The 72,089-nt window shown below is 44.6% G+C and overlaps 1 protein-coding gene across 4 annotated transcripts; it reads left to right on the top strand.

The window, feature by feature from the left end:
* Positions 1–34,176: 34,176 nt before the first annotated feature.
* PHETA1 (PH domain containing endocytic trafficking adaptor 1) lies at positions 34,177–67,001 on the top strand. Of its 4 annotated transcripts, none has more exons than XM_073626118.1 (3): positions 34,177–34,390; positions 40,239–40,333; positions 62,424–67,001. In XM_073626118.1, exon 3 carries the CDS (start codon positions 62,444–62,446, stop codon positions 63,236–63,238), a length of 795 nt encoding a protein of 264 aa, XP_073482219.1. In that variant the 5' UTR covers positions 34,177–34,390; positions 40,239–40,333; positions 62,424–62,443; the 3' UTR covers positions 63,239–67,001. The 4 variants fall into 4 exon arrangements, with proteins under 4 accessions (XP_073482219.1, XP_073482212.1, XP_073482229.1 ...); XM_073626111.1 differs by having other exon boundaries at positions 40,236–40,333; XM_073626128.1 differs by having other exon boundaries at positions 34,193–34,299.
* The last annotated feature ends 5,088 nt before the right edge of the window (positions 67,002–72,089 follow it).

Raw genomic sequence — 72,089 nt, 5'->3', positions numbered from 1 at the left:
CACATGAACCCTTGGGAGACACGGTCAAAGAAAGGCCTTTTCCTGGTTAAGACTGACTGTGGCCTAATGCACACGGCAGTCTTTGATTAATTGGATCGTGTCTGGGATAAGAGCAAGGCTGTCCGAAAACCTGTGACCAGGAATGCTACAAGTCTGCTCTGGGTGGATGATTAGCAAGTGCCTTGGTGAAGAACTTGTAGTCCACATTCAGAAAAGAGATGGGACATCAGTAACATCTCCCCTCCTTCCACTTATACAAGATTGTGATCATACCCTCCCTGAGCAAAGGATGCATTCTGCCCTCCACTACCATTTACTTTACAGTCAGAGCAGATCCAGGCCAACAAGGTCCTACAGTGATACATAGAGCTCCACTGGGATACTGTCGGATCCGGATGGGACGGCAGTGTGCAGCTCCTCTAATGTCAAGGGAGAGCTGGCGGCTGACAAAACTTCAAGGTTCAGTAGTGTTAGTGATACCTGGCAAGAACTTGTCGGTCGCAGACATGTCCGTTTCTTTCAGGGGGGTAGAGGTTGGTGTAGTAGTTGTGGACCACTTGCATCACAGGTAGTGTTCCAGTCTCATCTCCCAGCTCAGACAGGTGTGTGCCCTGAGAGGATCTTCCTGAAAAAGAAAGCATTGCACTTCTTACCTTTTTCCAGATTCTCCACCCTGAAACAGAATAAGATGTGCCTGGAATCCTCCTCAAAGTGTCCCTTTAGGCTTTTCTTGATGTCCTCCAGGTCCTGCCTTATATCCCAGTCACAGTGTTGAAGGTCCTGCAGTGACTGCAGCTGATGCTTCTAGCACACACTTGCAGGCATCCCCTTGCCTGAAAGAAGCTGTGCAGCTTGACTTTCACAGACTCTCACCAGTCACTCACCTTTATGAATAATTTCTTCTCTTCCTGCCATTTGACATAGGCCTCCTTGAGTTCCCCCAGCATTTCCTGATTTCCTAGCAGGGTGCAGTTAAGCAACTCCTCCCCCTAGATCACCCTGAAAGTGAATGGTCTTGTGGCCAGAGAAAAAGCTGGGGGCCGTGGCACGTCTGTCATGCCTGACTGCCCTGGAGGTAAACATAAAGTCAATGCTGGAATGCATAGATCTATTGGGGCTGCATTATGAGTAGTTCAAGGCTCCATTCCCTTTGGAACCCATGATGTCCTTTGAGGATGCCTTCGTGACCATTTTCCTGAGCAGCCTAAATGTAGCATCAAGCTTGTCATACATGCTGGAACCGTGCTCATCCTCACCTATTATACAGTATATAGAAAAAAGCGTGCATCCAATAGTGAGCAACTATATAAAAAATATATACATATATAAAGGGCAAAAAGGTGCATGTGAATGACCACACAAGGAATATGCAAAACAAATCAATTAATCAAAATGTGATAAACAAAAATATAATAAATAAAATTGAAAATAGCAATACATATAAGTGTAGGAAACAAGGTCCATAAACATATATAGAGAAAAGGCAAAATACTCCCAGGGGCCTATACACAGCTTTCCAGTAAATAAATACTTGTGTTTATAAAAATATATTGTTTATTTAAATTGATAAAAAGTTTTTTTGTATCACATTACATAAAGAACAATATAAAACAACTGGAGAAGGGGAAATACATAAACAAAAAAGTACAACAACAAGAGCCCTGGTGTATAACACTTTTTTCATAATGGATGTCCAATATGACAATAACAGTATGCAATACACAACAGTGGATTGCCGTTAGAGATAACCCATACGCATTTCAATCTTAATGTTGTATTCGATTTTCTTCAGGGGCGATGTGAACATCTTAGGTGGAAACAAAGTGTTTATGGCCAGAGCAAGAATACAAAAAAACATCACACCAGGATATTCTCACAGGGGTCAGTCATCCAAGGGATGGGCAGGGAATTCAGTTCTATCTTAACCATATATGGGTCTCAGGTCTAGAATATCAGTCTATCCAACGGATAGACTGTGATTTGTCACAGTGATCACATAGTACAGGGAGGCGGTGCTTGGCTGTAGTCAGTCACAGTTTATCAAAGTAGTTCTCAGTGGCTGCAGGAATGCAGCTGAGAACTGTCAGAGAAGATTCCTATTATGGTCATCATCATTTTTTTAACACTATGGTGACATCATGTACTATAACTGGCTGCTCTGATATCACTGTGTGTGTCAGTGCCATCAGCCATTATCTCTAATCACCGCCACAGCAGTACAATGTCACCAGACCAGTGCTGCCAGTCAGTGTCCCTAATCACTGCAGCACCACTCAGTATCCCTGTTAACTGCCACACCAGTCATATTGTCCCTGATCACTGCCACACCAGTTACAGTGTACCTGATCACTGCCACTCCAGTCATATTATCCATAATCACTGCCACACCCTTTACAATGCCCCTGATCAACACCACACCAGTCATATTGTACCTGATCACCACCACACCAGTTACAGTAACACTGGTCACCGCCACACCAATCGCAGCGTCACCACACCAGTGTAAGCAAGAAACTGTGTCTCTGATTGTGGCCACACCAGTCCAAGTGTCACCTGACCATTGTAAATCAGTAGCAGTGATCCTGTTGTCCCTGATCACCACCACGCCAGTTACAGTGTCCCTGGTCCCTGTCACACCAGTCACAGTGTCACCACACCAGTGTAAGCCAGCAACTGTGTCTCTGATTGTCTCCACACCAGTCCAAGTGTCACCTGACCATTTTAAGTAAGCAGCAGTGTTCCTGACAGGGGCGGATCCAGAGTCTAGTCTCCGGAGGGGCACTGCCAGAAAATAAGGTGTTACGATCTTACGGAACTGAATTTAAAGTATAATACAGTGTACAGAGGTCAGTATTATGTAGGGTAGTGTACAGAGGTCAGTAGTATGTAGGGTAGTGTACAGAGGTCAGTAGTATGTAGGGTAGTGTACAGAGGTCAGTAGTATGTAGGATACTGTACAGAGGTCAGTAGTATGTAGGGTAATGTACAGAGGTCAGTAGTATGTAGGGTAGTGTACAGAGGTCAGTAGTATGTAGGGTGGTGTAAAGAGGTCAGTAGTATGGAGGGTGGTGTACAGAGGTCAGTAGTATGTAGGGTGTTGTACAGAGGTCAGTAGTATGTAGGGTAGTGTACAGAGGTCAGTAGTATGTAGGGTGGTGTACAGAGGTCAGTAGTATGTAGGGTAGTGTACAGAGGTCAGTAGTATGTAGGGTAGTGTACAGAGGTCAGTAGTATGTAGGGTAGTGTACAGAGGTCAGTAGTATGTAGGGTGGTGTACAGAGGTCAGTAGTATGTAGGGTAGTGTACAGAGGTCAGTAGTATGTAGGGTAGTGTACAGAGGTCAGTAGTATGTAGGGTGGTGTACAGAGGTCAGTATGTAGGGTAGTGTACAGAGGTCAGTAGTATGTAGGGTAATGTACAGAGGTCAGTAGTATGTAGGGTAATGTACAGAGGTCAGTAGTATGTAGGGTGGTGTACAGAGGTCAGTAGTATGTAGGGTGGTGTACAGAGGTCAGTAGTATGTAGGGTAGTGTACAGAGGTCAGTAGTATGTAGGGTAATGTACAGAGGTCAGTAGTATGTAGGGTGGTGTACAGAGGTCAGTAGTATGTAGGGTGGTGTACAGAGGTCAGTAGTATGTAGGGTGGTGTACAGAGGTCAGTAGTATGTAGGGTGGTGTACAGAGGTCAGTAGTATGTAGGGTGGTGTACAGAGGTCAGTAGTATGTAGGTTAGTGTACAGAGGTCAGTAGTATATAGGGTGGTGTACAGAGGTCAGTAGGATGTAGGGCAGTGTGCAGGGAACAGTAGGGCACACGCTGGGGGGGATCGGGAGGGCATATACTGGGGGGGGGGATCGGGAGGGCATACACTGATACACTGGGGGGGAATCAGGAGGGCATACACTGATACACTGGGGGTGGGGGAGAATCAGGAGGGCATACACTGATACACTGGGGGGTGAGGGAGAATCAGGAGGGCATACACTGATACACTGGGGGTGGGGGAGAATCAGGAGGGCATACACTGATACACTGGGGTGTGGGGGAGAATCAGGAGGGCATACACTGATACACTGGGGGGTGGGGGAGAATCAGGAGGGCATACTCTGATACAATGTTGGGGGAGGGGGTGAATCAGGAGGGCATACACTGATACACAGGGGGGGGGGTAGAATCAGGAGGGCATACACTGATACACTGGGGGGGTGGTGGAGAATCAGGAGGGCATACACTGATACACTGGGGGGAGAATCAGGAAATCAGGAGGGCATACACTGATACACTGGGGGGAGGAGAGTCAGGAGGGCATACACTGATACACGGGGGGGGGATTGGAGGGCATACACTGATACACTGGGGGGGGGGAGAGACAGGAGGGCATACACTGATACACTGGGGGGTGGGGGAGAATCAGGAGGGCATACACTGATACACTGGGGGGTGGGGGAGAATCAGGAGGGCATACACTGATACACTGGGGGGGGGGGGGAATGAGGAGGGCATACACTGATACACTGGGGGGTAGAATCAGGAGGGCATACACTGATACACTGGGGGGGGGGATCAGGAGGGCATATACTGATACACTGGGGGGTGGGGGAGAATCAGGAGGGCATACACCAGGGGGCAGTCATAATCTTTTAATTAGTTCAATTTCTCACTTGTCATGAAAAGAAGATGAAGATCTCATTTGTCATCTAACAGCACCTCTATGCTAAGCTAAGCTGCAGTAACTCAGCATAGAGGTGCTTGTAAACAAATCCACAATGTAGTGCTGGCAGCAGAGCTCACCTCCAGGAAGTTTCACACGGCTCTCTCTGCTCAGCAGCTGCACTCCCTCTTCCAGACGAGCGTGATCTTGGGGAAAAGGCACCTCCCCATACTGCCCACTCAAGCAGCAGCCTGCAGGAGAGAGGCTGAAAAACTGCAGGGGGAGGTACAGGGGGTGGAGAGTGCAGTCCTGAGGTTTCTAAGCAATCATTCATGCTTAGAATGGCCGCAGATCTGGTTACCTGGGGCGCGCTCAGCCTCAGTCTTCAATATTTTCTCGGGGGGTGCAATTGCCCTGTTGCCGATCCCCCCCCCCCACTGGATCCGCCCCTGGTTCCTGATTGCTGCCACACTAGCCCCCAGTGTCACCAGACCAGTTGAGCAAGCAACAAATTTCCTGCTCACTGCTACACCATTGCAGTATTGTCTCTGCCAGCTGCCTGTATTGACCCTGGCCTGTTTATTGACCACATTTCTGCCTGTTGTCTGGACTGATCCTTTGCCTGTTTGCTGACCATGTTTCTGCCTGCTGCCTGAACTGATCCATCTGCACATCTGACTGACTATGGCCAGTGCTCCTTGGTTTTTGGGCCCCTCTATGTGGCTAGGCTGTGAAAAAGTCTCACACATGTGGTATCGCTATACATGGGAGACAGTGGTTGAATTACCAGGGGCGCAACAGTAGCATCTTGCGATGGGGCCCTGGCATTCCGTCACTGTGGGGGGCCCCAGCGGGGTTGCTATTCACATGGCTCTGAGCGGAGAGCGTCTCTCTCATGGATCAGCAGTGAGCCAGCATTGACAGTCCTCCATCCGTCCTCTCTCGCAGGGGATGAGAGAGGACACAGCTGATCTGCTCCCCCTTCTCTCTCTCCCCTCTCCTGTGTGTGCTCTGCGGGCAGTCAAGTGCGAAGCTAAGAAGCTCACATTTCCCACGGAGCACACACAGGAGAGGGGAGGGGGGAGAAGGGGGAGCAGATCAGCTGTATCCTCTCTCATCCCGTGTGAGAGAGGACAAAGGGGGAGATACAACTGTCAATGCCAGCTCTGTGCTGCTGTTCCATGAGAGACACACTCTCCGCTCAGAGCCGTACTGTCCTAAGAAGGCAGACAGCACTGATGAGCACTGATAGAAGGCACTGATGAGCACTGATAGAAGGCAGTGATAGAAGGCAGTGATGGGCACTGATAGAAAGCACTGATAGGAGGCACTGATGGACATTGATAGGAGGCACTGAGGGACACTGACAGGAGGCACTGATAAGAGGCACCGATGAGCACTGATAGGAGGCACTGATGGGCACTGATAGGAGTCACCAATGAGCACTGATAGGAGGCACTGATGGGCACTGATAGGAGGCACGATAAGAGGCACTGATGGGCACTGATAGGAGGCACTGATGGGCACTGATAGGAGGCACTGATGAGCACTGGTAGGAGGCATTGATGGGCACTGATAAGAGGCATTGATGGGCACTGATAGGAGGCATTGATGGGCATTGACGGGAGGCACTAATGTGCACTGATAGGCTGCACTGATAGTTGGCTTTGATGGGCACTGATAGGTGGCACTGATGGGCATTGATGAGCAGAATTCATAGGCTGCACTGATGGGCACTGAGGAACACTGATAGGCAGAACTCGGGCAGTATTGATGAGCACTGATAGATGGCGCTGATGGGCAGTACTGTTAGGTGGCACTGATGGACGCTGTTAGGCGGCATTAAAGCGGGGGTCCACCTATCTATCGTTTTTTTTTTTTTTGGAGTTCATTCACAAACTTTTCTTCTCATGATTATCTACTCACATGTTCTGTGTAATAAGTCCGCCTGTGTCCGATTTCGTTGTAAAGAATAACTTATAAAATTCACTGAAGGCGGTTTCCATCTTCATTGTGGGCATTTGAAGCCCACAAGCATGTATTTCCTGGATGCGGTGAATGCTGTGCTCCCAGCATTCACTGAGATGTTGTGATGACGCTGTTGCACAATGCATGCTGGGAAGCCTGAGACTAGATCCCAGGGGACTGTGGGAGATCTGGGAGAGGCTAGAAACACGCCTACTCCCATAGGAGGAAAACCAGGAAGTGCTAAGAAGATTAGAAAAAAAAGGTAATTACGGCGATTTAAATTTTTTTACACAGCATGTCAGCATCTAGGCAAGGAAGAGAATGCATAGAGATAATGTTCAAAATTTGGGTGGAACCCCGCTTTAATGAGCACTGATAGGTGGTGCTGATAGGCAGAATTGATGGGCACTAAAAGGCGGCATTAATGAGCACTGATAGGTAAGACTTGTAGACGGAATTGATCTTCACTGAAAGGCGGCATTAATGAGCACTGATAGGCAGCATTGATGGGCACTAATAGGTGACATTGATGATTGAGGCACTAATTATCAGTGTAAACAATTTACTGACATTCATGACAGTTAACGGCAGCCCTTTCCTCACACAGATACAGCGTGGGAGCTAAGGGCTGTGGATAACCGGCAAGTCTGTTTATATGTGATCAGCTGATCACATGGTAATGGGCCCCTGTGATTGTGCTGGATGCACATCCCAGGGGGCATGCGAGAAGCAGGGTTCTGGGAGGATGTCCATGGACACCTTCCAGAAATTGGAAGCCGTGGCTCGGATGGAAGGGGAGCAGGGTGGGCCCATTATGGTTTCTTGCATCGGGGCCCTGAAGGTTCTAGTTACGCCTCTGACGGGAGGAGTACCACAATGTGTTTTGTGGTGTAGTTCTAGTACGCTTATGCTGTGTGTTAGAAATATCCCATTAATTCCTATTAAAAGTTTGTGTAAACAAAAATACATTTTCGTTTTCTGTGCTGAATTTTTCAAAAACGTTTGGCAAAAAAAATGAAGTTTTCATAAGACTCACTATGCCTTTCAGAAAATACCTTGGAGTGTTTGCTTTCCAAAAATATGGCTTCTCCAAAAATATGTTAGGTAGTCCAGGAATTAGATGCGTAATTTATGCTCCTTGAAAGCCCAGATGTGATCCTTGTTTTTTTGGCCCCCCATCTAGGCTGTGAAAAGTCTCACATATGTGGTATCCCCTTACGCAGGAGACAGCAGAATGTGTTTCGTGGTGTAATAATAAGTATGTCTATGCTGTGTGTGAGAAATAAATTGTTAAAATGACAACTTCAAAAAACTCACCATGCCACTTATTAAAGATCTTGGACTGTCTGCATTTCAAAAAGTGGTTGAAATGCAGTCCTTACGTCGCTTCGCCTTTTGGCTACTGGGGGCGCGCCGCCCGCAGCGTGTGCCCAGATCCTGGTTCTTTCAGGGGAGTAGAGACAGATGGTGTGTTCATACTATGCATGAACAGCGATCTCTCTCTGTCCTCCTAGACAGTCCCATCCCCCCTACAGTTAGAACACACCTAGGTAACATATTTAACCCCTTGATCGCCCCCTAGTGTTAACCCCTTCTCTGCCAGTGACATTTACAGTATCTCACAAAAGTAAATACACCCCTCACATTTTTGTAAATATTTCAATAGATCTTTTCATGTGAGAACACTGAAAAAATTACACTTTGCTACAATGTAAAGTAGTGAGTGTACAGCTTGTATAACAGTGTAAATTTGCTGTCCACTCAAAATAATTCAACACATAGCCATTAATGTCTAAACCGCTGGCAACAAAAGTGAGTACACCCCTAAGTGGAAATGTCAAAATTGGGCCCAATTAGCCATTTTCCCTCCCTGGTGTCATGTGACTTGTTGGTGCTACATGGTCTCAGGTGTGAATGGGGAGCAGGCATGTTAAATTTGGTGTTATCGCTCTCACTCTCTCATACTGGTCACTAGAAGTTCAACATGGCACCTCATGGCAAAGACCTCTCTGAGGATCTGAAAAAAAGAATTGTTGCTCTACATAAAGATGGCCTAGGCTATAAGAAGATTGCCAAGACCCTGAAACTGAGCTGCAGCACGGTGGCCAAGACCATACAGTGGTTTAACAGGACAGGTTCCACTCAGAACAGGCCTTGCCATGGTTGACCAAAGAAGTTGAGTGCACGTGCTCAGCGTCATATCTAGAGGTTGACTTTGGTTAATAGACTTATGAGTACTGCCAGCATTGTTGCAGAGGTTGAAGGGGTGGGGGGTTAGCCTGCCAGTGCTCAGACCATACGCCGCACACTGCATTAAATTGGTCTGCATGGCTGTCATCCCAGAAGGAAGCCTCTTCTAAAGATGATGCACAAGAAAGCTTGCAAACAGTTTTCTGAAGACAAGTAGACTAAGGACATGGACTATTGGAACCATGTCCTGTGGTCTGATGAGACCAAGATAAACATATTTGGTTGAGATGGTGTCAAGCGTGTGTGGCGGCAACCAAGTAAGGAGTACAAAGACAAGTGTGTCTTGCTTACAGTCAAGCATGGTGGTGGGAGTGTCATGGTCTGGGGCTGCATGAGTGCTGCCGGTGTCCGCCGAAAAAGGTCCCCCAGTGGATAATGCCCCCCCGTACTGCGCAGGCGTAGCGCTTGCACAGTACGAACCACAACGGAGCCACCGAAAATAGCCGAACATAAACAGCTGTGAGTCAGCTGTACACCGTGCCTGCGCAATGAACACAACATTCTGCCAGACGATGCTGTACACTTCCGATGCTCGTGCTACTCTGCAAAGGGTGGGTGTATTACTGTTGTATTGTGTAATCTGATAACTTAGGGGTGGTTTTAACAATAAACTACAGCTCTGCCCATTAATTTAAAATTCGGCCTCTTCTGTACCCATGCGCCCCTTACACGATATAACACTAATACACCCGCCCCTTGCAGAGTAGCACGAGCACCGGTTGCGTGCGGCAACATCTGGCACAATGTCGTGCTCATTGCGCAGGCGCCGTGTACAGCTGACTCACAGCTTTTCAGCTTTGGCTATTTTCGGCGGCTCCGTTGTGGTTCGTACTGCGCAAGCGCTGTGCCTGCGCAGTACAGGGGGGTCATTATCCGCTGGGGGGGACCTTTCTCGGCAGAACGCTGGCACTGGGAAGCTATAGTTCATTGAGGGAACCATGAATGCCAACATGTACTGTGACATACTGAAGAAGAGCATGATCCCCTCCCTTCGGTGACTGGGCCACAGGGCAGTATTCATAGGGCCTAAACTGAGGAAAAAATGTGGTTTTTTTTTCCTAATAAAATGTGGGATATTTATTATAGCAAAAAGTAAAAGATATTGTGTTTTTTTCAAAATTGTCGCTCTTCTTTTGTTTATAGCGCAAAAAATAAAAACCTCAGAGGCGACCAAATACCATCAAAAGAAAGCTCTATTTGTGGGAAAAAAGGGACGTCAATTTTGTTTGGGTACAGTGTCGTACGATCGTGCAATTGTCAGTTAAAGCGACGCAGTGCCGTATCACAAAAAATGGCCTGGTCATTGAGCAGCCAAATCCGGGGCTGAAGTGGTTAATGAGTGAAATAAGTATTTGACCCCTTTGCAAAACATGACTTAGTACTTGGTGGCAAAACCTTTGTTGGCAATCACAGAGGTCAGACTTTTCTTGTAGTTGGCCACTAGGTTTGCACACATCTCAGGAGGGATTTTTTCCCATTCCTCTTTGCAGAGCCTCTCCCACATTTGGTAACTCGAACATATTTTCCTCCGCATATTTTCTATGGGATTAAGGTCTGGTGACTGGCTAGGCCACTCCAGGACCTTAATGTGCTTCTTCTTAAACCACTCCTTTGTTGCCTTGGCCATGTATTTTGGGTCACTGTCATGCTGGAATACCCATCAACGACCCATTTTAAATGCCCTGGCTGAGGGAAGGAGGTTCTCACCCAACATTTGACGGTACATGGCCCCGTCCATCGTGCCTTTGATTCAGTGAAGTTGTCCTGTCCCCTTAGCAAAAAAACACTCCCAAAGCATAATGTTTCCACCTCCATGTTTCACGGTGGGGATGATGTTCTTGGGGTCATAGGCAGTATTCCTCCTCCTCCTCCAAACACGGCGAGTTGAGTTGATGCCAAAGAGCTTGATTTTGGTCTCATCTGACCTGAACACTTTCACCCAGTTCTCCTCTGAGTCATTCACATGTTCATTAGCAAACTTCAGATGGCCTGTACATGTGCTTTCTTGAGCAGGGGAACCTTTGCGGGCACTGCAGGGTTTCAGTTATTCACGGCGTAGTGTGTTACCAATTGTTTTCTTGGTGACTATGGTCTCAGCTGCCTTCAGATCATTGACAAGATTCTCCCGTGTAGTTCTGGGCTGATTCCTCACCGTTCTCATGATCATTGAAACTCCACAAGGTGAGATCTTGTATGGAGCCCCAGACCAAGGGAGATTGATGCCCTGTAGACACGGTCGGATTTTCCGACAGAAAATGTGTGATAGGACCTTGTTGTCGTAAATTCCGACCGTGTGTGGGCTCCATCACACATTTTCCATAGGAATTTCCGACACACAAAGTTTGAGAGCTTGCTATAAAATTTTCCGACAACAAAATCCGTTGTCAGAAATTCCGATCGTGTGTATACAAATCCGACGCACAAAGTGCCACGCATGTTAAGAGACGAAAGCTATTGGCTACTGCCCCGTTTATAGTCCCGACGTACGTGTATTACGTCACTGCGTTCAGAGCGATCGGATTTTTCAACAACTGAGTGTATGCAAGACAAGTTTGAGCCAACATCCGTTGGAAAAAATCCATGGATTTTGTTGTCGGAATGTCCGATCAATGTCTGACCGTGTGTACGGGGCATGACAGTTATTTTGTGTTTCTTCCATTCGTGAATAATCGCACCAACTGTTGTCACCCTCTCACCAAGCTGCATGGCGATGGTCTTGTAGCCCATTCCAGCCTTGTGTTGGCCTACTTGTCCCTGACATCCTTGGACAGCTCTTTGGTCTTGGCCATGATGGAAAGATTGGAATCTAATTGCTTGCTTCTGTGGACAGGTGTCTTTTATACAGGTAACAAACTGAGATTAGGAGCACTCGCTTTAAGCGAGTGCTCCTAATCTTAGCTCGTTACCTGTATAGAAGACACCTGGGAGCCAGAAATCTTGCTGATTGATAGTGGATAAAAATACTTATTTGACTCATTAAAATGCAAATCAATTTATAACGTTTTGAAATGCGGTTTTCTGGATATTTTTGTTGTTATTCTGTCTCTCACTGTTAAACTAAACCTGCCATGAAAATGATAGACTGATCATTTCTTTGTCAGTGGGCAAACATACAAAATCAGCATGGGATCAAATACTTTTTTCCCTCACTGTACCACCAAGGAAAGCTCTATCTGTCTCAAAAAAAAGATAAACGTTACATTTGGGTAGTGTTGAATGACTGAGTAATTGTCATTCAAAATGTGAGAACGCTGAAAGCTGAAAATTTGCCTGGGCAGGAAGGAGGTGAAAGTGTCCAGTATTAAAGTGGTTAATAACTGTGTTTCAACCTACATATGAAATTAATGTTAAAGTTAAGGGCAGTCACACCAAATATTGATTTGATTTAGATTTTTCTTCTGTTTGCTCACTTTGCATTTTGTAAATTGCTAAAAATAAACAATTAACATATATATTTTTGAAAGAATTCTTACTTTACAGCATTTTTACATACCAATCGGATATTTGAACAGTACTACTGTACACTGTGTGCACAATTATTTGGCAAGTGAGTATTTTTACGAAATCATTTTTATGCATATTGTCCAACTCCAAACTTATTGGATTTAAGCATATCAGGTGATGTGTATTTGTGTAATGAGGGAGGGTGTGGCCTAAGGAAATCAATACGCTATATTAAGGTGTGCATAATTATTAGGCAGCATCTTTTCCTCAGGCCAAACAGGCCAAAAAGAGATTTAACTGACTGTGAAAAGTCAAAAATTGTAAAAAGACTTTCAGAGGGATGCAGCACACTTGAAATTGCTAAGATATTGGGGCGTGATCACAGAACCCTTAAATGTTTTGTTGCAAATAGTCAACAGGGTTGCAAGAAACATGTTGAGAAAAAAAGACACAAATTAACTGCCAAAGATTTGAGAAGAATCAAACATGAAGCTATCAGGAACTCATTGTCCTCAAGTGTTGTCATATTCCGGAACTGCAACCTACTTGCAGTGTCCAGAAGTAGAAGGTGTTCAGTGCTCAGAGACATGGCCAAGGTAAGTGTAGCACCCTTTACTTAGGTAGGTGCTACAGTTGAAATTTTTGTCAGTGCCGGTATATTTAGCCAGGTCTAGCTGAAAGCTAGGCCTGTTTGTTTTGATCTGTAGCTGGGAGTGGCTTAGAGTAGGCTGGTGACTCACAGCTAGTTTCATCTTTCGGTTACCTCCCTTCTGCTTCTAGCGTCTTCTAGAAGGAAGGTGGGGAAAAGAGATGGAGCTGGGATGTTCTAAGGAGCCATGACCAATCCCCAACCTGGATTGGCAGGGGGCAGGCCTCCTTAAATACCTAGTCAGCCCAGTTGGGGAGGAGTTGTTTGGGTGGAAGAACTGGAGATGGAGTATTAGGCTGTCGGGGCCTTGGAGGGAGCCCCCTGTCTGGGGGGGGGTGACCTTGGGCCAGGGGCTCGGAGCTGAACAGGAACCCCGTACAACCCAAGGGGTGTCCTGAACAGGAGCAGGAGAGGACAGCGGGGAATACTGCAGGGCAAGTCTCCAGGAGGGATCCATCAGGTGTCGATGAGTGGCAGGCACAGTCGGGAGAGCTGGGAGAGGCATGCCAGAGAGGACTTGAAGTGTACAGCCAGAGGTGGATGCAGAGCCAGCAGGGGAGACTGTGATGTTACTGGCAGTGAAATCGGGTCATTGCAGCCAGGATGGCTGTCAGGGTCTGCAAAGGGCTGATTGAGATCAGTAGTCCACCAAGGTCAGCTAGCACTAAAGACTTTCCTATTTTTGTTGCTACACCAAAGAGGCCCACGGTCCCTCCTGTAATAAGGAACTATGCTAAGGCCTGGCTGAAACCAGAGTTAGGAATAACCATGTGCTAGGTGCGCCTAAAGAATTGTGTTGGAGGGAGAAGGAGAGATAGTCTGCAACAAGTGTTGTGCAGGAGGAGAATATCTTATTTTTTCCATATCATGCAAGAATCATTTTCTGGGCATCCCATGAATTCCTTAACCCCACCCACGTTCTAACCCTTTAATAAAATACAAAAACAAAGCTGAGTGTCTGGAAGTGAATGCTGGACTGGGCAGGGTGACAGGTGGGCCACATCACTCAGCAGCCCCTATGGGGGTACCACTACATAAGGAAAGCTGAACCCAACCACCACTGAACAAGACACATAAGTTGAAATGCCAGGACTAAGCCAAGAAATATCTGAAGACAGATTTTTCAAAGGTTTTATGGACTGATGAGAAGAGACCAGATGGATGGGCCTGTGGCTGGATTAGTAATGGGCACAGAGCTCCACTTCAACTCAGATGCCAGCAAGGTGGAGGTGGGGTACTGGTATTGGCTGGTATTATTAAAGATGAGCTAGATGGACCTTTTCAGGTTGAAGATGGACTCAAAATCAACTCCAAACCTACTGCCAGTTTTTAGAAGACAGTGGTACAGGAAAAAGTCTGCATCTTTCAAGAAGACCAAGATATTTATGCAGGACAATGCTCCATTGCATGCATTGAAGTACTCCACTGTGTGGCTAGCCAGTAAAGGCCTTAAAGATGAAAGACTAATGACATGGCCCCCTTCCTCACTTGACCTAAACCCTATTGGGAACCTGTGGGCCCTTCTTAAACAGGACATTTACGGTGATGAAAAACAGTATACTTCTCTGAACAGTGTCCGGGAGGCTGTGGTTGGTGCTGCACAAAAAGTTGATCGTTAACAGATCGTTAACAGATGAAGAAACTGACAGACTCCACAAATGGAAGGCTTTTGACTGTTATTGAAAAGAAGTGTGGTTATATTGGTCATTGATTTTTTTTTTTTTAATGTGAGAAATGTTTATTTATTTGTAAATTTTGAGTTGTTTGTTTATTATTCTCACTATAACAGATCAAAATAAACAAGTGAGATGGGAAAATGTTCCTTTTTCATTTAGTTGCATAATAATTCTGCACACTAATGCCCTGTACACACGGTCGGATTTTCCGACGGAAAATGTGTGATAGGACCTTGTTGTCGGAAATTCCGACCGTGTGTAGGCTCCATCACACATTTTCCATCGGATTTTCCAACACACAAAGTTTGAGAGCAGGATATAAAATTTTCCGACAACAAAACCCGTTGTCGGAAATTCCGATCGTGTTTACAGAAATCCAACGGACAAAGTGCCACGCATGCTCAGAATAAATAAAGAGATGAAAGCTATTGGCCACTGCCCCGTTTATAGTCCCAACGTTTGTGTTTTACGTCACGGCGTTTAGAACGAACGGATTTTCCGACAACTTGGTGTGACCGTGTGTATGCAAGACAAGTTTGAGCCAACAATCCTAGGGTTTTGTTGTCGGAATGTCCGAACAAAGTCCGACCGTGTGTATGGGGCATTATAGTTGCCCAATAATTGTGCACACATAGATATTCTCCTAAGAAAGCCAAAACCTCACTGTTACTTTCCTAAATATTAAGGTTTGAGGTTTATTAACATTTTGGATTGACTAATAATGAATTTAATCCTCAAAAATACAACTTTCCTAATAATTGTACACACAGCGTATATCTCTCTCAGTACTGGTGCCCTTTATTACATTCTTTCCATTATTTTGTCCACACTCAGGGGTTGATTTACTAAAGGCAAATAGACTGTGTACTTTGCAAGTTCAGTTGCACACATTTTCCACGGAGCTTAGTGAATATAAAGAATACCCAGCCAGGTGCAAGGAAAATAAAAAACAGCATTTTTGCTATTACATAATTGGTTGATGGAACTCTGCAGAACTTCACCACATTCAGTATGCTCTGGGGAAAATGGGTGCAGCTGTTCTTGCAAAATGCACAGTCGAATTGCCTTTATTTAACCACTTGCCACCCGCCATATAGCAAAATGACGGCGGCAAAGTGGTTTCAATATCCTGACCGGACATCATATGACGTGATCAAGATAGTAAGCCGCTGCGCGCCCCCGGCGATCGTTGTTGCGGTGTGTCACTCTGACACATCGCAACTCCGATCTAGGTAAAGAGTCTCTGACGGAGACTCTTTACCACGTGATCAGCCGTGTCCAATCACGGCTGATCACGATGTAAATAGGAACAGCTGGTGAACGGCTTTTCCTCACTCGCGTCTGACAGACGCGAGTAGAGGAGAGCCGATCGGCTGCTCTCCTGACAGGGGGGGTATGTGCTGATTGTTTATCAGCACAGCCCCCCCTTGGATCCTGCCCAGGACCACCAGGGAAGCCGCCCAAGACCACCAGGATGGCCACCACACTGGACCCCTAGGTATGCCCCCTAGACCCCCAGAGAAATACCAATCTGTGCCCAGGCAGCTGCCAATCAGTGCCCACTCCAATGCCTACCACTGCCAGTGCCACCAGGCATGCCTATCAGTGCCTCATATCAGGGCCGCGTATCAGTGGCCATCAGTGCTACGTATCAGTGCCCAGCAGTGCCCAGCAGTGCCGCCTATCAGTACCCATCAGTGCCCAGCAGTGCCGCCCATCAGTGCCCAGCAGCAGAGGCGGCTCTAGACTTTGTGAGGCCTTAGGCAAAACTTAGACATGAGGCCCCACTCACTCCCATAATGGGAAAAATAATTCAAGGGATGAAAATGAACTGTATTAGGAGTGTACAGTATAGGGGAGTGGACAGTACAGGGGGTAGATAAGTGGGCATAATAAAGATATATTTTCCTCAAGCAGAGCTGCACAGGGAAGCTGCTCTCACAGATCCTACCTATTCTGGTAGGCTGTCACAAAGAGAGAAATAAAGGGGGATGGGTGGAGAAGGAAGGAAGGAAGGAAGGAAGGAAGGAAGGAAGGAAGGAAGGAAGGAAGGAAGGAAGGAAGGAAGGAAGGAAGGAAGGAAGGAAGGAAGGAAATTGAAAAAGAGAGAAAGAAAGATGGAAGGAAAGAAAGAAAGAGAAAAAAAGATGGAAGGAAGGAAAGAAAGAAAGAAAGAGAAAGATGGAAGGAAAGAAAGAAAGAGAAAGAAAGAGAAAGAAATATGAATGGAAAGAAAGAAAGAGAAAGAAAGAAAGAAAGAGAAAGATGGAAGGAAAGAAAGAAAGAGAAAGAAAGATGGAAGGAAAGAAAGAAAGAGAAAGAAATATGAATGGAAAGAAAGAAAGAGAAAGACAGAAAGAAAGAAAGAAAGAAAGAAAGAAAGAAAGAAAGAAAGAAAGAAAGAAAGAAAGAAAGAAAGAAAGAAAGAGAAAGAAAGATGGATGGAAGGAAAGAAAGAGAAAGAAAGAAAGAAAGATGGAAGGAAAGAAAGAAAGATGGATGGAAGGAAAGAAAGAAAGAGAAAGAAAGATGGATGGAAGGAAAGAAAGAAAGAGAAAGAAAGATGGAAGGAAAGAAAGAAAGATGGAAGGAAAGAAAGAGAAAGATGGAAGGAAAGAAAGAAAGAGAAAGAAAGATGGAAGGAAAGAAAGAAAGAGAAAGAAAGATGGAAGGAAAGAAAGAAAGATGGAAGGAAAGAAAGAAAGAGAAAGATGAATGGAAAGAAAGAAAGAAAGAGAAAGAAAGAAAGAAAGAAAGAAAGAAAGAAAGAAAGAAAGAAAGAAAGAAAGAAAGAAAGAAAGAAAGAAAGAAAGAAAGATGGAAGGAAGGAAAGAAAGAAAGAGAAAGAAAGATGGATGGAAGGAAAGAAAGAAAGATGGAAGGAAAGAAAGAAAGAGAAAGAAAGATGGAAGGAAAGAAAGAAAGAGAATGAAAGATGGAAGGAAAGAAAGAGAAAGAAAGATGGAAGGAAAGAAAGTAAGAAAGAAAGAAAAAGAAAGAAAGAAAGAAAGAAAGAAAGAAAGAAAGAAAGAAAGAAAGAAAGAAAGAAAGAAAGAAAGAAAGAAGAGATGGAAGGAAGGAAAGAAAGAAAGAGAAAGAAAGATGGATGGAAGGAAAGAAAGAAAGATGGAAGGAAAGAAAGAAAGAGAAAGAAAGATGGAAGGAAAGAAAGAAAGAGAAAGAAAGATGGAAGGAAAGAAAGAGAAAGAAAGATGGAAGGAAAGAAAGTAAGAAAGAAAGAAAGAAAGAAAGAAAGAAAGAAAGAAAGAAAGAAAGATGGATGGAAGGAAAGAAAGAAAGATGGAAGGAAAGAAAGAGAAAGAAAGATGGAAGGAAAGAAAGTAAGAAAGAAAGAAAGAAAGAAAGAAAGAAAGAAAGAAAGAAAGAAAGAAAGAAAGAAAGAAAGAGAGAAAGAAAGATGGATGGAAGGAAAGAAAGAAAGATGGAAGGAAAGAAAGAAAGAGAAAGAAAGATGGAAGGAAAGAAAGAAAGAGAAAGAAAGATGGAAAGAAAGAAAGAAAGAAAGAAAGAAAGAAAGAAAGAAAGAAAGAAAGAAAGAAAGAAAGAAAGAAAGATGGATGGAAGGAAAGAAAGAAAGATGGAAGGAAAGAAAGAAAGAGAAAGAAAGATGGAAGGAAAGAAAGAAAGAGAAAGAAAGATGGAAGGAAAGAAAGAGAAAGAAATATGAATGGAAAGAAAGAGAAAGAAAGATGGAAGGAAAGAAAGTAAGAAAGAAAGAAAAAGAAAGAAAGAGAAAGAAAGATGGATGGAAGGAAAGAAAGAAAGAAAGAAAGAAAGAAAGAAAGAAAGAAAGAAAGAAAGAAAGAAAGAAAGAAAGAAAGAAAGAAAGAAAGAAAGAAAGAAAGAAAGAAAGAAAGAAAGAAAGAAAGAAAGAAAGAAAGAAAGAAAGAAAGAGAAAGAAAGAAAGAAAGAAAGAAAGAGAGAGAGAGAAAGATGGATGGAAGGAAAGAAAGAAAGATGGAAGGAAAGAAAGAAAGAGAAAGAAAGATGGAAGGAAAGAAAGAAAGAAAGAGAGAGAAAGGTGGAAGGAAGGAAAGAAAGAAAGAGAAAGAAAGATGGATGGAAGGAAAGAAAGAAAGAGAAAGAAAGAAAGAAAGAGAGAGAAAGATGGAAGGAAGGAAAGAAAGAAAGATGGATGGAAGAAAAGAAAGAAAGAGAAAGAAAGATGGATGGAAGAAAAGAAAGAAAGAGAAAGAAAGATGGATGGAAGGAAAGAAAGAAAGAGAAAGAAAGATGGAAGGAAAGAAAGAAAGAAAGAAAGAAAGAAAGAAAGAAAGAAAGAAAGAAAGAGATGGAAGGAAAGAAAGAGAAGGGGGTGGAGGAAGAAGGGAAGGAAGAGCATCCCCTACATCAGTGTACTCACTGGGAGGCAGGAGGGACTGGATGGATGGATGGATGGCTCAGACTCCCCTTTTCCTTTTCTGTTTTCTTCTTCAGCTTGAATCTTCCCGCCCACACATCCCCTTCTGAGGCAGAGCAGAGAACACTGCCGAGGAGAGTGGGCGGGGCAGACACAGGAGGAGAGGGCGGGAGGAGGAGGAGCAGAAGCTCTCTCTCCTCTTCTGTTTGGCTGTGCGGGCAGCAGGGGGAGGGGGGAGATCTGTCAGAACAGGCTATGCTGAGCGGCTCTCCCTGTCTGTGATCCGGAGATGTAGGTGAGCTCCGATCACACATCTCACTCGCAGCCTTGTTATCTCTCCCTGTAACAAAACGAGGGGACTCAGGACTGTGTGATGGCGGATACCTCTGTTGCTGGAAGAGGCTGCTCTCTGATTAGGTAAACAATCCAGCTGTGCGAGGCCCCTATGACTGCGAGGCCTGAGGCCACCGCCTATTTCGCCTAATTAGAGAGCCGCCTCTGCCCAGCAGTGCTGCCTATCAGTGCCCATCAGTGCTGCCTATCAGTGCCACCCTATCAGTGCCCATCAGTGCCCAGCAGTGCTGCCTTTCAGTGCCCATCAGTGTCGCCTATCAGTGCCCATCAGTGCCCATCAGTGCCGCCTATCAATGCCCATCAGTGCTGCATATCAGTGCCGCCTACCAGTGCCCATCAGTGCCGCATATCAGTGCCCATCGTCAGTGCTCATCAGTGCCCGCTCATTGGTGCCACCTCATCGGTGCCGCCGTATCAGTGCCTGTCAGTGCCGCCTTATCAGTGCCTATCAGTGAAAGAGAAAACTTACTTATTTACAAATTTTTTTAACAGAAACAAAAGCAAAACTTTTATTTTTTTCAAAATTTTCAGTCTTTTTTTATTTGTTTAGCAAAAAATAAAAACCACAGAGGTGATCAAATGCCACCAAAAGAAAGCTCTATTTGTGGGAACAAAATGATAAAAATGTAGTTTGGGTATAGTGTAGCATGACCGCGCAATTGTCAATCAAACTGCGACAGCACTGAAAGGTGAAAATTGGTCTGGGCAGGAAGGTGTATAAGTGCCATTTATTGAAGTGGTTAATCAACCAGCTAATGTGGGCCTACCAGGACACCAGCTATAGCACCCTCCTAATATTGAGTAGTCCCCCTTTTGCCTTCAAAAGATCCCTGAGCACATTATGGATGCTACTAGAGCTCTGAAAGTATGCTGTGACACTTATGCCGCGTACACACGAGCGGACTTTTCAGCATCAAATGTCCGACGGTCTTTCCGACGGACTTTCGACGGAGTTACTATGGACTTTCGAACGACCGGACTTGCCCACATACGAACGGACTAAAGTCCGTTCAAAAGTCCGTTGGTTTCAACGTGATGATGTACGAAGGGACTAGAATAAGAAAGTTCATAGCCAGTAGCCAATAGCTGCCCTTACAACGTTTTTTGTCCGTCGGACTAGTATACAGACGAACAGATTTTTCGACCGGACTCGAGTCCGTCGGAAAGATTTGAAACATGTTCCAAATCTAAAGTCCGTCTAATTTTTCAACAGCAAAGGTCCGATGAAGCCCACACACGATCAAATTGTCCGGCGGATTCCTTCCATCGGACCTTTGCTGTCGAAAAAGTCCGCTCGTGTGTACACGGCATAAGTTGTCAGGAGCAGCTACTTTAATCACTTGGCCTCTGGTAGATTTTAGCCCCTTCATGGCCAGGGCATTTTTTTGCTATTCGGCACTGCGCTACTTTAACTGTCAATTGCTCGTTCATGCAACACTGGTCTCAAACTAAAATTATATCATTTTTTTTCCAAACAAAGAGATCTTTGTTTTCTTGCTATTTGCGCACCACTGTTTTTTTTAATTGTTGCTATATAAACAAAAAAATACAGTTTTTTTTTTTACATTTTGTAAAACAAATCTTTTTTCTTAAATTTATACCAAAAGGTAGAAAGTTATAGAGTCTACAAACTATGGTATATATATTTGAAAATTGATCAGTCCTGATGTACTGACTCATTTTTGAACCATACCAGGCCACATGCCCTCGACATGGGGGAGGTGCTTTGGGGCACCCCCCCCAAAGCACCTTGTCCCTATGTTGATGGGGACAAGGGGCTCTTTCCCACAACCCTGGGCTGTGGTTATGGGGATCTGTGGTCAGGGGTCTTATCAGAATCTGGAAGCCTTCTTTAACAAGGGAGCATTATATAAGAACTGGCAGACACTGGAGTGGCCAGAACGTCGGGAGCCTTTGTCGGGGGAAGAGCTTTTTTTTTTTATAATTGGTTTGCGGCTGCGACGGACATCGTGATTGATGTTGGAGCTACCACGGGAGACATTATTAATTTTTAATAAAGGACGTGTCAAAAACTGCCTCCTATTTTTCTTACACTACTCTGGTTTTATTTGTACCCCATACTCATTCACATGGAGGGGGGTCAGGATCTGGGGGCCCCCTTTCATAAAGAGGGCTTCCAGATTCCGATAACCCCCCTGCCCGCAGACCCACACAACCACAGCCTGGGGTTGTGGGGAAGAGGCCCTTGTCCCCATCAACATGGCCCCCCCCATGCTGAGGGCATGTGGCCTGGTATGGTTCAGGAAGTAAGGGGGGGGTGCACCAGGCTGTGTGTTAAGATAAGGGTCTGGTATTAAGTTTTGGGGGGGGCCACGCCAATCACAGAGGTCAGACTTTACTTGTAGTTGGCCACCAGGTTTGCACACATCTCAGGAGGGATTTTGTCCCACTCCTCTTTGCAGATCCTCTCCATGTCATTAAGATTTCGAAGCTAACGTTTGGTAACTCGAACATTCAGCTTTCTCCACATATTTTCTATGGGATTAAGGTCTGGTGACTGGCTAGGCCACTCCAGGACCATAATGTGCTTCTTCTTAAACCACTCCTTTGTTGCCTTGGCCGTGTGATTTGGGTCACTGTCATGCTGGAGTACCCATCAACGACCCATTTTAAATGCCCTGGCTGAGGGAAGGAGGTTCTCACCCAACATTTGATGGTACATGGGCCTCTTTCCCATAACCCTGAGCAGTGGTTGTGGGGGTCTGTGGGCAGGGGTCTTATCGGAATCTGGAAGCCTTCTTTAACAAGGGGGCATTATATAAGAACTGTCAGACACTGGAGCAGCCAGAATGGTGGGAGCCTTTGTCAGGGGAAGAGCTTTTATTTTTTTTTTTAATTGGTTTGCAGCGGTGACGGTCATCGTGATTGATGTTGGAGCTACCACGGGAGACATTATTAATTTTTAATAAAGGACTTGTCAAAAACTGCCTCCTATTTTTCTTACATTACTCCGGTTTTATGTGGGTGAATGGGTAGGGGTACTACGTACCCCATGCTCATTCACATGGCGGGGGGCCAGGATCTAGGGACCCCCTTTCATAAAGAGGGCTTCCAGATTCTGATAAGCCCCCTGCCCGCAGACCCCCACAACCACAGCCCGGGGTTGTGGGGAAGAGGCCCTTGTCCCCATCAACATGCCCCCCCATGCACCCCCCATGTTGAGGGCATGTGGCCTGGTATGGTTCAGGAGGTAGGGGGGGGCGCACCAGGCTGCGTGTTAAGATAAGGGTCTGGTATTAAGTTTTTTTGGGGGGGGGGCACGCCTGTTTTTTTCATTATATTGGTGTCGGGTTCCCCTTAAAATCCATACCGGACCCAAAGGGCCTGGTGTGGATTGGGGGACACCCACGCCTTTTTGTTTTTGAATTTTTTATTGCCGGCTAATTCAGCAATGTTTTCCTATTTATTTAGTCCGCTGACAGCTTTTGACTCATCCGTTGTTAAGGACGCAGCCACGCTCCTTAACAACCTATTGACTGTGCGAACATCCAGCTGAGCGCACAGAAAATTGGGGTGTTTGGCAAACACCCGAACGGGTGATGTTCAGGCCGAACTTATGCTCAGCCCAAACCGCTCGCTTATCCCTCTTAGGGACTAAGCCTACTTGATCGAGATATATATATTTTAATATATTGTATCCTATGTGTCATGTGATCACACAGCGATCGTGTGGTATCCGGGCCAGTCACAGTGGTCTGATACTGAGCAACGCAATATGCTGTGTCCACCATCACGCCACTGCATGCCTCGGGGGGCGTGTGCAGTGTGTGCGAGAACCATGACATACCTGTATGTTGCAGTGCCTGGGATAGTCGCCCACCAGCAGTTAGTGTACTGCAGCTAAGTAATTCTTAGAGGTAGCAGTTGTAGCATTTAGAGGGTTGGGAGAAACTACTGACAGGGGTACTTACAATGATCAACTTTTATTTATGTAAAACCTTTATCTCAGAAGGAAAAAACAATCTATTGCTGTAACTGCATAAAAATGTGATCTGGAGATTAGCTTCAATTTGTTTAGTGTATATACAGTGGGTATAGAAAAGAATCACCCCCCAACAATTATTGCTTTGCAGCCTGAAATTAAGACAGACACAGTTTTTGTTTTATCCAGCTGTATTTACTCAACTTATAACATCCAAGTTAACGATATAACACCAACTTGTCAGAAAAAAAAAGAAATTAAAAAAAAAGATCACCCCCTCCTAAAAATGACTTGTAAACTCAACGAGGTATAGCTAATCACCTTATCAATGGCACTCAAAGCCATATGACTCAACTTTGATCACCTGTGGTGATTTTGATTAGCTCAGCATGAAAAGAGCTTTCCTGGAGCATTTCAGTGCCTGGTAGTGCAACTGAAGCAAACAATCAACTATGGGTGGCAAGGTACTGTCAAAAGATCTCCAGAATAAAGTTGTGTACAGGCACAAGTCAGGAGATGGATACAAAAAAATGATCTAGGCTTTATCAATGTCTAGAAGCACAGTGAAATCTATTATTAAGCAGTGGAAGGTATTTGGTACTAGGGCCGGTACAAGGGGGGGCGGAAGGGGCGGATGCCCTGGGCGGGACCATTTAATGGAGGAAGAGGGGTGCAATAAAAGCACCAGTGAACCGGTGTTGTAAAAATTCCTGCTATCTATGCAGAGTTTACAACACCCGCCGCGCGAAAATTGATAATTTTTAACATGTGCCGAGTGCGCTCCTGCACCCGGCACAAGCCTGAGACCAGCCCCACCCCGCCTCTCACTTCCCTATCAGGGTTTCTATCCCGCACTGGAGAATCTACCCATCAATCGCCGACAGCTGGCGCCTGACGGGTAGATCGAGATGCATGCAGAGCAGCGCAGGAAGCATCTGTAATAAGTTCTCTCTCTCATGTCACGCTGCTCCCCGGTGGCCCCTCCTCTCTTCTTGTCCTTCCCTATTTGCTTGTGACATCATGTGGGATGGACGAGAAGAGAGGAGGGGCCGCCGGGGAGCAGCGTGACATGAGAGAGAGAACTTATCACAGATGCTTCCAGCGCTGCTCTGCATGCAGGCTAGTAAACAATGTGCCACACTTAATGTGCTATGTGCCCTATGATGTGCCCTGATGTGCCCCATGATGTGCCCTGATGTGCCCCATGATGTGCTCTGATGTGCCCTGACGTGCCCCATGATGTGCCATGATGTGCCCCATGATGTGCCATGATGTGCCTTGATGTGCCCCATAATGTGCCCTGACATGCCCCATAATGTGTCCTGACGTGCCCCATGATGTGCCCTGATGTGCCCCATGATGTGCCCTGACGTGCCCCATGATGTGCCCCATGATGTGCCCTGATGTGCCCCATAATGTGCCATGTGCCCCATCATGTGCCATTATGTGCCCTGATGTGCCATATGCCCCCGTGCCCTGATGTGCTCCGTGCCCTGATATACCCCGTGCCCTGATGTGCCCCATGCCCTGATGTGCCATGTGCCCTGATGTGCTCCTTACCCAGATGTGCCCCGTGCCCTGATGTGCCCCGTGCCCTGATGTGCTCCGTGCCCTGATGTGCTTTTTGCCCCGTGCCCTGATGTGCTATGTGCCCTGATGTGCCCTGTAGCCTGATGTGCTGTGCCCTGTACCGTGATGTGTTGTGCCCTGATGTGCTCTGTACCTTGATGTGCTGTGCCCTGATGTGCCCCGTGCCCTGATGTGCTATGTGCCCCGTGCCCTGATGTGCTATGTGCCCGGATGTGCCCTAATGTGCTATGTGCCCTGATGTCCTATGTGCCTTGATGTGCCTTGTGCCTTGATGTGCTGTGCCTTAATGTCGTGTGCCCCGATGTACTGTGCCTGATGTGCTGGGCTTTACCCTGATGTGCTGTGCCCTGATGTGCTGTACCCTGATGTGGCCTGGTGTGCTGTACCCTGATGTGCTGGGCTCTGTGCCCTGATGTACTGTGACCTGTGCCCTGATGTGCTGTGCCCTGATGTGCAGTGCCCTGATGTGCTGTGCCCTGATGTACTGTGACCTGTGCCCTGATGTGCTGTGCCCTGATGTGCTGTGCCCTGATGTGCCCTGATGTGCTGTGCCCTGATGTGCTGTGCCCTGATGTACTGTGACTGATGTGCTGTGCCCTGATGTACTGTGACCTGTGCCCTGATGTGCTGTGTCCTGTCACTCCGATTAGAACGGTGTCATTGTACTGAATGGGGCGTGACAAGTTTCCCCAATGTGAACCGCGCCTAAGTCACTGATCGCCGCCAATACTAGTATTTAACAACCCAGTATAGATCCCATCGTCTGTAGGCGTTGTAGCTTTCACAGCGGTGGGGGGGGGGGGGGGCGCAGTTTTCCATCTTTGCCCTGGGCACCAGATGACCTTGTCCCGGCACTGTTTGGTACAACACAGACCTTCCCTGGATCAGGACATCACTCCAAACTGGATGAAAGAGCCAGGAGGAAACGGGTCAGAAAGGCTACCAAGAGGCCTACAGCAAATCTGAAGCAGTTGTAGGAATTTACAGTATGACAAAGAGTGGTCATTGTGTGCACAACTTTATCACAAATTCTTCACAAATGTGGCTTGTATGGGAGGGTTGCAAGAAAAAAGCCACTAATCAAGAATTGAATAGGTACGATGCCCGGCGGGTGTGGAGAGGCGACTCTTTGTACATCTTGCTGCATGTATGCGTTCCTTGATCATCCGATCGATGGCGAATACTGCTGTGCAAAATGTAAGCACATTGTTTCCCTGGAAGCCCAGGTTCTGAATCTTGGGAAGCAACTGTCAGCACTGAGAAGTCCCTCCATACTAAAGGAGAGCCAGGAACGTACACGGCAGGTGCTGTCAGGGGCCAGCACAGAGGCGGGTGGAGAGAAAGAGGTGAAGGCACTAGCAAAGAATAGATGGGTGACAGTCAGGAAGGGTAGAGGGGGAAGTGCCAGGGAGGCCGATCCAGGACTGGAACATCCCAATAATTACGCTCCATTGAGTGACATTGGTGAAACCAGTCAGGGACCAGCACTGCTGAAGCTGAGGGACTCTCCTAGCTGAGGGACTCTCCTAGCTGAAGAACTCCTCCAGTGAGAGTGGGGGGGGGGCAGCAAAGGGAAAGGAAAGACAGATTCTGGTGGTAGGGGACTCAATTCTTAGGACAGATCTGTAACCAAGACCTGAAGCGCCGAACAGTATGTTGTCTACCAGGTGCTCGGGTTCGGCACATCACAGATCTTGTGGACGGATTACTGGGAGGGGCTGGGGAAGACCCAGCTGTCATGGTGCACGTTGGCACCAATGACAAAGTCAGAGGCAGAGGCAGATGGAGTGTCCTAAAGAATGATTTTAGGGAATTAGGAGCTAAATTGAAGAAAAGGACCGCCAAGGTAGTATTCTCAGGAATACTACCGGTACATCGAGCCATACCAGAAAGGCAGAGTGAGATTAGGGAAGTAAACAAGTGGCTGAAGAGCTGGTGTAGTAAGGAGGGGTTTGGGTTCCTGGAGGACTGGGCCGACTTCTCAGTTGGTAACCGTTACTATAGAAGGGACGGACTGCACCTAAATGAGGAGGGTGCAGATCTGCTGGGAATGAAGATGGCCAAAAAGTTAGAGGGGTTTTTAAACTAGGCGATGGGGGGGAGGGTCCAGAGGCAGAGATAGCCAGCGCGGAAGATATTCCAGAGGGTAGTATTGGGGGCATTAGTGGTAGGTTAACCAAAGCACAAAAACACAAGGTGAGTATAGTAGCAAGTCCTAGTTGCAATCTCGAAACACCCAATACGAGGACAATATGCGACCGGTCTAAACTATGTGGCATGTTCACCAATGCCAGGAGCATGGCGGACAAGATGGGTGAACTAGAGATACTGTTGTACGAGGAGGATTTGGATTTTGTGGGAATTTCAGAGACCTGGTTCAACAGCTCTCATGATTGGCTGGCAAACATTCAAGGGTATACCCTATACTGCAAGAATAGAGAGAGTAAAAAAGGGGGAGGGGTATGCCTATATATCAAGAATAATGTACAAGTGAATTTGAGAGATGACACCACTGAGGGAGCTAGGGAGGAGGTGGAATCCTTATGGGTAGAGCTCAAAAGGGATGAAGCTAAGGGGAAAATAATACTGGGAGTATGCTATAGGCCCCCTAACCTGAGGGAGGAAGTGGAGACAGATCTCCTATCACAATTTGGATTAGCAGCAAGGGTGGGAAGTGTTATCATAATGGGGGATTTTAATTATCCAGACATAGACTGGGCGGAAGGTACCACGCATTCATTTAAGGCTCGCCAGTTCCTTAATGTCTTGCAGGACAATTTTATGGGTCAGATGGTAGACGCACCAACTAGAAATAAAACATTACTGGATCTACTGATTACCAACAATGCAGACCTGATCACGGATGCGGAAATACAGGGCAGTTTAGGTAACAGCGATCACAGGTCAATTAGTTTCAGTATAAATCACACAAATAAGAAACATAAAGGGAATACAAAGACACTGAATTTCAAAAGAGCCAACTTCCCTAAACTACAAACCTTGCTAAAAGGCATAAATTGGGATAAAATATTAGGAACAAAGAATACGGAGGAGAGATGGGTTTACTTTAAGAGCATATTAAATAAGGGCATTAGCCAATGTATCCCATTGGGTAATAAATTTAAAAGAGCGAACAAAAGTCCTGGATGGCTTAACTCCAATGTAAAAATGCATATAAAAGCAAAGGAGAAGGCCTTCAAAAAATGCAAGGTTGAAGAATCATCCTCAGCATTCAGACTTTATAAAGAATGCAACAAGAAATGTAAGGGTGCAATTAGGACAGCTAAGATAGAACATGGAAGACACTTAGCGGAGGAGAGCAAAAAAAATCCCAAGAAATTCTTTAAGTATGTAAACAATAAAAAAGGGAGGACAGACAGACAATATTGGCCCCATAAAGAATGAGGAAGGACATCTGGTTACAAAGGATGGGGAGATGGCGAAGATATTGAATTTATTCTTCTCCTCAGTCTTCACGAGTGAATCGGGGGGCTTCAGTAACCAAAACTGCAGTGTTTATCCTCATGACACAACACAGGAAGCACCTCCATGGTTAACAGAGGAGAGAATTAAAATTAGACTTGAGAAACTTAACATTAATAAATCACCGGGACCAGATGGCTTGCATCCGAGGGTATTTAGGGAACTCAGTCAAGTGATTGCCAGACCGTTGTTCCTAATTTTTACAGACAGTCTACTGACTGGAATGGTACCAGCTGATTGGAGAAAAGCCAATGTAGCACCAATATTTAAAAAGGGCCCAAAATACATCCCTGGGAATTACAGACCAGTTAGCCTAACATCAGTAGTATGTAAACTCTTGGAGGGGATGATAAGGGACTATACAAGATTTTAGTAATAAGAACGGTATCATTAGCAGTAATCAGCATCGATTCATGAAGAATCGTTCTTGCCAAACCAATCTATTAACCTTCTATGAGGAGGTGAGTTGCCATCTAGATAAAGGAAGGCCCGTAGACGTGGTGTATCTGGATTTTGCAAAAGCATTTGACACAGTTCCCCATAAACGTTTACTGTACAAAATAAGGTGCGTTGGCATGGACCATAGGGTGAGTACATGGATTGAAAACTGGCTACAAGGGCGAGTTCAGAGGGTGGTGATAAATGGGGAGTACTCAGAATGGTCAGGGGTGGGTAGTGGGGTTCCCCAGGGTTCTGTGCTGGGACCAATCCTATTTAATTTGTTCATAAACGACCTGGAGGATGGGATAAACAGTTCAATCTCTGTATTTGCAGACGATACTAAGCTAAGCAGGGCAATAACTTCTCTGCAGGATGTGGAAACCTTGCAAAAAGATCTGAACAAATTAATGGGGTAGGCAACTACATGGCAAATGAGGTTCAATGTAGAAAAATGTAAAATAATGCATTTGGGTGGCAAAAATATGAATGCAATCTATACACTGGGGGGAGAACCTCTGGGGGAATCTAGGATGGAAAAGGACCTGGGGGTCCTAGTAGATGACAGGCTCAGCAATGGCATGCAATGCCAAGCTGCTGCTAACAAAGCAAACAGAATATTGGCATGCATTAAAAAGGGGATCAACTCCAGAGATAAAACGATAATTCTCCCACTCTACAAGACTCTGGTCCGGCCGCACCTGGAGTATGCTGTCCAGTTCTGGGCACCAGTCCTCAGGAAGGCTATACTGGAAATGGAGCGAGTACAAAGAAGGGCAACAAAGCTAATAAAGAGTCTGGAGGATCTTAGTTATGAGGAAAGGTTGCGAGCACTGAACTTATTCTCTCTGGAGAAGAGACGCTTGAGAGGGGATATGATTTCAATATACAAATACCGTACTGGTGACCCCACAATAGGGATAAAACTTTTTTGCAGAAGAGAGTTTAACAAGACTCGCGGCCACTCATTAAAATTAGAAGAAAAGAGGTTTAACCTTTAAACTACGTAGAGGGTTCTTTACTGTAAGAGCGGCAAGGATGTGAAATTCCCTTCCACAGGCGGTGGTCTGAGTGGGGAGCATTGATAGCTTCAAGAAACTATTAGATAAGCACCTGAATGACTGCAATATACAGGGATATGTAATGAAATACTGACATATAATCACACACATCGGTTGGACTTGATGGACTTGTGTCTTTTTTCAACCTCACCTACTATGTAACTATGTAACTATGTAAGAAAGGCCACATGCAGTCATGACTGAGCTTTGCCAAAACGCACCTTGAAGATTCTGAGGCCACATGGAAAAAGGTTTTGTGGTCAGATGAGACTAAAATGGAATCATTTGGCCTCAACACCAAACGATGTCTGGCAGAAATCCTATACAGCTCATCATCCAAATAACACCATTCCTACAGAAAAGCATGGAGGTGGTAATATCCTGTTCATGGGGGTGTAGGGCCACTGATAAGGCAATACAACCAGCCCTGTTGCACCATCATAGAGGGGCCCGGCCAACTTTATTGTTCATTCCTGCCTATAATAATAAATAGATTTTAGTAGCCCACACTCCCACTTCTACTTCTACTTCCAGGGCTTAAATTAAATTTCCCTGGGCCTCATCTCTTTTTTTTCATTTTCGGGCATAGGTACATGAAGTGCGGTCGCATGTACCGCTGCACGTTATAGTTCTGGTCAGCCACCCACTACCTATGCTATACCCTCCCTGACGGAGTGATTCGTTGTACCACCGCTCCCTCAGCAGGTACCGTGGAGTGAGGGAGAGGCTTATGTGAGGTGGCTGAGAGATGCAGACTGGCAATCCCAGCGGCGGGTGGCGGTGAACAGGCAAGCGACACACAGTGACAGGCAGCATGCCTAAAAGGAAGGTACAGTCCCCAGACTCCCCACTGTGTGCTAATTGCTCGTTCTGAGAATTGGTGTTTACAAGTTAAAAACTGTTTTATTAATAAAAATTCAACAGTGTGGCGCTAGAATATACGTGAAAAAATAAGTACAGTGAATACAAATCAAATATTTTGGTATGAGCCAAAAAATTCAGTGAATTACAAGTTAATGAATAAAAGATATCAATCAATATACATGTATTGAACAAAGTGTAAAAAATGTGAAATATAAAGTCCAAATAAGTGTGCAAACACAAGCAAAAAAGTCTATGACAACGGTGAAAAAATAATAGTGGTAAACAGGTATCTCCTGGGCATGCAGGGGGATGGTTCCGGGCCGGCAACCTGGTAGGTAAGTAAACCGTGGAGAAACCGGGAGTGCACAGAGAGTTGAAATCGGTGCTAGGACTACCACCAGAAACCCAGAAACCCCAGATGATGACTTTTTAGTTGAAACATGTTGGGTGGACCCCTCATAACTACCGCTACAAGACTATATGCTGTTTTTATCTTCTGAAAATTGTTTTTTCCTCACATGTTATCCATACCATTTACCTGGTTTACGGTGTATCCATCGCTGAGGAAGCCGTGCTGATCCCCTTCCCTCCCTGTATGATGACATCTGGCCAGATCACTTGCCTAGACCTGTTGGTCATCAAGCCTTTTTGACCTGTTTGGCATACGCCATTTCAGGCCACTTATTCTGGTAAGCCTCCTTGGTTTCTGGTGGTAGTCCTAGCACCGATTTCAACTCTCTGTGCACTCCCGGTTTCTCCACGGTTTATTTACCTACCAGGTTGCCGGCCCGGAACCATCCCCCTGCATGCCCAGGAGATACCTGTTTACCACTATTATTTTTTCACCGTTGTCATAGACTTTTTTGCTTGTGTTTGCACACTTATTTGGACTTTATATTTCACATTTTTTACACTTTGTTCAATACATGTATATTGATTGATATCTTTTATTCATTAACTTGTAATTCACTGAATTTTTTGGCTCATACCAAAATATTTGATTTGTATTCACTGTACTTATTTTTTCACGTATATTCTAGCGCCACACTGTTGAATTTTTATTGTTAGTTTTGATCCTGAGTCTACGGGTGTGTTGGCCGCTGTTTGTCATCTCCAGCGCAGCGCTGTACTCAACCTCTGTATATCCAAAAACTGTTTTATTTGCTAGAAAATTACTTAGAACCCCTAAACATTATATATTTTTTTCTAACACCCTAGAGAATAAAATGGCGGTCATTGCAATACTTTCTGTCACACAGTATTTGCGCAGCGGTCTTACAAGCACACTTTATTTGGAAAAAATACACTTTTTTTTTAATTAAAAAATAAGACAACAGTAAAGTTAGCCCAATTTTTTTATATTGTGAAAGATAATGTTATGCTGAGTAAATTGATATCCAACATGTCATGCTTCAAAATTGCGCCCACTCGTGGAATGGCGACAAACTTTTACCCTTAAAAATCTCCATAGGCAATGTTTAAAAAATTTTACAGGTTGCAAGTTTTGAGTTACAGAGGAGGTCTAGGGCTGGAATTATTGCTCTCACTCTAACGATCGCAGTGATATCTCACATGTGTGGTTTTAACACCGATTTCATATGCGGGCGGCGGGCGCTACTCATTTATGCGTTCGCTTCTGCACGCGAGCTCGGCAGGATGGGGCGCGTTTAAACAATTTTTTTTTCTTATTTATTTTACCTTTTATTTTTTATTTTTACACTGTTCTTTAAAAAAATAAAAAAAAAAGCGTCACTTTTATTCCTATTATAAACATCCCTTGTAATAGAAAAAAAGCATGACAGGACCTCTTAAATATGAGATCTGGGGTCAAAAAGACCTCAGATCTCATATTTACACTAAAATGCAATAAAAAAAAAAAAAAAAAAAATTAAATGTCATTTGAAAAAAAAAAAAGTCCCTTTAAAAGCTATGGGCGGAAGTGCAATGATATGGAGTGGAAGTGCCCTGCAATGATATGGAGCTGGGTGGGGGCCATCTTCCCCTCGCTGGTCTCCATAGCACAAGGGAGAAGGACCCGATCGCCTCTACTGACGGTTCCGGTAAGCGGCGGAGGGCACCGGAGCGCGGCGGGAGGGGGGGCCTTCTCCTGCCGCCGATAAAAGTGATCTTGCGGCAAATCCCGGATACCGGGGTCATGGCATCTAGCTGCTGCCATAACAACGATAGTCCTCTTCAAAGTAGCGATGTAAAACGACAGCGGGTGGTGACCACACCAGGTCCCCTATGGCTCTATGTCAGTGTCACATAGCTGTTGGGTACAGACTTTGTTATAGCTGTACAGTGTTATGGCCCGTACGCATGATCCGAAAAGCGGACGAAAAATACTGTTTAAGATAATCGGATCGTTATTACAGAGCTTTCGAGAGCCGATCATGACAGTTCATACGATATTATTCGATGGGACAAGCACGGACAGCTGATCACGTGATGTAAACAGAAGATCGGTAATCTGACAGCTGACAGCATGAGGAGAAAAAAAAGCTGGTCACCGGCTTCTGTTGCAGGGACATTGGTCCCGAAGAGGAAGAGGCGAAGCCGCCTTATATGTGCCCACCAGTACCACCTGCCAGTGCCACGAATCAGTGCCCACAGGGCCACGAATCAGTGCCCACCAGTACATAAGTGCCAGCAATCAGTGCTACCTATCAATGTCCACAAGTGCCACCTATCAATGCCCACCAGTAGTGCCAATCAGTGCCTCATCAGTGCGACCTAGAAGTGCTGCCTATCAGTGTCACCTACCAGTGCCGATCAGTGCCCATCACTGCCACCTATTAGTGCCCTTCAGTGCCACCTATCAATACCCTTCAGTGTCGTCCATCAGTGCCACCTCTCAGTGCCCACCAGTGCCACTTCATCAGTGCCCACCAGTGCTGCCTATTGGTGCCCATCAGTGTAACCTCATCAGCACACACCAATGAAGGAGAAAAATTACCTGTTTGCAAAACGTATTAACAAAATATAAAACAGTTTTGTATTTTTTTTTTTTTTTAATTTTGGTCTTTTTACATTTTTTATTAAAAAATAAAAAACAGAGAGGTGATCAAATACCACCAAAAGAAAGCTCTATTTGTGGGCAAAAAATGATAAAAAATGTCATTTGGGTACAGTGTAGTATGACTGCACAATTGTCATTCAAAGAGTGACAGCGCTGAAAGCTGAAAATTAGTCCGGGCAGGAGGGGGGTTTAGGTGCCCAAGTGGTTAAGGGGGGGGGGGGGGTGATTGTTTTCTATATCCACTGGAGATCTTCTAGTCCATCTAGCACCCTCCACCAGACTGACAATGCCCCCTGTGCTCTCTCTGCCCACACTGACATCACACACTGTGAGCAGCTCCCCCCCCCCCTCCCCGTGTTGTGTGACCGGGACACGCAGGCACACTCCACGCCGCGGGGCGGGGTCGAGCTGTGGGGGGGACGGGCTCAATGTGAACGATCCATTTCCTGTGCTGCCTGCTGAGGGGACCCGGACAATGGGAAGAGCTGGCAACAGGGAATGTAATCGGGGAGCGGAGCCCGGACATGTGTGAGTGTGCTGGGCTGGAGGAGTGCGGGGAGAGCACCGCCTGGACTACATGGACCGTCTACTATGAGCGGAGCTCCGATCTACACGGCATGTAAACACAACCCTACCTACGCCAATGTCACACCTACCTTCCTTCTCACCCCATACTACTCACCCTACATCATCTCCTCCATGGTCACATCTACCTTCCTTCTCACCCCATACAACTCACCCTACATCATCTCCTCCATGGTCACATCTACCTTCCTTCTCACCCCATACAACTCACCCTACATCATCTCCTCCATGGTCACATCTACCTTCCTTCTCACCCCATACTACTCACCCTACATCATCTCCTCCATGGTCACCTCTACCTTCCTTCTCACCCCATACTACTCACCCTACATCATCTCCTCCATGGTCACATCAACCTTCCTTCTCACCCCATACTACTCACCCTACATCATCTCCTCCATGGTCACATCAACCTTCCTTCTCACCCCATACTACTCACCCTACATCATCTCCTCCATGGTCACATCAACCTTCCTTCTCACCCCATACTACTCACCCTACATCATCTCCTCCATGGTCACATCTACCTTCCTTCTCACCCCATACTACTCACCCTACATCATCTCCTCCATGGTCACATCAACCTTCCTTCTCACCCCATACTACTCACCCTACATCATCTCCTCCATGGTCACATCAACCTTCCTTCTCACCCCATACAACTCACCTTACATCATCTCCTCCATGGTCACATCAACCTTCCTTCTCACCCCATACAACTCACCCTACATCATCTCCTCCATGGTCACATCAACCTTCCTTCTCACCCCATACTACTCACCCTACATCATCTCCATGGTCACATCTACCTTCCTTCTTACCCCATACTACTCACCTTACATCATCTCCTCCATGGTCACATCTACCTTCCTTCTCACCCCATACTACTCACCTTACATCATCTCCTCCATGGTCACATCTACCTTCCTTCTCACCCCATACTACTCACCCTACATCATCTCCTCCATGGTCACATCTACCTTCCTTCTCACCCCATACTATTCACCCTACATCATCTCCTCCATGGTCACATCTACCTTCCTTCTCACCCCATACTACTCACCTTACATCATCTCCTCCATGGTCACATCTACCTTCCTTCTCACCCCATACTACTCACCTTACATCATCTCCTCCATGGTCACATCTACCTTCCTTCTCACCCCATACTACTCACCTTACATCATCTCCTCCATGGTCACATCTACCTTCCTTCTCACCCCATACTACTCACCTTACATCATCTCCTCCATGGTCACATCTACCTTCCTTCTCACCCCATACTACTCACCTTACATCATCTCCTCCATGGTCACATCTACCTTCCTTCTCACCCCATACTACTCACCTTACATCATCTCCTCCATGGTCACATCTACCTTCCTTCACACCCCATACTACTCACCCTACATCATCTCCTCCATGGTCACATCTACCTTCCTTCTCACCCCATACTACTCACCCTACATCATCTCCTCCATGGTCACATCTACCTTCCTTCACACCCCATACTACTCACCCTACATCATTTCCTCCATGGTCACATCTACTTTCCTTCTCACCCTACATCATCTCCTCCATGGTCACATCTACCTTCCTTCTCACCCTACATCATCTCCTCCATGGTCACATCTACCTTCCTTCTCACGCCATACTATTCACCCTACGTCATCTCCTCCATGGTCACATCTACCTTCCTTCTCACCCTACATCATCTCCTCCATGGTCACATCTACCTTCCTTCTCACCCCATACTACTCACCCTACATCATCTCCTCCATGGTCACATCTACCTTCCTTCTCACCCTACATCATCTCCTCCATGGTCACATCTACCTTCCTTCTCACGCCATACTACTCACCCTACGTAATCTCCTCCATGGTCACATCTACCTTCCTTCTCACCCCATACTACTCGCCTTACATCATCTCCTCCATGGTCACATCTACCTTCCTTCTCACCCTACATCATCTCCTCCATGGTCACATCTACCTTCCTTCTCACCCCATACTACTCACCCTACATCATCTCCATGGTCCCATCTACCTTCATTCTCATCCCATACTACTCACCCTACATCATCTCCTCCATGGTCACATCTACCTTCCTTCTCGCCCCATACTACTCACCCTACATCATCTCCTCCATGGTCACATCTACCTTCCTTCTCACCCTACATCATCTCCTCCATGGTCACATCTACCTTCCTTCTCACCCCATACTACACACCCTACATCATTTCCTCCATGGTCACAATCTGATTGTACAATTTCCTGTCCCCAGATCAGACACACTTTCTGACTACATGGGTGGTGGAGATTGTACTCCTCTGTATGAGCAGACATGGGACAGATGTGACCAGCTGTGTATAATACATAGTGATATTGGGGTCCCCTGTACTGAAAGCGGGGGGCACACTGACTACTGGAGGATGATTGGAACATCAGAGGGTGTCAAGGCAGATCCCATATACTGTATATAGTTATGGAGAGAATAGTAAAGTGTTAGCACCTCTGTCACTGCTTGCACCTGTTGGGAGATTTCCCTTCACTTCCTGTCCCGGAGACACAGCAGGAAATTCATCTGGTCCAGTGGGGACCAGACAACTTTTGCTCCACCAATGGCCATTCCCATTCATAAGAAGGTGATCTAACGATCAAACTGGCTTCTTGGAAAATATTCTTTTAGTCAGCACTGCAGCCAATAGGGGGTTCTGCTCCGTTGTCAGTATACAATACCCCAGCAGGGAGGATTCCCCCATACACCTCACTTGTGTAGATGGGGAAATCTGTTTTTTTTTGTAAGCTCACTGGCTGATTGAAGAAAAACTGGTTGATGTGTGGCCAGCCGTAGACAGTTGTCATCAGAACGGGTTTCGTTGATTCCTGTCCCTCTGTTCCTGTGACAACTCTGATAGTCACATTTCCTATTATTTTCTGTACTAGTGACAGTAATCACCGGGATCAATAGAGAGGGTGACACAGACAGCAATAAAAACCTGACAGAGGCTCTAACCTCTTGCCACCTTGTCCTAAACCATCTAAAACCCTTTCAGCTTTACATACTGTTTATTTCCCCCACTACCTACCTCTTATATTGTTCTAGCTTGGTTAATACTTTTCATTGGGTTTGGTTGATTCCATCCACTTGTCATTCAGTCATCTTGGTGGACATTTTGTGATTCTTGAAAGGAAGTTTCTGTTGTTGGATGTAACAATTTTGGTATGTGTTGCCAGTATACGGTTACATAGGTAATTGGTAAAACCGTAATCCTCCATAGTAGGTGAAATAAATGGTTATAAATTGTGAGCCCACAAGAACAGAAATCTTCCTCCTTATCCTCAGACCATCTGATCTCTCTAGATCAGCCTTTCTCAACCTTTTCTGCATGGCAAAACCCCTTAAAATAATTTTTAGGTTTCAGGAAACCCCTGCTAATAATTAATATATCTACAGTTGACAGTACATTGATGAGATGGTCAGTGGGAAGAACTGCCCCTTACATGTGTAGTCATGGGGACAAATCCCATCCTCACAGAAAAAGATCAATGGTGTCAGTGGTTGTTCATCTGAGAGGCAGAATTTGCTCAAGGAACCCCTACCAACCTCAGACTGGAGGAACCCTGGTTGAGAAAAGCTGCTCCAGATGAACACTGTGCGGTGTGATTAATGATACATTGTAGTATCTGGTTTTGTGTTCAGAATACAGTGTCCCAGCTATTCCAGTGACTTCTGATTACACCATGTTACCTGCTGGTCTTCTCCATGGTTCTTACAGGGCTGCTGGTCACATTGGTGATGAACTGGAGAAGATCATATGTATGACTTCTGATGGTGTAGTATATATATTCACTATTGTCTGCTACCCTAACGCGCTATCTTTTTGTGAGATCAGGTCCTAACGATATCCTTCAGTACCTGCCTGTCTGCCGACAGTTCCCAGTGATAAGGTCTGACTGTACATGGCCGTGATAAAGTGTTCTAAATACAGCCTTTTCAACCAGGGTTCCTCCAAACATTGCTAGGGGTACCATGCAGAGTCAGCAATTTCTGTGTCTCTGATTTTCTTATATGTAACGGAGCTCTCTTCCCTCTGACCACCAATCTTAGGGGGACATTCTTCCTACTGAGATGACCAATGTAAGGAGGGCATTCTTCCCTCTTCCCACTGACCACCAGTATTTGCAGGCATGCTTCCTACTGACCACCAATGTAAGGGGGGGTATTCTACCCACTGACCACCAATGATAGGGGGTTTATTTTTTCTACTGACCACCATGTAAGGGGGATATTGTACCCAATGATCACCAATGTGAGGGGCATTCTTCAACTGACCACCAATGTAAGGGGGCATTCTTCCCACTGACCACAAATGTAAGGGGATATTCTTTCCATGGATTACCAATGTAAGGGGCAAATTCTTCCCACTGTTTACCAATGGGGGGGGGGGGGGGATATTCTTCCCACTGATAACAAATGTAAGGCGGGGGAGTATGCTTTCCATGTATTACCAATGGAAGGAGGGGTATTCTTCCCACTAATCACCAGTGTAAGGGGGGTATTTTTTCCACTTTTCCTGATGTGAGGAGTATTCTTCCTACTGACCATCAATGTAAGGGGGCATTCTTCCCCCTGATCAGTGTAAGGAGGTTTTCTCCCCCCCCCCCCCCCCCCCACACTGATGTTCAATGTGAGGGGGTATTCTTCACACTGATCACCAAAGTAAGGGGGGTAAAGGGGGGTATTATTCTTCCCATGGATCGCAAATATAAGGAGGGTAATTTTCCCACGAATCACAAATGTAAGGACCATTCTTCCCTTGACCATCACACTAATGTATCCTGAATTGTAGACATAGTAATTATTAGCAGAAGTCATTTCAAGTGTTTCTCCAAGTTAAAAAGAAAGGTTGCACCCAATCTTCTCTTTCACCTGGAAGAATAGCAGTATGTTAATATTCAGAACCAGACATATCCTAGTTACCTGGAGATTAGATTGCAGCAGTTAATAATGGAAGAAGTATGGTTTTGATCAGAATTGGGGAAAGCTCTTTATAAATGGAGGAGAATTTATTTGCCCCACACGGTGACAGATAACTGTACATTGACTGAATGCCTTTATAGCATACACCGCATAGGTGTTCCTTCTGACTTGGTTGCTGAACCGCAGAAAAGAGCGCATGAAATGTCCTTGATTTCCAGTGTTCAAGTCCACATTCATCTTCCACAAAGGTTGAAGTAGTAGTAAACTCTAATTTTTACCTTGTATCTACAGGTAAGCTTCCAATGAGCCTTACCTGTAGGTCCAATGAATATCTCCTAAACTTGCACCGTTTAGGAGATGTTCACAATTTCAGCAGCCGGTGATGTGACTGGTGCATGCACACTGCTCTGTAGTGTGGGCATATGGAGTGTGCCACCAGTTCAGAGCTCTATGCCGTGATTGTGACTCCCGTATTCACGTGCAGAAGTGAAGACTGGGAGAAGATAGAAGCCCTGGCAGTAGTCACAGCTTGCCACTGGAGGGCTTTGTTTGACAGGTAAGTCTGCCATAATGTGCTAGTATGTGGTGAATACTTGCAGGGGGCAAGCTAAAAAAAAAAATTCTTTTGTCTTTCTTTCTGACCTTACTACCGCTTTATTAGGAAAACATGTGGGGAGATTTCATTTTTTATAATTGCAGAGTTTATTCTAATATATATCCAATATATATATATTTGTGTCCCATTGGTGAGATTCTCCTTCTCTTTTTCTCCTGAAGAGAGACATCTTTCTAAAATGAGTAGACATTTTAAGTTAGTTCCTTGGTTATAGGTTTTTATGTTTAGTGGTAAATTGTTAATTTTGCATGTTCTAAGCATTGTCTTGTCCTGCCCTAGAAGGAATACTACTGATAACGAATGCTGATGAACTGAATGTGCAACTGAATGAACTGTGAAAGGGAATGGAGCCTCACCACTGTCTGCAGAGGTAGCAGGTACGTGTATGTACTCCAAATGACACCAGATAAATCTGCGGGCACATGGCATATTCTGGGCTGTACTGTCATTCAGGTGAACTTACCAGAACTTGCAGAAAATTGATGTTCCTGATAACACTACAGACAGGTAAATATGCCATCTGGTTGTGTGTGCATATAGTGGTACATTTAAGTAAACAGTATTTGTTTCTGGTTATTTAATCTGTTGCATTTTTTATTTCAAATTCATTTTAAGAACAGCTTTTTTTTCTATAAATATATAGTGTAATAAACTGGCTGCTCTGAAGATAATCAATTCTGCACAGAATTAAAAAGAAGTCATTGTGGCTATACATATTTTTTTCCAAGGGATAGGAATACCTTAATAAAACTCTATCACTCGCCATTCTGTGTGACTATGGGGCAATCTTTAAGTGGTTGTAAACCTTTACCTATACCCTATGCTCAGATGATACACAGAGATGAAACAACATACATATCCTACAACATCCTACATAAGTTGTATCTGTTTATCTGCAGCCATTTCAGGAGATGAAAATAATTTTTCATAGACTTTTCACAGAATTTCACAGACCCCCCTTCACACAGGAACAGAACTGAGGCTGTCAATCACAGATTGATCCCTCCCCTGTCCCATTTTTTCTCTTGCTGTCATGAAAACTTGTCAAAAGGAATTCATGCTGTTAACATAGGAACTAGACAGCAGAGAGAAATGACACCTAGGGCTTTGGAGAGAGGTAAGTAAACACTATATAGAAACAAGTGCTTTCATGGTTTTCAACCACTTTAAAGAGGAGTTCCACCCTAAAGTGGAACTTCCGCTCATCGGATTCCTCCCCCCCTCCAGTGTCACAATTGACACCTTTCAGGGGGGAGGGGGGTTCAGATACCTGTATAATACAGGTATCTGCACCCACTTCCAGGTATAGCTAGCCGCAGACTCCCTGCCCACCCCCGTTGTGTTGTGGGAAATACACAGTTCCCACAACACAATGGGGACCAGTGTAGACACGCAGCGCGACTCGCGCATGCGCAGTAGGGAACCGGGCAGTGAAGCTGCAACGCTTCACTTCCCGATTCCCTCAGTGAGAATGGCGGCGGCAGCACCCGAGGATCGAGGGACGGTTCGGGCTCGGGTGCTAACATCGCTGGACCCCGGGACAGGTGAGTGTCCTTATTTTAAAAGTCAGCAGCTGCAGTATTTGCAGCTGCTGACATCTAAAAAAAATTTTTTAGCGAAACTCCGCTTTAAGTATTCCAGGGCCCGCCCCTTTACTTGTATTATCTATCCTTTGCAACACCCCCCTCAACTTTTCCCCTGAAACTTTAGTCACCGGGTGCTTTTAGACTCTGGATTGCAGCTGGCATAAGACGACTCAATCGACTTCTCACACCAAAAGGACTACATTTCTTCCCCAATCTACAGCATTCAAGTTACCTAATTATGAACTATTTTGGATACTTGTTACACCATGTTGCCACCATCTTGACTGTTTCCCCTTTTTAATCCAAATGTAAGAATGATCCACACTTTTCCTCCTTTATGACACCCTACTCTCACTGTTCACTCCTACACCCCATTGCTACACCTACAAATGGGCACTAGACCTGGGTATCAAGTGGAGCTCAGATCTGGAATACAACTAAATAGTGCTCACTCACTGCATTAACTACAATGTATTACTCAGATGGTACAACAATGATTGGCCCATGTAATATCAGGTTGCCTATCTACATGCTTTAGAATCTGTTTGAAACTGGGATTGTGAATACAGATCTACAGGATCCTTTGTATCCTCTCCAAAGACCACGGCCTATGATGCCAAAAACAGCACATTTAATACCAGAAGGGATGCCCAAGAACAATTTTGTACTCCTATCCCACATTCTGACAGCCACAAAGTAGATAATAAATGTAATACCACAATTGCAGTGCTGCAAAAATACAAAATTATACCCTAATTTATACATCATACATCAAATAAAAATAATATACTGAAACAAACAATTGCTATTCATACCTACAATGTGTACATCAACCGTGAACACGAAAGTCCCATGAATATTAATAAATACAAAGTCCCACATTGATTTAAGTCCGCATATAAAAATAATTATTAATTTATAATTAAATGAATGTGGGACTTTTTATTAACCACTTCAGCCCCGGAAGGATTTACCCCCTTCCTGACCAGAGCACTTTTTACAATTTGGCACTGCGTCGCTTTAACTGCTAATTGCGCGGTCATGCAATGGTGTACCCAAACGAAATTTGCGTCCTTTTCTTCCCACAAATAGAGCTTTCTTTTGATGGTATTTGATCACCTCTGCCATTTTTATTTTTTGCGCTATAAACGGAAAAAGACCGAAAATTTTGAAAAAAAATGATATTTTCTACTTTTTGTTATAAAAAAAATCCAATAAACTCAATTTTAGTCATACATTTAGGCCAAAATGTATTCGGCCACATGTCTTTGGTAAAAAAAAAGTCAATAAGCGTATATTTATTGGTTTGCGCAAAAGTTATAGCGCCTACAAACTAGGGTACATTTTCTGGAATTTACACAGCTTTTAGTTTATGACTGCCTATGTCATTTCTTGAGGTGCTAAAATGGCAGGGCAGTACAAAACCCCCCCAAATGACCCCATTTTGGAAAGTAGACACCCCAAGGAAATTGCTGAGAGGCATGTTGAACCCATTGAATATTTATTTTTTTTGTCCCAGGTGATTGAATAATGACAAAAAAAAAAAAAAAAAAAAAATTTACAAAAAGTTGTCACTAAATGATATATTGCTCACACAGGCCATGGGCATATGTGGAATTGCACCCCAAAATACATTCAGCTGCTTCTCCTGAGTACGGGGATACCACATGTGTGGGACTTTTTGGGAGCCTAGCCGCGTATGGGGCCCCGAAAACCAAGCACCGCCTTCAGGATTTCTAAGGGCATAGATTTTTGATTACACTCCTCACTACCTATCACAGTTTTGAAGGCCATAAAATGCCAAGATGGCACAAAACACCCCCAAATGACCCCATTTTGGAAAGTAGACACCCCAAGCTATTTGCTGAGAGGTATGTTGAGTCCATGGAATATTTTATTTTTTGACACAAGTTGTGGGAATGTGACAATTTTTTTTTTTTTTGCACAAAGTTGTCACTAAATGATATATTGCTCACACAGGCCATGGGCATATGTGGAATTGTACCCCAAAATACATTTAGCTGCTTCTCCTGAGTATGGGGATACCACATGTGTGGGACTTTTTGGGAGCCTAGCCGCGTACGGGGCCCCGAAAACCAATCACCGCCTTTAGGATTTCTAAGGGCATAAATTTTTCATTTCACTCCTCACTACCTATCAGAGTTTTGAAGGCCATAAAATGCCAAGATGGCACAAAACCCCCCCAAATGACCCCATTTTGGAAAGTAGACACCCCAAGCTATTTGCTGAGAGGCATGTTGAGTCCATGGAATATTTTGTATTTTGACACAAGTTGCTGGAAAGTGACAATTTTTTTTTTTTTTTTTTTTTGCACAAAGTTGTCACTAAATGATATATTGCTCAAACATGCCATGGGCATATGTGGAATTGCACCCCAAAATATATTCTGCTGCTTCTCCTGAGTACGGGGATACCACATGTGTGGGACTTTTTGGGAGCCTAGCCGCGTACGGGGCCCCGAAAACCAAGCACCGCCTTCAGGATTTCTAAGGGCATAAATTTTTGATTTCACTTCTCACTACCTATCACAGTTTTGAAGGCCATAAAATGCCAAGATGGCACAAAAGCCCCCCAAATGACCCCATTTTGGAAAGTAGACACCCCAAGCTATTTGCTGAGAGGCATGTTGAGTCCATGGAATATTTTATTTTTTGACACAAGTTGCGGGAATGTGAGAATTTTTTTTTTTTTTTGCACAAAGTTGTCACTAAATGATATATTGCTCACACAGGCCATGGGCATATGTGGAATTGCACCCCAAAATACATTCTGCTGATTCTCCTGAGTACGGGGATACCACATGTGTGGGACTTTTTGGGAGCCTAGCTGCGTACGGGGCCCCGAAAACCCAGCACCGCCTTCAGGATTTCTAAGGGTGTAAAGTTGTAATTTCACTCCCCACTACCTATCACATTTTTGAAGGCCATAAAATGCCCAGATGGCACAAACCCCCCCCAATTGACCCCATTTTGGAAAGTAGACACCCCAAGCTATTTGCTGAGAGGCATGTTGAGTCCATGGAATATTTTATATTTTGACACAAGTTGCGGGAAAGTGACGATTTTTTTTTTTTTTAATTTTTTTTTGCACAAAGTTGTCACTAAATGATATATTGTTCAAACATGCCATGGGCATATGTGGAATTACACCCCAAAATATATTCTGCTGCTTCTCCTGAGTACGGGGATACCACATGTGTGGGACTTTTTGGGAGCCTAGCCGCGTACGGGGCCCCGAAAACCAAGCACCGCCTTCAGGATTTCTAAGGGCATACATTTTTGATTTTACTCCTCACTACCTATCACACTTTTGAAGGCCATAAAATGCCAAGATGGCACAAAACCCCCCCAAATGACCCCATTTTGGAAAGTAGACACCCCAAGCTATTTGCTGAGAGGCATGGTGAGTATTTTGCAGCTCTCATTTGTTTTTGAAAATGAAGAAAGGCAAGAAAAACGTATTTTTTTTTTCTTTTTTCAATTTTCAAAACTTTGTGACAAAAAGTGAGGTCTGCAAAATACTCACTATACCTCTCAGCAAATAGCTTTGGGTGTCTGTTTTCCAAAATGGGGTCATTTGGGGGGGGGTTGTGCCATCTGGGCATTCCATGGCCTCCGAAACTGTGATAGGCAGTGAAGAGTGAAATCAAAAATTTACGCCCTTAGAAAGCCTGAAGGCGGGGCTTGGTTTTCGGGGTCCCGTACGTGGCTAGGCTCCCAAAAAGTCTCACACATGTGGTATCCCCGTACTCAGGAGAAGCAACAGAATGTATTTTGGGGTGCAATTTCACATATTCCCATGGCATGTTTGAGCAATATATCATTTAGTGACAACTTTGTGCAAAAAAAAAAAAAAAAAAAAAAAATTTGTCTTTTTCCCGCAACTTGTGTCACAATATAAAATATTCAATGGACTCGACATGCCTCTCAGCAAATAGCTTGGGGTGTCTACTTTCCAAAATGGGGTCATTTGGGGGGGTTTTGAACTGTCCTGGCATTTTATGCACAACATTTAGAAGCTTATGTCACACATCGACCACTCTTCTAACCACTTGAAGACAAAGCCCTTTCTGACACTTATTGTTTACATGAAAAAATTATTTTTTTTTGCAAAAAAATTACTTTGAACCCTCAGACATTATATATTTTTTTAAAGCAAATGCCCTACAGATTAAAATGGTGGGTGTTTCATTTTTTTTTTTCACACAGTATTTGCGCAGCGATTTTTCAAACGCATTTTTTGGGGAAAAAACACACTTTTTTAAATTTTAATACACTAAAACACACTATTTTGTCAAAATGTTTAATGAAATAAAAAAGATGATCTTAGGCCGAGTACATGGATACCAAACATGACATGCTTTAAAATTGCGCACAAACGTGCAGTGGCGACAAACTAAATACATTTTTAAAAGCCCTTAAAAGCCTTTACAGGTTACCACTTTAGATTTACAGAGGAGGTCTACTGCTAAAATTACTGCCCTCGATCTGACCTTCGCGGTGATACCTCACATGCATGGTGCAATTGCTGTTTACATATGACGCCAGACCGACGCTTGCGTTCGCCTTTGTGCGAGAGCAGGGGGGGGGCAGGGGTGCTTTTTTTTTTTTTTTTTTTTTTTTTTTTTTATTATTTTTTTTGCTTTTTTATCTTATTTTTAAACTGTTCCTTTCATTTTTATTTTTTTTTTATCATTTTTATTGTTATCTCAGGGAATGTAAATATCCCCCATGATAGCAATAGGTAGTGACAGGTACTCTTTTTAGAAAAAATTGGGGTCTATTAGACCCTAGATCTCTCCTCTGCCCTCAAAGCATCTGACCACACCAAGATCGGTGTCATAAAATGCTTTCCCAATTTCCCAATGGCGCTGTTTACATCCGGCGAAATCTAAGTCATGAAATGCTTGTAGCTTCCAGTTTCTTAGGCCATAGAGATGTTTGGAGCCATTCTGGTCTCTGATCAGCTCTATGGTCAGCTGGCTGAATCACCGGCTGCATTCTCAAGTTCCCTGTTGGGACAGGAGAGCCAGAGAAAAACATGGACGACGGTGTGGGGGGGGGCATTCCCTCCCACTGCTTGTAAAAGCAGTCTAGAGGCTAATTAGCCGCTAGGATTGCTTTTACAAGAAAGCCGACCACTGGCTGAAAAGAATGATACCAAGATGATACCTAAACCTGCAGGCATCATTCTGGTATAACCACTCAAAGTCCAGCAACATACCAGTACGTTGCTGGTCCTTGTTGGGCATACATTGTAAACTTTTTTTTCATGCAGCCTGTGGGCTGAACGAAAAAAAGATATTGATCGGTGGGTATGCCCACCATTAGAATACCTCCCTTCATCCACCCACTTCTAATGATGGGCATACATGCACCGTATATATATGCCGAAGCATGGGGGCATCCTCCCGCAAAAGGCAGGAGCAAATCGCTCCTCCACCCACTGCTGCCCCCACGCTTCGGCATATATGCTGAAGTATGTAACTGTGGTGGTGAAATCACCTCCGACAGCGCTGGAGTCGCGGCTTTATGTATCGTGGGAGCAAACGCTGTTGCTGTCAAGATAAATAAATCCGCTCTGCAGCTGAATGGCGTACCTGCTAAGCAAATGATGGTTAACAAAAAAACAAAGTAACATTACAGTATAACAGTAATACTTACCATACCTGCAAAGCAAAATACAAAAAAACATAGTAAAAAATAAAACATTTAACGCAACCTGTGCCTACCTAAAAAATATATATGCCGAAGCATGGGGGCATCCTCCCGCAAAAGGCAGGAGCAAATCGCTCCTCCACCCACTGCTGCCCCCACGCTTCGGCATATATGCTGAAGTATGTAACTGTGGTGGTGAAATCACCTCCGACAGCGCTGGAGTCGCGGCTTTATGTATCGTGGGAGCAAACGCTGTTGCTGTCAAGATAAATAAATCCGCTCTGCAGCTGAATGGCGTACCTGAAAACACAAAGGTGGTTAACAATAAAAAAAAACAAAGTATAAAAAAATTGCATACCTATAAAGCAAACATGATAAAAACATAACAATAAAACATTGCAGTATAGAATGCAGAACAATAGAGAGAGAATAGAGAGAGAATAGAGAGAGAACAATAAAACAACAACTATTTTTGGTTTTTTTATTTTATATTTTTTTTGTGTTTTTTTCTTTTTTTTTACTTTTTTTTGTTTTTTTTACACTTTTTTTTGTAACTTTAACTTTTTTAACTGGTACCAGGTTTGGGTCTCTCAAAATGCGACAGCATCTTGGGAGACCCTGTGGAAGTGTGCCTAGTCTGTGCAGTGCTGTACCCTACGCTAATACTCCACTAGTGTATGGTAGCGTTCAAAACATTCACCAATGCAAAGACCAGGATTGCCAGGACAGAGGGGACAACAATACCGGGTGTCACGCCTAAATCCGCGCTTGCTGCAGACACGACATCTTTTTTGGGGGGTTCGTTGGGTAGGGGTACTCGGGAGGGCATAAAGAAAATGCCTCTCATGCAGCCGGCTTACTGCATTTGGTTGGGGAAGGTGAGGTGGAGCACCGTCTGGATACAGAAGGGCTCTGACGATCTCTTCCTGGAATTTAAGGAAGGATCCAGTCCGTCCTGAAGCTCTGTATAGCACATAAGCATTCAGCAAAGCCAATTGAAATAAATAAACAGACACTTTTTTGTACCAGCGTCTGGCCTTACGGGCAATTAGGTACGGCGCCAACAACTGGTCGTTGAGGTCCACCCCTCCCATATTAAGGTTATATTCGTGGACACAGAGGGGTTTCTCCACAACACCAGTCGCCGTAGGAATTTGGACCATCGTGTCTGCATGAAGGGAGGTGAGAACGAAAACATTCTTCTCATGCCTCCACTTCATAGCGAGCAAATTATTATACTTCAAGCAGGCTCTCTCCCCCAGCCTAAGACGGGAATCTACAAGCCGCTGGGGAAAGCCCCGGCGATTAGGTCGCACGGTGCCACATGCTCCAATCTGATGATCAAAAAGGTGGCTAAAAAGTGGCACGCTCGTATAATAATTGTCCACGTACAAGTGGTACCCCTTTCCGAATAAGGGTGACACCAAGTCCCACACTATCTTGCCAGCGCTTCCTATGTAGTCAGGGCAGTTTATCGGCTCTACGTGACTATCTTTGCCCTCGTAAACCATAAATCTACATGTATAGCCTGTGGCCCTGTCACAGAGCTTATACATCTTGACCCCGTATCTGGCACGCTTGCTGGGAAGGTACTGTTTGAATGACAAGCGGCCAGAAAATTTAACCAGGGACTCATCAACGCAGACAACTTGATGGGGGGTAAACAAGTCTGCAAAACGTTGGTTGAAGTGGTTTACGAGGGGCCGAATTTTGTAGAGCCGATCGTATTCAGGGTCTCCACGAGGACGACAGAGTTCATTGTCGTTGAAGTGCATGAACCGCAAAATCTGCTCGTATCGTGCCCTGGCCATGGAAGCAGAGAACAAGGGTGAATGGTAAATTGGGTCAGTGGACCAATATGACCGCAACTCACTCTTTTTATTCAACCCCATGAGAAGGGAAAGGCCCAGAAAGATCTTAAATTCGGAGACCGTAATTGGTCTCCAATCTCTGGCAAGGGTGGACTGGGGCATAGTGGCGATGTATTGACCAGCGTATAAATTGCTTTGGTCCACAATAGATCTATAGAGATCTTCGGTGAAAAACAGCGAATAAAAATCCAGTGGCGTAAAGTCAACTGTTTCCACCTGAATTCCGGGTTGGCCAGTGAAAGGGGGAAGTACGGGTGCTGCAGAAGTGGTGGGTACCCAATTCGGATTGGCCAATGCAGCAGGAAGGGCACTATGGGCACGACGGGCCTGTGTTCGTCTTCTTGGTGGCAGCGGGACACTACTAGTGCTTGCCACCTCGCCAGCTTGAACTGCACTTATGGGACTCGCCACGTCACCACGTGATACTGCAGTGCTGGATGTACGACCAGGGTGTACTAGGCCGCTGGTGCTTGCCAGTTCACCAGAAGGAGTAGCGGCGCTAGTACCTCTCTGCTCCATACGAGAGCCCTGCGGTTCTTGCACTTCAAGGACAGCATAAGTTCGGGGTCTGGTACGCCTGACCTTAGCAGGGACCACAACTCCGTCGTCAGAGCTATCTGTCATGGAGCCGCTGTCCTCTACAGGATCGTATTCTGAGCCTGAACTTGACAGATGAGTGACTTCCTCTTCACTATCTGTCATGCTCAGAATCCTGTAGGCCTCTTCACTAGTGTACCTTCGATTTGCCATTTTGGCCTCTAAATTTAGGGGTACACTAGTGAGACTCACAGGCAAAAAAGCTCCCGACTGTCAGCGACTGATTCAAAACGCTACCAAAAAACTGTTAGCGATCGCAGGGATCAGGCCTGACTCTGCGACCGCTGCAGTTATGTGTGCTTAGTGTTTTGTAAGTGTCAGTAATCGATCGATACTGCACTTGGGTGGGCTGGGCTGGGCTGGGCCGAGGAGCAAAACGCAGGTGCTAGCAGGTATCTGGGCTGATCCCGCTAACACTGCGTTTCAGGGAACCCTAAACTGCTGGGGAGTATAGATCTGATCGGATCAGATATCGATCCGTTCAGATACTATAGCACTAAGGGAGGTGTATGCTGCGTGCGTGGGTTTTAGCGGTACTGGCGCTAACCTGACGCTGCCTGGGGCGACGCAGACCTTATCTGATCCTAAAAACTTAACTTCTATCACCGCCGGGCAATTAGGGGGTTAAACCTTTATAAGGTAATAAACGGCGGGTGCCCTAAAACTATAATAAACTGTAATAAACTGTAATAAACTACAAAAAACAAACTATCTAACCAGCGTCACCCGTAACACTTATACGGTGATTGCTGGTGAAAGGGTTAACTAGGGGGCAATCAGGGGGTTAAAACCTTTAGCAGGTAGTATATGGGGGTCCCTGTCGCTATAAAACACTGACAGCGAACCTATATACTTACCTCCCTAAACTAGCGTCACCTGTGTCACTAATACAGCGATCAGAAAAACGATCGCTTAGCGACACTGGTGACGGGGGGTAATCAAGGGGTTAACTTTTATTAGGGGGGGTTAGGGGGTACCCTGGACCTAAGGGGGGGTACCCTAGACCTAAAGGGGGCTAACCTAACTGCCCTAACACTTATAACTGACAAACTGACACCAATGCAAAAAAAAAAAAAACACTGCTATTGGTGTCAGAGTGACAGGGGGTACAGGGGGGTGATCGGGGGGTGACAGGGGGGTGAAAAGTGTGCCTGCGTGTTCTACTGAGCGTGTGGTGTTGGTGCACTTACTTGGATGTCTTCTCTCCTCGGCGTCGGATCAAAAAGACCGGCTCCAGGAGAGATTACATCACTTCCTCTCCCTCTGTTTACATTACAGAGGGAGAGGAAGCATTTGATTCGTGGGAGCGATCGGGAGGGGGTGGCCATCAATGGATGGCCTCCCCCTGACCCCTAATCGCCCGCGAACAAGAGCCGACCACTCAGGGCACCGGGGGGGGGGGGCCGATCGGACCCCCCGCCCGCGGGAAGGCATCACGTATCAGGTACGTGATTTTGCCTGCCCGTGCTGACCTGCTCACGTATATATGCGTGAGGCGGTCGGCAAGTGGTTAATTTATGACACTTCATATAACTTTGTTCATGGTTGATATACACATTGTAAGCAGTGGCGGTGCTTCCATTAGAGGCCCCTGGGCGCCACCCCCTCTGTGTAGAATAGATAGATTCATGCATGAATCTATCCATGGCCACTGTAGCCACCCCCTATTCAGGCATCCGACCCCTTTCGGACGCCAGGTGCCTGAATTACAGCGGCGGGGGTGTTTTTTTGAAGTACCTGAGTAGAGCCATAGGCTTCAAAAAATGTGGACTCGGAGTGCAAAGCATTGCGCTCGCAGTCCACCCAGATGTGTTAGAAAAGCGAATGAATATTCACTTTTCTAACACTGAACCGCCTCTCAGCCAATCGGGAGGCGCGGGTCTAATACCCATCACCTGATTGGCTGAAGGCACAGGCACTCTGTCTCCTAGCAGAAGGAAGAAGAGACAAATGGAGAACACAGGAATAACAGGGGGAAGTAGTGAGGAGGTATTGCTGTAAGTGGCAACAGAGGAGCAGGTGACTGCACAATCCATTCGCCTTCCCATGTGTACCCTGATGTTATGTGACCATCTGGCTTTTCCCATCTTTTGGCTGTGTATGATGGAGTGTCATTCCGAGTTAATGTTGAGCCTTGGCATCATTTGATTACATCGCGTGTTTTTATAAATTGTTCTGGTAAGCAGTTTGGCAGCACGTGGGTGTGGTGTGCTTTCTCTGTGCACACTGAAGTTTGGTGGAGGCTTCACGACATCTCCACTTTCCAAATAATTTTTACGGACTTATTTATTACATAATCACTTTATTTAATTTAGCGCTGCATTTGGATTTTTTTTATATTTTTATTTGAGGTATGTGGTAAATGAAGGCATAATTTTAATTGTTTGCAGGGCTGCATTTGTGGTATTACATTTATTACACATGGTGTGTGGGGAACACAACATTGCTAGCAGCAGCAGGTGGTAATATAAGAATATTGTGTATTGATAACACAAAGGGCTTTTCACTTGATTTTGATCAAGTTTATTCTACACAAAGTAGATGCTAGTTAAGGAACAGCTCACAGACTCTCTGTCCCTGTCAGAGGTCAAAAACCGGGTGCACTGGGCCTTACTTAAAGAGGAGCTCCAGGCTCCCCCAGAAAAATGCAAAATCAGAAGCAACAAATACTATAGCTGCTGACTTTTAACATAAGGACGCTTGCCTGTCCAGGGATCCAACAATGTCTGCACCTGAGCCGATTTTTTTTAATCGGCTTCGGTTGCAGGATCCGGCATCTCAGGTAAGGGATACTGGCAGTGCAGCCTTCTGGCTTCACAGCCAGTTTCCTACTGTGCATGCGCGAGTCGCGCTGCACTTTGTGAATGGTCCCACAGTCGTCTGGGACCTGTGTGTGCCCCAGAAGGCTGGGGGGGGTTGGGGAGGAGGGGCTGAACATCCTTGAACATCTGACCCTGAAGCAGGAGTGGGCACCTGTCAAAACAGGGTACCCCCCCCCCCAAAAAAAAGTGCTAAATATGGCAGTGGGGGGGGGGGGGGGATGTACACAAGCGGAACTTTTCCTTTTGGATGAAGTTCCGATTTAAATTACCAGTGAAGTTGCAGAACAGTATGGGGTGGATTTACTAAAGGCAAATAGACTGTGCAGTTGTACTCATTTTCCTTCATAAATTTAAAGTGGTTACCTTTCAAACCCTTTTCACTGGCAGCCCCTCTGTTTTATCCAGGGATAATGCACTGTATAAGGTGTGTTTTTTTTTTATAAACAAAGCCTCTAAATACTTTTTTTGCAGCTACATTTAGGCCGGTCACGTGACTCCTGGCTGACTTGCTACTCGGATCCAGGGCTACAGCGGGAGGGGCCAAGATCTCCCTCTGACGTCAGCTGAGGAGTTAATGTGGCTGCTCGGCCCCTCCCGCTGTAGCTCTGGATTGGAGTAGAAGAGCAGGCGGGAGTCGCGTGACTGGCTGTAAAAAGGTATTTCCGAGGCTTTGTTTATAAAAAAAACACATATACAGTGCATTATCCATGGATAAAACAGAGGAGCTGCCAGTGACAATTATTAAAAGTTTGTTTTTAACTACTGATAGCGTCGGGGGGGGGGGGGGGGGCAAGATACAGACATGGAGCTGACAGGCAGGCAGGGAGGGAGGGGTGAGGAAAGCTGCGGATGACGGAGGCAAGCAAACTGACCATGGTAGTCAGGGCTTGGCAGCCATGATTATCGTGGTCAGGACACAGAGGGGGCATAGAAAGTAGCAGGATCAGTAAGGGTGTTTTTTTTTTTTACAACTTAGAGAGGTGCAGATTAGACAGCACAAGCACTGTTCTGTTTAATCTGCTATAAGGGAACGGGGGATCACACTTTGTAACCCTAAAAAAAAAAAAAAACTTTAAATGTGGTAAAGTTTCACTTTGTATAGAATAGCCAATCAGGTTAGAGAAAAAAATCAAGGAAAATAACACATAAGTGGATGATGAAAGGGGGTGTGGCCAAGATGGCGCTGTGAGCGGATGTTTCTCTGAGAGCTCCGCTGAGATCTTAGGCTGTTTCCCTCTACACAACGGCTAAAAGAGCCTGAATACTGGCACAAATCCTCTACGTGTACCGCCGCTCGGCCCGGGCTACAAAAGGAGGGGGTAGGAAGCTGAAATCACCCCCGGTGACAGGACCTAGAGGCGGCCTGTGTCGACCGCATGGGGGCCGGGAAGCAAGCCCTTACCAACATGGCATCCCAAACTGAGCAGCCGGGACAATCCTCCTCTACACAGCCAGGCTTGGCTGATGTGCTGGCAGCTATAGGCAATTGCCAAGCTTCTCTCACCGCCCTAACCACTAAGGTGGATGCGGTGCAACTGGATGTGGGGTTGATAAGGCTGGATATGGACAAAATACGTTCCAGACTGTCTACTGCTGAACAGCGCCTGCCCTCCATACTAAAATAAGAGACCTGGAATATAAATCCGAAGATGCGGAGAACCGCAATAGGAGGAATAATCTCCGTATTTTTGGCCTGGCGGAAGGGTCTGAGGGTCAGCGTCCGACGGAATTTATTGAAGAGCTACTTCATACCCTTCTCCCTGCGGCCCAGTTCTAGCCATTTTATGCGGTAGAGAGGGCCCATCGAATACCACCCAAACCAGGCCCTCCTGGAGCGCCGCCGCGCACTTTTATTTTGAAGTTTCTGAATTTCAGGGACAGAGATGAGGTGCTCAGGGCAGCCAGAGTTAAGGGAGAATTGCAACACCAGAACGGCAAGTTACTTATCTTCCCTGATTATTCAGTTGAAACTCAAAAGCTCAGACGCTCTTTTGATCAGGTGAAGGCAGCCATGCGCCTCAAGGGCATTCGCTACAGCATTCTCTTTCCTGCACGTCTCCGGGTTCAGGATGGGGAGACTACTAGATTTTTTACATCCCCCCCGAGAAGCTACCGCATGGCTGGAATCACTTCCTCCAAATCACTAACTGCTGTCGGTTGACTTCTGTCGCATCCCTACTATATGTTCTGTAAGATGAACGTATCCTGCTAACAAGTGAGTCTGTGTTGCACCTGTTGTGCCCTTTGTTTTGACCAACTGTCCGAATCTCAAGTTTTGTGCCCCTGGCAATGCCAGGTGATATCTGCCACTAAGACTGCCACTTTATGCATTAAAATGCGATCTGCATTACTTCCCTGTTTCCAGTATACTTAGGGAACTTGGGCAAGGAAGGTAGAAGATCAGTGGATTGCTTGCTGCAGCAATGAAAGTGCATGCTCTCCTTCTAAAATGAATCTCCCCTGGACTACCTGATTCCTAAAGGTTGGTAACTGGCGGACTCTAGTGCTAATTTAATAAACTGCAAGCTCACATCTTATTTTCCCCATGATTATTCGTCATGCATACTGACTGCCATGCTAGCCTCTTCTTGACAACCTGCTCTTGTGAGGTTTGAGGATCCTAGAGGTGTCCTGGGAAGACAAGTGCCTCTAATAACAGAGAGAGATCACACCCTGGTGAACTAACTTTCTTTGTATGTTATGGAATTATAGTTATGAGCAGCGGCCATATCCCCTTGATTTTCTTCATGTTTCTTTTCCTTTTTTGTTTTTCTTCCTTAATTCATGAAGATAAGAATTGGAGCCTGATAACTTTTTTGTTGTTGGAAATTTTTCTCCTACTTCCTATTGGCAGCGGAGCCTCTCATCACTTTATGTGGACGATTTAACTCCACTAAGTCTGCACCCACTGGTTCACGCTCCCTGACATTGGGTGTTTGATGTTTGGGGAACAAAGCATTCCTAGGTTGGGGTGGGGGATGCGGGGTGGGGGGGGGGGGATTGTTGGGGTTATTTTTGTTACTTGGTTTCTTTTTTTACAGATGCTTTAGTTTGTCTATACTTCTAAAAGGATCTTTTGACATGGAGATGTGCATAACGCTGTGTTTAATACTGAAATCGGATGCTGCTCCCTCGGGCTGGTTACTAAATACATTTCCCCCATATTTTACATCTAATGGCTGAGTTTAAGGTGATCTCATGGAACATACGGGGTCTTAACACTGTCATGAATCATTCTCTGGTGTTCCGTTTCCTACATAAACATTACCCACAGATCTGTATCCTCCAGGAGACACATCTGCAGAATAACAAGACTATTTGCCTTAAGAAAGCCTGGGTTGGCCTAAATTATCATTCCACCTTTTCCACTTATGCCCGTGGGTCAGCATACTGGTTCACAAGACACTGCCGTTTAGGCTTCTGGAGGTCAAAACTGACAAAGAGGGAGATTTATTATTGTGCATGCTAATATCTATGATAAGGATGTGGTACTAGTTGGAATTTATATACCCCCACCAGCCGTAGGCAGAATCCTCCACGAGATCATGAAAATTGTGGTGCAATTTGACACTGCTTTGGTCTTTCTCCTGGGGGATTTCAATATGGTTCCCTCGGTGGAACTTGATAGGTTACACCGGTCGGCTCGTGACACTCCAGATCACTGACGTATGGAGGCACATGCACCCGACGTTAAAGGTCTTTACTTGCCATTCCGCTTCGCACAAAACTCTATCTAGAATTGACCTAGTGTATGCCTCCGGCCCTGCACTACAATATGTTCAGGACTTGTCTGTGCTTCCCAGGGGAATCTCTGACCGTGCACCATTATGCTTGACGCTGACTTTGACTACCCCCCCCTGGAACCCGCCTTTGGCGGCTGTCCAGATTTTGGACGGACAATGCTGACTCTGCTGCCCCACCTATTCTATGGGACTCCTTTAAGGCCTGGGTTAGAGGGGAATTTGGGACTAGTATTGCTAGACTTAAACGTGAATCTGCTCGTTCCCTGGAAGACCTTGAGACACAGGCTGCTGCACTGGAGGCTGACCTTGTCTCTGTTCCGGGAGATGACCGGTATAAGGCATGGAAGCAAGCTGTGCGTGGCCTATCCACGGCTAGGATGGCCCTGACGGACAAAGCCCTATTATATTCGGCCCAATGAGTGTTTGAACATGGTGGGAAGAATGGGAAACTTCTTGCGTGGCTGGCTAAAGGTAACATACCCTCTACCCCCATAGGCTTCATAGACCCCCCTCCTCCCCGTTGCAATGGGTGAAGGAGTTCAAATACCTCGGGATCGTGATCACAAGAAACCTCTCTGATTTTATTGTAAAGAATCTAACCCCTGTCTTGAATACCTTTACGTACAAAATGCTCTGCATGGGAGAACTTACCACTGAATCTTCTGGGGCGCATCAATCTCCTTAAGATGATGATACTACCTAAATTTAACTATCTGTTCATAAATTGCCCGGTTTGGGTCCCTGTTTCATTCTTTAAGGAAATTAATTGGTTAGTGGGTTCTTTTATTTGGGGTGGGGGGAACCCTAGGTTGGCGCGCTCCACATTGTGGTTGCCTGCTGATTTGGGGGGCTTGGCTCTCCCTAATTTCCAGATTTATTTCTGGGCGGCTATGTTGGTGTCGGTCCACTGGTGGTTTCAGGGCTCCAGAACTAATGCTGCAGTCTGCCTTGAGGCGAACTGTTTGGGCTCCCTAACTGACCTCCGTAACTTTCCCTACAGGGGGCCGGGAGCTTACCTTGAGGTCCCTGGGCCTGCTAGGGCAATGTGGAAGGTATGGGTGGCAGCTAGACGAAGGTACCTTAAGCCAGGCCAATTATCACCAGCCCATCCCTTATGGGGAAACCCAGCGCTAAAGCACTTCCGTACTATCCCAGACCTGCAGATTTGGGCTAGATATGGCATTACAACCCTGGGGCAAATAATGCCCAGAGGGGAGTTGCTCTCTCTACCAGAAATAACAGCTACATTTAAATTACCCCAATGGATGAGGTTCAGATATCTGCAGCTTAGACATGCGGCTAGGGCTCAATTTCCACAAACTCCCCTGCTTCAAGCTGATCCCATTAAAGAACTTCTAAACCCCTCTCTACCCTTTATAATGCACTCCTGGGCAGGGATTCTCCTAAGGTAGAGAAATTATGGGAGAGATGGCGTGCAGACATACCATCGTTGGACAAGGAGGGATGGGAGGATTGTCTGGAATATGGCCCTAAACTAGTGATAGCATCTAAAGACAAATTAATTTAAGATAAATTTATCCATAGGGTTTATTACACCCCTCAGAGACTCCATCGTATCTTCCCTTCCTATGCCCTAAATGTAAGGTTCAAATTGGAACGTTCTTTCATATGTTCTGGGAGTGCCCCATCATAGAGATATTTTGGTCTGCGATTTTTGGAGAAATTAATTCCAGGTTACAAATATCCATCCCAGCCTCACCAGAGCTAGCTCTGTTGGGGGTTCATGATGACGAACAACGACCCTATCATCTTAAATGATTAATTTCTTATCTTCTTTTTTATGCCAAAAAGGAGATCCTCATGAAGTGGATTGACTCCTCCTCTCCATCCATTGCAGCCTGGGAAGAACAGATTGAGGCAGCTATTCCAATCTATAAAATGACATATATTAACCGAGGCTGTCCATGGAAATTCGAAAAAGTATGGGCTCCGTGGCTATTCTCCTAATGGCATACAGTGTTTTGAGAATATTTTGCTTGTTGGGTGGGAGGGTATCTAGATGTGGGGAAAAGTGGGGGTTTTTTTTTTTATATATAGTATTGATATTCTTTATATGCTACCCTCTAGTCTGTACACACTGACTTGATCTATGTAAAGGCATGTATATCTTCCATGAAGTGTTATGTTCTATATAAATCGGTATTTTGTATTTTTACCTTCTGAGACAATAAAGCACATCTGTTTTGTTAAAAAAAAAAAAAAAGTGGATGATGAAAATCAGCATAGCCTTACCACATTTACTAAGCTATAGGGGAAAATGAGTGCAACTATTATGCCTTTTTAGTATATCAACCCCAATGTCTAAATTCCATCAAATCTGGAAACCTTGGGTCTCACTTTTCTGGCAAACAGCTTTAATGGTTGCCTACTAGATCTCTAAAATTGCCATGTAGCTGAGCGGCTACTTGTAGTAGCTACATTCACACAAAACTAAAACTATCCCAAAACAGACGCAAAGATTTAGGGCCTGTGTCCACAGGTTTTTGTTTGCTTTAAGCAGGTCTATAGAGGATGCAAAACCAGCAAGTGGGAAGGAGGTAAACTGTAGGTCAAATGCACTGGTCAGTGAATTCTGAATGATCTCAGGCATCTCTAACGTCATCGATAGAAGCCCCAATGCTAATGCAAACGCACACAAAATGCACTTGCGAACTGCTGATTTGAGAGACACGTTAATATACTGTACATTTATTAATGCATGTCTCAAATCAGCAGTTCACAAGTGTCTGAATAGTATATCTGTATACACGCTCGTTGTGTCCTCCATTGTTATTCCATTTGTATTATATTTATTTTCCTTTACAATGTTGTTTTCCTCTAGGAAGAGCGCCCGTTGGCTTACATGTAATCTGCTTTAATGTTTCACTCAGCAGAGGAAGCCCTTTCCCTCATTCACATCCTTTAGTGAGATCTGATCCTATGCTCTAAACACAAATCTTCAGGTTTAATGGAATGCCTTATCTCCACTTACTCCATAACAAAAAAAAATAAAAAAGAGGTCAAACAGGAGATAATTCATAATTCTGCAAGCACATCAGAAATACAAGTCAGAGTATACCTGGGCCTACCTTTTCTGTATCCTGTTACTTTTTTTTTTTTTTTCTTTTTCCTTTCTTTTTTCTTTAATTCACTCCCTGGGGGTTACTGTGCAGGCGCGCTCCCGAGTCCAGCATTTGCGTCCATAGACACAGAATGCTGGACTCAGCCCCGCCCCCATGTCCTTGGATTTGATTGACAGCAGCAGGAGCCAATGGCTGCACTGCTATCAATCTATCCAATCAAGAGCCGTGAACCCCGGGCAGAGCGGAAGAGCACATCTCCGCTGAGGAAACAAAGGGCTCAGGTGAGTAAAACGGGAGGGGGGGCTGGGGGGCCAGTCAGTGTCAGAAGTTTTGTCACCTTAATTCATGGGATGCATTAGGGTGAAAAAACACGAAGGTTTACAACCCCTTTAACTTGGAACCCTCTCCTATCCTCCCCTCCCAAAGACTCCTGGGATGTATGACATAATTTTCCTAGGCAAGAAACCAGAAATAACTGAAGAAATGTAAAAAGAAGTTTAAAGCAAGTAAATATGATATACGTTCCTATCTATTTACTAATGCTAGCAGCATGAGGATTAAAAATAATCAATGGTGATTTGGAGAGTAAAGTTTCACTTTAAAGAATCATTAAATTCTTTTCATACTGCTGATGAAGTAGCTCTATATTATCTCCCAGTATAAACCTTTATAGAATGATAGCTGGAGGTATTTCACGTCAGGCAGGCTCTGTTATGTTGCTCGTTGGTGCCAATTCAGCATGTTTTTCATCAGGGAATTGTTAAGGGAAGGTCATGAGTGGCAGAATCACAAGACTTGCTGAACGAATTTAGAAATCCTTTGCAAGATAAAACAGTTTAAATATGTATTTCAAATGTGAATTTAATGTATTTGCCTTTGTGAGGCAATGTGGACACCAGCAATTTCTTACCAACCACACTGACCATAGGTGTATCAACTGTGTTTAACTCAGACAAGAGTACTTAATCCTCTCATTTTCATATACAGTGCCAGGAGTGCCTTGAAAAAGTATTCATAACCCTTGAAATTTTCCACATTTTATCATTTAACAGCCAAAAATGTAAATGTATTTTATTGGGATTTTATGTGATAGACTAACACAAAGTGGCACATAATTGTGAAGTGGAAGGAAAATGATAAATGGTTTTCAAATTTTTTTACAAATATGTGAAAAGTGTGGCGTGCATTTGTATATAGCCCCCTTGAATCAATACTTTGTAGAACCATCTTTCACTGCAATTACAGCTGCGTCTTTTTGGGGATGTCTCTACCAGCTTTGCACATCTAGAGAGAGTGACATTTTTTCCCATTCTTTGCAAAATAGCTTAAGCTCTGTCAGATTTGATGGAGAGAGTCTGTGAACAGCAATTTTCAAGTCTTGCCACAGATTCTCAATTGGATTTAGGTCTGGAGTTTGACTGGGGCATTCTAACACATGAATATGCTTTGATTGAAACCATTCCATTGTAGCTCTGGCTGTATGTTTAGGGTTGTTGTCCTGCTGGAAGGTGAACCTCCGCCCCAGTCTCAAGTCTTTTGCAGACTCTAATGCCCTGTACACACGATCGGAATTTCTGTAAGAAAAAACTTGGATGGTTTTTCCGACGGAATTCCGCTCAAGCTTGTCTTGCATACACGCGGTCACACAAAAGTTCTCTGAACTTTCGACCGACAAGAATGCGGTGACGTACAACACTATGACGAGCCGGGAAAATGAAGTTCAATGCTTCTGAGCAGGCGTCGTTTTTTGCACGTAAAAATTGCATACAGACGAACAGATTTTCGGATAGGAACTTTTTCCAGCCGAAAAATAGAGAACCTGCTCTCAATCTTTTGCCGGGCTGGAATTCGGCCAGCAAAAGTCCGATGGAGCATACACACGGTCGCATTTTCCTACCAAAAGCTCTCATCGGACTTTTGCTGGTGGAATTTCCACTTGTGTGTACGGGGCATAACGGGTTTTCTTCTAAGATTGCCCTGTATTTGGCTCAATCCATCTTCCTATCAACTCTGACCAGCTTCCCTGTCCCTGCTGAAGAAAAGCATCCCCACAACATGATGCTGCCACCACTATGTTTCGTGGTGGGGATAGAATGTTCAGGGTTGATGTGCAGTGTTAGTTTTCTGCCACACATAGCGTTTTGCTTTTAGGCCACAAAGTTCAATTTGATCTCATCTGACAAGAGAACCTTCTTCCACATGTTTGCTGTGTCCCCCACATGGCTTCTCGCAAACTGTAAACGGGACTTCTTATGGCTTTCTTTCAACAATGGCTTCCTTCTTGCCATTCTTCCATAAAGGCCAGATTTGTGGAGTGCACAACTAATAGTTGTCCTGCGAACAGATTCTCCCACCTGAGCTGTTGATTTCTACAGCTCCTCCAGTTACCATGGGCCTCTTGGCTGCTTCTCAGATTAATGCTCTCCTTGCCGGACCTGTCAGTTTAGGTGGATGGCCATGTCTTGGAAGGTTTGCAGTTGTGCCATACTCTCTCCATTTTCGGATGATGGATTGAACAATGCTTCAAAGCTTGGGATATTTTTTTTTATAACCTAACCCTGCTTTAGACTTCTCCAAAACTATATCCCTGACATGTCTGGTGTGTTCCTTGGCCATTTTGATGCTGTTTGTTTATGAAGGTTGTCTAACAAATCTCTGATTGCTTCACAGAACAGCTGTATTTATACTGAGATTCAGTTACACACATGTGGACTCTATTTACTAATTAGGTGACTTCTGAAAGCAATTGGTTCCACTAGATTTTAGTTAGGAGTATCAGAATAAAGGGGGCTGAATACAAATGCATGCCACACTTTTCACATATTTATTTGTAAAACATCTTGAAAACCATTTATCATTTTCCTTTAACTTCACAATTATGTGCCACTTTGTGTTGGTCTATTGCATAAAATCCCAATCAAATACATTTACGTTTTTGGTTGTAACATGTGGAAAATTTCAAGGGGTTTGAATACTTTTTCAAGGCACTGTAAATAACTTTTACAGGAGGTTAGATTTGTAAATTTATGTTTGTATTGTTTATCCTTGATAATTGAAAACTAAATTATTTTTTCATGTGTATTCAAGGACCTGAGACAAGCCAAGACATGAAGCTCAATGAGAGGAACTTGGTCTATTATGCCACCTGCAAGTCACCGGTGGACAAATGTGGTTTCTTGTATAAAAAGGGTGAACGCAATGCTTCCTATCATAGACGCTGGTTTGTGCTGAAGGGTAACATGCTCTTTTACTATGACACTGAAGAACGTAAAGAACCTCTCGGAGTGATTATACTGGAAGGATGCAGAGTGGAGCTATGTGAATCTACGGAGGAATTTGCTTTTGCAATCAAGTTTGGCTATGCCAAATCCCGTGCCTATATTCTTGCTGCTGACAGCCACAGCACAATGGAATCCTGGGTAAAGGCTCTTTCCAGGGCAAACTTTGAATACATCAGACTTGTAGTAAAGGAACTCCAGGAGCAGCTTATGGAAATTAAGAAAAATCAGAGGGCTCTTAGTGGGACACAGCACACTACGGAAATAAATCCCAGTTTCCACAGTGACTGCCCCCAAGCCTCGGATATTCAAGATAGGCCTTTTCTAAAGGACAATGGCAGTGTGCCATGGAATAGCACTACAGATAATGCGCCCAATGGTATCATTCATACAAATGGACCAAAATATAAATACATCACAAAAGGGCACTTAGGAGATGACTTGGGGGAGAGTGCCCAGCTCTACTCCATGGCATCGGAGAAGAGTCTGCAGACCGACAGCAGTGCAGATGAGGCATGTGCCAGTAATCAGGGGACTGAAGACACTGCCAGCTTCTCCAGGCTCCATGACTTATTTGGTAAAGAAATTCTGGAACTAAGAACACAGTGGGCTGAAAAGTCATGAGCGGTATGCTGGAAATCTCCGCCTAAAGGGTCATTCCACTCAAAATAGATGGGTAGCCACTGACAGGTTTGATTGCTTTTTATATCCTTCATAGACTCATGTGATGAGATATCTGCACCTGAGTTCCCAAATCCACCTTCCTGCTGCAGCCGTTGCGTGTGTGCAGGATGGGGGATTGTAAGGCAACACCTGAGAAATCCGAGGAGACCTTTTTGCTGGATTTGCCAGGAGATTTCAAAAGTCGCCAAGAGATTTAGACCAGCTGTATCCAATCATAGATGAAACGTCAGTTTTTGGGTGGACTGACCTTTAATTAACTGAATCGCTTTATAAATTCTTCACCAGTAGCCTCTATTTACTGCCACAATGCCGAAGCCCCTATTTTAGTCTTTTTTTTTTTTTTTTACAACTTCTTTTGAGCACAAATAGACTTGCACTGATGTAACAAGTTGATCATAATGAGATGTAATACTTTGATCAACATAGACTTATCATTTGTAATGTCAGTTATGGCACTGAGAATGTGAACTTGCTTGTAGTAATGAAATGAAATGTTATCTGATCTAGAATTCTCGTGACCAACCACATCCTCTAGTCAGTGCATTGTAGTTTTTTGCACAATTGTAACTTTTTAGTTTTTTAATACTGTGATGTTAATATATGCTCTGATTTTTCAGACTGAATTATGGTAGAATGATTCAGGATGAGTTCTATGTGGTATATGAGCTCACCAGCTTTATATTTTATCAGTCGATACAAAGTTTGTGACAATATTTTTTATGGATCTTTTTATGAAAATGTTATCTGGCTGTTATATGGACCCACTGGTTTTATTAGTTTTCTGAGCCCCTGCCCTGGAACAAAATGCAGGTAAGGAAAGTTAAGTAAAAAAAAAAAGCTGTCCGTATCTGCAATCTTGTTCTGAAGTGGTCGCTCCCAATATTTAAGAAAGTTAGCGATGATGGCCTTTGTATTTACTTAAAGCTCAACTCCAGAAATATCCCCCAAAAGCTACCTATCTCCCCACCCTTCCTCTCTACAATGCAAGGATTAAATGCTGTCTAGGGGTTAGGGAATAAGAAAGAAATACCTACCTTTTCTTCAGCACGGCGACTGGTTTCCCGCAGCCGCCTCTGTAAGCTGAGACCAGCCACACACCATCCTCCTCAATGTACCATACAGGATTAATGTCTCTGTATTGTATATGATGGTGTCGAGGCTCTCACCACAGAACGGAGCTTCAGGGAGGAGGCGAATACTGGAGTGGGGGGACAGGTAAGTAATACAGCCAGCACTGAATCCACCTAGGCATGATCAGCATTTAACTCTTGCAGTGCAGGGGGGCCCACTGCAAGGGTGACATTTTTGCTATTTTTGGAGTTGGGCTTTAAAGCTGGCTGTAGAATTTTTTTCTTTTTTTTTTTTTCATTCAGACAGCAGGCTTAATGGGGAAAAAAACCTCAACAGATTCCTCCTATCCGCACAGCAGCTGCTGATCGACAGATCAGAAATTAACCTGGTCCCTGCTGAACTGGACGAATTTCGATTCATCTATAGCCACCTTAAAGGGGTTGTAAATCAGAGGTTTTTTTATCTTAATGTATTCTATGCATCAAGATAAAAAGCCTTCTGTGTGTAGCGTCCCCCCTAATACTTACCTGAGCCCCCCTCTTGATCCAGTAATGTCCACGAGTGCCTCGGCCATCCGGGACTCTCCCTCCTGATTGGCTGAGGTGCCGCAGTGACGCCATTGGCTCCTGCTGCTGTCCATCGTCAGCCAATGAGAGAGGGGGGGCAGGGCAGAACCATGGCTCAGTGTCTGAATAGATACACAGAGCTGCGGCTCGGGTGACCTCCGTAAGCTCTCTGCCCTCTGCACAGATCTGCTTGCTGTCCCTTCCCAGTTGCTAGAACTTACCAGCTGGGAAAATTCAACATACCTGAGAACATTTGTACAGAATATCTTTTATGCCTGTATAACCACCAGCTATCTGTAGGTAACCTCTGGGAAGGTTTACACTCTTGTGTCCAGTGGCATTATAATTACCCAAAGCCTAGTATTAGGGCAGGATAGAAAATTAAGATGTAGTTTGAACACTGTGTCCATGCACACATATGTGTTTTACAGAAGTTTAGAGGCAGAAAAAACATCACTTGTGCGTTCGAGAGGAGCATTTTGGCTGAAAAAGGTGCCTAAACATTTAGCGCTTGAGCGTTTATTCTTTTTAATTGCCAGAATAAATTAATATTCGGGCCAGTGAAATGAATAAATGGCAAGCACGTAAATGCATTTGCAGGAAAGCAGCTTAGGTACGTTTTTTGAAGCTGCTTTTCTCCTGCCAGGAGAAAAGGTTTAGAAGAGCCCCAGTGTGCATGGGGCAAATGCATGCAGCTAAAGTGAAATAGCAATTCCATTTTTGCGAACTGTATGAGTGATATACTGCTGAATTGGTTATTTTAACTTGTGGTCAGTAAAAGAATATGCACCCAGCTTTTTTCTACACTAGCTTCTGGCCCAGCTACTTTTCCTACAACTGCCAACTGATGCTTACGATTACTGGAATAATGAATAGGTACGTGGCATAGATGAAAAATCTGTTAGCCCAGTCATCTTAATTACCATTTACTAGTGTCACAGGTTGATCTGATCTGCAGTGTGTGTATACTGCTCAATATTACCCATCACACCTGGAGGACTTGGGCAGGACTTGGTACTCAGAGTGTACCTAAAGCGTCAAGCTTGTATTTTAGGTTAAAAATGTTTAAAATGTTTCAGCTGATCTGTGTTTAAAAAGGTATATTTTTTATTTTTCTTTATCCAAAAATTAAAAAATGTACCTGGAGTATGTTTTAAAATGATCAGAATGTGGGTGAAATAAAGGGATAAAAAATGGATTACTTATATCCTTTTATATTTCTGGTGTGAAATTTCCTTATTTATGGCTCATACCAAGAAGAGGTCACAGTAAAAATACAGACAAAAGGCAGTGCATCCTTAAAAACTAGTGGGGTTGATTTACTAAAACTAGAGAGTGCAAAATCTGGTGCAGCTGTTCACGGTAGCCAATCAGGTTCTGACTTCAGATTGTTCAGTTAAAGGGGTTGTAAAGGTAATTTTATTTTTTTTTTTTTTTTACCACTTCCTGACCGTGCTGATGTACGTCGGCAGAATGGCACGGCTGGGCAAATGGGCGTACCTGTAAGTCCCATTGAATTCCCCGCCGTGCCATTGCGAGTCGGGTCGTGGGTCCCGCGGACTCGATCGCCACGGAGATACCTGCGATCACCTCACGGAGAGGACGAACGGGGAGATGCTGATGTAAACAAGCATCTCCCCGTTCTGCCTAGTGACAGTGTCGCTGATCTCTGCTCCCTGTCATCGGGAGCAGAGATCAGTGATGTGTCACAGCTAGCCCATCCCCCCTACAGTTAGAAAACACTCCCTAGTACTGACTTAACCCCTCCCCGCCCCCTAGTGGTTAACCCCTTCACTGCCAGTGTCATTTACACAGGAATCAGTGCATTTTTATAGCACTGATTGCTGTATAAATGACAGTGGTCCCAAATATGTGTCAACAATGTCCGATGTGTCTGCCATAATGTCGCAATCACAATAAAAATCGCTGATCGCGGACCATTACTAGTAAAAAAAAAAAATTATTAATAAAAATGCTATATAACTATCCCCTATTTTTTAAACGCTATAACTTTTGTGCAAACCAATCAGTAAACGCTTATTGCGATTTTTTTTTTTTTTTTTTTTTTTACCAAAAATATGTAGAAGAGTACGTATCGGCCTAAACTGAGGGAAAAAAATGTTTTTTTAATTATTTTTGGGGGATATTTATTATAGCTAAAAGTAAGAAATAATGCCTTTTTTTCAAAATTGCCGCTATTTTTTGTTATAGCGTATAGCGCAAAAAATAAAAACCGCAGAGGTGACCAAATACCACCAAAAGAAAGCTCTATTTGTGGGAAAAAAAGGACGTCAATTTTGTTTGGGAGCTACGTCACACGACCGCGCAATTGTCAGTTAAAGCGACGCAGTGCCGAATCGCAAAAAGTGCTCTGGTCAGGAAGGGGGAAAATTCTTCTGGGGCTGAAGCGGTTAAAATAACAAACATTTTCTACTTACCTCCACTGTGCAGCTCGTTTTGCACAGAGTGACCCCGAACCTAGTCTTATGGGGTCCCTCGGCGGCTGTCTCAGCTCCTCCCTGCATGGTGTTTAGTTTTTGCGGGCGCGCTCCCATCATACAGCCGGCGGCTATAGCCGCTGACTGTATTACTCGGCCCTGCCCCCAGCGCACTGCGTCACTGGATGTGATTGACAGCAGCGCGAGCCAATGGCTGCGCTGCTTTCAATCCATCCACTCTAGCCAATCAACGGCCAGGCTGAGCGGCGAAGAGGAAATGGGGGGCGAGCGCAGCAGGTGAACATGCTCAGGTAAGTAAAATGGGGGTGCTGGCGCGGGCCGGTATTGTCGGATGTTTTTTCACCTTAATGCATAGGATGCATTAAGGTGAAAAAACATGAACCTTTACAAGCCCTTTAAGCTTTGACAAAAAGACCTGGAAGCTGATTGGTTTCTATGCACAGCTACACCAAATTTTGCACTCCCTCATTTTAGTAAATCAGCCCCGGTGTTACAATACGAAAAGGCATGCAAAAGCTTCTTTGTTTTTTAATAGTGGGCTTTACTGGATCAGCAGTCTTCTATGGCGTCATGTATGAAATATGTAGTCTTCCAAAGTGAATGGTACTGCTCAGGATTAGTGGAATTATCATACAATTCCTAACACACCAGCATTACAGGCTACACTGAAGTGTATTACATGACACCACTGATAAGTAACTTCTGATCATGCTGGAGTTTTAAAGCTACATGCCAGGTAATGAAGTTATATGTGTATTAGAAACATTATTTGTATTTTAAAGCTGAACTCTAGGCAAATATAAAAGACAAATGAAAACAGCTCTGTAATCTTTAATACAGCATTAAATGTAATTTTTAGATGCAAGTACCTGAATTTGACCTGGTAGCAGCCTGCCTTTACAGCAGGGTTGGAGGAAGCAGTACAAGGAGCCAATCAGTTCATGTGCTGACAAGAAGCCAAGTGATGGAGAGATAATCTCCTCAATGTGTTTCTTCTTTCACTGTCCAGTCACAGGCTGGGGTGGGTCCATGATGACCTGGGCTTAGTGGAAGTGAGTTGAATGAGACTGGTCATCAGACTGAGGACACCTAATGGCAGAAAAAAAAGTACTGCTGGGGAAATCTAGACTAAAGATGAATTTTAAAGCAAAAGCTGTTTTCTTTTATTGTATCTGTTAACGGGCTATTCATTTTTTTTTTTAATCTGTTTTTTGCTTTAAAATGCAACTAGTGTTAATACAGGGTCTCTCAATTGTAAAGTTTCAATTCAGAAAATAAATGTGGTGTTCAAATTTTACATTATTTACATGTTTTTGTTAAATGCTGCAAACTGATATTCCATAATTTTGGAATCTGAACTGATAGAGCATAATTTTGACCCTACTTATATATCCCATGGATGTGAATAAGACCTAATGTTTACTAACTACCTTTTCCACCATAGAAGTAGCAGTGAAAACTTTCCTTGGTAATTTAATTTTTTGCCAGTCAGTTGAGTACAGTTCTCTCTGAACTGTACAATTTTGTATATTGTACTATAGGTTTTAGTCAAAATATTTAATGCTGTATCTAACAGAGCACTTCAGTTTAATGTACACAGGAGCATGGACTAGATAAAACCACTGTACTGTAGTTCTGTCCCAGGCAGGAAAGTCCCTGCTAGGCCTTCTGAGCGGAAGCTAAGTGTAAAATCTCCAAAATCACTTACTCCAGCAGCCTTAGGCGCTCTTATGCAAAGGACATGACTCATAGGTCATACTTCAAGCCAGGCCTTGCTCTGTGAACAAAATAGCTGCGTAAGGCTTGTGGTGTTATTTAAAAACTGTGAATGACTTAGTCATGTTCTGCAGTACTGTCAGTCTGCTTACTAGAGAGTTGAGCACAGGGAGGACTTATCAATGGGTTGCTGCTCCTTTATTGCCCAGTCAGCATTTGGGGCTGCATCCTTGACCAAGCTATATTAAGACATAGTGAAGGGCCTAGACCTAGTTGAGCAGGGTTATCTATATCTAAAGACTAGTTGAACAGTACAAAGCTCATACCCTGATCTTACTGTCACATTCAGGACTCCGGTATTGTTTTACATTTCTACTTCCTTTCACTGCTGTGTGTTTTTTCTATATACTCTCTGGGCCTTAGGTGTTCCAGGCTTCCTGGTGGACTCTACATGGTAATATAGGAAGTTATTTGAAAAAATGAGCCTCCAAGTGAACTTCAGTGCTTATGGCTGGGTAATTAGAAGTTTACGAGCCTTTCACACTGTGCTGAGTGCAATAAAATGTGCATATGCGGTTGTTTATAAGGAGATCAAGGAAAGGTCAATGTGGCAAGGAGGTACCTTTGCAATGGAGCCCTTTACCTGAGTTATTAAAACCTGTGCTTACTTCAATTATCCGATCATGTCCTGTGGTCTTTGTTTTTTTTCTTTACTCTTAAGGGTACTTTCACACTGGGGCTGTTATACAGGTGCTTTTCGGCCACTAGCGGGGCGCTTTTAACCCCTGCTAGTGGCCGAAAAAAAGGGTTAATAGCGCCCATGTTGCGGCGCTCCTGAAGCGATTTGCAGGCGCTTCGGCGGTGCTGCCCATTCATTTCAATGCACTGCCCCAAAGATGCTGCTTGCAGGACTTTTTTTCTCATCCTGCAAGCGCACCACCTGAGTGTGTGAAAGCACTCGGGCTTTCACACTGGGGAGGCATAAGAGGAGCTTTACAGGCATTATTTTTAGCACTAAAACACCTGAAAAGCACCCCAGCGTGAAAGGGCTCTTAGTGAATCAAGACCAAGTGGGTTATTCTTGGTGTGACCACAGTGTATTGCCGGCATAGACCCCTAGGTTTGCTTGTATCTTAATTTTCCCAACTGAGCAGAGCCAACCCATATGTGGATGCCTTAGTTCTGCATTTGAATTAAAGCTGAAGTTCAGTCTGTTTACATTTTGCATCTGCTGGTTCCACCTCTACTCATTAACATGCTAATTAAACGATTAAAGATGAATTCCATAGTATAACTATGTTTGGTCCAATATAACTATGTTTTTATCACACCTTTCTGATGCCCTTGGAAGCTGGAAATCACTGGCGTAGACACTGCTCCACTTTCTTCTGCCTCCTGTGCTGAGCAGCTGGCCTGTTGCATAAAAACACAGGAGGTCAGCCACTCGGCTTGGGCAAGCATTTTCTGAATGAATACAAAGCATTCTCTGATTGGATGAGGTGGAAAAGTACCCACCCCATCTCTCCATCTCATCCAATCAATGAACATTTTGCATTCATTCAGAGAATTAATGCAAAGAGGGTGGTGTTATACATGGCTTCCTGAAAACAGGAAGCTGTGGTAAAGTCTGTGTGATGCAGAGTCTTCATGTCTGAAATAAGTGAAATCCAATAAACGAAATATGCAGGCCAGGAACAGTAAGGCCCTGCTCACACTGGCATTAAAAGCAGGAGATTGAGGTGTGTTTTTAACTCTCCTCAAACTCATTGTAAAACAGTCTGCACTTGATACACCATAAATGCACTGGCATGTGTTTGCAGTAAGTTTGTGTCACCTTAGGCCTTGTTCACAACAGCCAGAAAAAATAGGCACCTGGGGTGTGTTTTTAATGTGCCAGTAACTCGCGTCAAACACACACATAGGTGCTTTTGGGCAGTGTTTATAATGCGTGCGTCAAACTCAACAAACAACTCTCATTAACATTGTAGGTGCATTTGTTAAGCGTTAGTATTTTGAGCAAGTCTGAACAAGATAAAAGTGCTAGATGATGCTGAATGTCCTCCAACTAGGAAATGAGCCAGATTCTTTCTGATCTGCTGCAGCAGTGTTATTAAACCCACAACAGTAGAATCAGTCTGTATATGCAGTAAAGCATGCTTGTTATACTCACTGTGGAACCTAAGGGGTTAATCCTCTGCATTATGTGTAAAGGCTGTGTGATCCTGTCTTCTCCTTTTGTCCTCTTCTTTAACTGACTCCAACCCATCTTGCGATAAAACAGAGCTTTAGGAGTCAGGCTGTACATGCTCAGTTTGGTGTGTATTGCTAGAGATTTTTTTTTTTTTTCTTGGGAGAGTGCATGTGATCAGCACAGGGCCAATCAGCACTGTCCAGACAGAGAGAGGGTCAGGGGAGAATGAAAACTCCTCCTACAAGCTTAAAGTGGTTGTAAACCTTCATATATACCCAGTGAAGTGAATGGTCTCAGATGACACTCAGAGATGAAACAAATCCTCCTACATAAGTTTAACTTGTACAGTATCTCACAAAAGTGAGCACACCCCTCTCACATTTTTGTAAATATTTTATTCTATCTTTTCATGTGACAACACTGAAGAAATGACACTTTGCTACAATGTAAAGTAGTGAGTGTACAGCTTGTATAACGGGAAATTTTCTGTCCTCTCAAAATAACTCAGCACACACAAACAAAAGTGAGTATTCCCCGAAGTGAAAATGTCCAAATTGGGCCCGATTAGCCATTTTCCCTCCCCAATGTCATGTGACTCGTTAGTGTTACAAGGTGTCGGGTGTGAATGGGGAGCAGGTGTGTTAAATTTGGTGTTATCGCTCTCACTCTCATACTGGTCACTGGAATTTCAACATGGCACCTCATGACAAAGAACTCGCTGAGGATCCAAAAAAAAAGAATTGTTGCTCTACATAAAGATGGCCTAGGCCAGTGGTCATCAACCCTGT

The sequence above is a fragment of the Aquarana catesbeiana genome, linkage group LG01 (genome assembly GCF_042186555.1).
Source record: "Aquarana catesbeiana isolate 2022-GZ linkage group LG01, ASM4218655v1, whole genome shotgun sequence".
In the NCBI taxonomy this organism is placed as follows: domain Eukaryota; kingdom Metazoa; phylum Chordata; class Amphibia; order Anura; family Ranidae; genus Aquarana; species Aquarana catesbeiana.
The sequence above is the reverse complement of the archived record's forward strand: the minus strand, read 5'-3'. Positions and strand labels throughout refer to the sequence as shown.

What these genes read in the sequence shown, in the direction of transcription:
- PHETA1 (XM_073626118.1), top strand. Translation starts at nt 62,444, where the DNA reads ATGAAGCTCAATGAGAGGAACTTGGTCTATTATGCCACCTGCAAGTCA.